The sequence below is a fragment of the Saccopteryx leptura genome, chromosome 4 (genome assembly GCF_036850995.1).
Source record: "Saccopteryx leptura isolate mSacLep1 chromosome 4, mSacLep1_pri_phased_curated, whole genome shotgun sequence".
Lineage (NCBI taxonomy): Eukaryota > Metazoa > Chordata > Mammalia > Chiroptera > Emballonuridae > Saccopteryx > Saccopteryx leptura.
The window spans coordinates 98,362,123-98,423,070 of record NC_089506.1 but is presented as its reverse complement, the minus strand read 5'-3'; the positions used below and the strand labels follow the sequence as shown (position 1 = coordinate 98,423,070).

Genomic DNA, 60,948 nt, shown 5'->3' with positions numbered 1-60,948 from the left:
ATTAAAATAAAAATTTATTTATAAAAAAAAAAAAAGAAAGAGAGAAATAGGAGGGGATCAGGAGGCCTCTGCAAGCTGATGGCAAGTCAGAGCAAAACAGCCTCCAGTTTGCTTTATTATATAGCCATATGCAAATAAGGAAGTCTCCAATACAAAGTCACACATCTCCAAGGCAACCCAAAAATTCTCCCAAGTGCAGAAACCCTCCAACCAACATAAGAACAAAGGGTGAGAGGAAGGGCATCTATATTGCTTCTAGCAACTAAGCAAGCAAGTGAAGTGGGGGGGATGGGATGAGTGCAAATACTCAGCTTCTTAGCCAATATGGAGGGGCGGGGGGAGAACTTAGCCTTTTGCTAAGCCTCAAACTGCAAAGGGCTTTGCCACTTGCAGTCTCCCACACTTTCCCATACTTGTCAAACAGCAGTTGTCTCCCAACAGCTATTCTCCTTTACCCTTTAATCCTTCTTCCCAAGCACAGACATCATAATATACTTTAAAATGCAAATTTAACTGTTACTGCCTTTTTTTTTTTTTTTTTACAGGGACAGAGAGAGAGAGTCAGATAGAGTCTTAGACAGGGACAGACAGACAGGAACAGAGAGAGATGAGAAGCATCAATCATCAATTTTTCGTTGCGACCCCTCAGTTGTTCATTGATTGCTTTCTCATATGTGCCTTGACTGCGGGCCTTCAGCAGACCGAGTAACCCCTTGCCCAAGCCAGTGACCTTGGGTCCAAGCTGGTGAGCTTTTTTGCTCAAGCTGGCGACCTCGGTGTCTCGAACCTGGGTCCTTCTGCATCCCAGTCCGACACTCTATCCACTGCGCCACCACCTGGTCAGGCTTCTGCCTTTTTTTTTTTTTTTTTTTTGTGGCAGACAGAGTCAGAGAGAGGGACAGACAGATAGGAAGGGAGAGAGGTGAGATATATAAATTCTTCGTTGCAGTTCCTTAATTGTCCATTGATTGATTTCTTATATGTGCTTTGACCGGGGGGCTATAGCAGACCGAGTGACCCCTTGCTTGAGTCAGTGACCCTGGGCTCAAGCTGGTGAGCCTTGCTCAAACTGGATGAGCCCACGCTCAAGCTGGTGACCTTGGGGTCTCGAACCCAGGTCCTCTGCATACCAGTCCGACGCTCTATCCATTGCGCCACCACCTGGTCAGGCCTACTGCCTCTTTTGATAAAAAATCCTATAATGGTTAGCATTATTAGGAGAATCACATCCAAGCTGCTCAGCAGACCACACTTGTATGTCTTTACGACCTGGCAGTTGCTCACCTATTCAGCCAGTCTGCTTCTAACTGAAATATAGAAAAGAAAGGACCGGGGGGGGGGGGGGGGGGGGGGGCGGGGTTAGGGGGAGAGGGATAGGGAAAGGGGGAGGGAGAGGGGCACAAAGAAAACTAGATAGAAGGTGACAGAGGACAATCTGACTTTGGGTGATGGGTATGCAACATAATTGAACAAGATAACCTGGACATGTTTTCTTTGAATATATATATCCTGATTTATTGATGTCACCCCATTAAAAAATAAAATTATTATTAAAAAAAAAAAAAAAAAAAAGAAAGGACCTTAGCATGAATAACTCTTAGCAGAACTTACTTTCTCTAAAACAAAGAGACTTTTGGCAGGAGTTACTTTTCTAAAAAGACTCCCTATTCCTGGCCTTGAGGCTGGTCTCCCAGACTGTGGCCTTGGGCTAGCTTTGCAAGGTTGCAGGTATTCTCAGAATGTTTCTCCCTGAACTAACCCTATAAACATTGTAACAAAGCTTGTTTCACTGCTTTGTCCTACTGCTATGCTTCCTCTCCTTCCCATTCCTCAGTCAGTATGTAATTTTGCCTTAAAAAGCTGGTCCCAGACTGTAGTCCGGACCACAAGATTTGAAAGGCTTCGGTCTCCATGCGGTCACGCAGGCGGCGTTAATAAAAACTCAATTTCTTAATTTGGCTTCTTGATTGTGTGTCAGAACATCTGCTTCTCGCTGTTCCGATACAACATAACTTAAATTCTGGCTTTACTAATTTTAAGAGTTCACATTATGTTTTCTAACAGAAGTCCTATTCTGAATTACCTTTTCCATGTTGATCAACTAATTCTAATTCTAACTTCGAGGGTAACAATTATCACATTTTAAGGAATCTATTTCTATATTAGCTTATATTCCAGTAAATAATCCACCTTGCTATCACAAACTATTCCTCTTCTTTCATTTTACCACTTAGAACAGCACCGGCAGTAACATCTTTGAATCCCAGGGCTTAGTTTAGATTTGAGGCGTGCTAACACTCAAGTTCATCTACCTGTTGCCCTCTACTGACTGAGCCGCTTACTCCCACTCCTTTTACTCCTCCCACTCTGGTCCACAGTAACTTGCTCGAATCTTCTTTCACCAGATTTGCATGCGTCAAAGGCCAGTGAGGAAAAGCCTGACCAACTAGGTTGCACAGTAAAGCAGTTCTGAGACAACTTCAAGCCACCTTCCTCCATCCATTCAGTGCCTTCCGAAGGAACAAGTTTCCCTTAATCTCGGAAGACAACCAAGAAGAAAACTTGGGCCGGTGGAAATTTCTGGGGAATGGGACAGCCCACCGCACCGGAACCAAAGTTTTAGTCCTATCTATAGCCTCTGAAAAGGCAGAACGACTTCCGGAGGGTCCTACTCCGTTTGGTTTCCCAGCGCCAAGATCCCTGGAGACTGGCTGTCATCCGGGAACTTGCTCCCAGGAAAGAACAGGCAGCAGCGAACGACGTCACTGGGCACTTAAGGCTTGGCTGCCTCCGGCAACCTTGAAAACTTTGGTAAATTATGACAATGGAGCGCGACCTGGCTTGTTATTAACAAACACCCCCAGCCTGACCTGTGGTGGCGCAGTGGATAAAGCATCAACCTGGAATGCTGAGGTCGCAGGATCAAAACCCTGGGCTTGCCCGGTCAAGGCACATATGGCAGTTGATGCTTCCTGCTCTTCCCCCCTTCTCTCTCTCTGTCTCCTCTAAAAATGAATGAATAAATAAATAAAAATTAAAAACAAAACAAAACAAAACAAAAAAAACACCCCCAAACGCACACCTTCCTGAGGGACGGCAGTACATTACAAAAGCTCAAGCTTCTACCCCAGAAATTCCCGTCGGAGTGCGGGCGCGTGGTGAAAGAGGACCCACGGCAACAGCAAAGGCCTCTGCAACCAAGGCTGCGAGGGGCGGGGACTGGGAGCACGCGTAACCGGAAGTTGGTTGAGCCGGGAGAGTCGGTCCTCCAAGATCCCAGAGATCCTTGCGCCGGCCTTGCACCTCCCCTCCTCCAGGCGACACGCTGCGTGTCTGCTCGTTGGCTACTTAGGACGGAAGCTCGGTTGGTGTTTCTCCAGAAGTTTCCCCCTTGGGCGGCGGCGAACCTGGTAACCTCTGTTGTAGCAGCTGCAGCAATAGTAACAGTGACTTTTCGGGATGGCGGCGGCTGCAGCAGGACCTGCGACGTCCCAGAGGTCCGTGTTTTCCTCTTGCTATTGATTTTTACTCTCCCTCCCCCTTTCTTCGGTTGGTGAGCCCCACTGAAGTCGTTGTTTTCCTGTCAGGTTTTTCCGGAGCTTCTCAGACGCTCTTATCGACGAGGACCCCCAGGCGGCGTTAGAGGTGAGCGAACCCGTCTCAGCCTCCCTCTCTTCTGTGGGGGAAGCCACATCTCCCCAGCACACGCCTTCCTGTGGCCGGGTCGGCTGTTTTCGCGGTGTCTCGGTCCTGGCAGTGACACCGTCTGCCTCTCCTTTCTCTGTCCCCTAGTGTCGCCGTTACCCCCGACCCCTGGACTGGCCCCCTCCCGCTCCTGGGCCGTTTCTGCATCCTCGCAGCTCTGTAGAAAAACCTTGTCTGTTTCTGTAGTTGACATCTATAGTTGGCCTGGGAGGATTTTTAAAAAATGACTATTTGTTTATTTATCTTTCCTTAGGTGAGAAGCGGAGGGGTAGAGGGACACACTCCCGCATGCGCCTGGACAGGGATCCACCCGGCAAGCCCCCTACCGGGCATGCTCTGCCCATCTGAGGCCGGTGCTCCGTTGCTGGGCAACGAAGCTATTTTTGGCGCTCGAGACAGGAGGCCCTGGAGCCATCCTCAGCGCCCGGCCGCCTTGCACCTACCCAGCTGTGGGTGCAGGAGGGGAAGAGAGAAAGAGAGAGAGGGGAGAGAGGGAGGGGTGGAGAAGCAGGTGGTTGCTCCTTCTGTGTGCCCTCACCTGGAATCGAACCGGGTGCCCGTACGCGGGCAATGCTCTGCCACTGAGTCTACCGGCCAGGGCCTTTTAATGGCATTTGACTAGAAGAAAAAGTAATATCTAGGCTTAATTACATTTAATTCATTTTTTCGTTTGACAATTACCCTTGTCACCCTTAGGTACCAGGTGATGTGCAAGTGTATGAATTCAGTTTACCATAACAACTTTTTCTCCCCTGTCCCTGAATATTTCCAGATGTCCTGCCACTGTTTATTATTGATTCATTTGCTTATTCATTCAAACCATATTTTTTGGAGTTGCTGTGTGCAAGATACCAATTGCTTATTTATATGTTTAATTGACTTACCAGGCACTCTGTGTTTGTGTGAAGTGAAAGACTAAGAGTTAAATAATACAAAGTAATAAAGAGCACAAGCTAAGGATACATGATGCAGTGGGTCACAAAATTTAGCCAGGGGTTTCTTGCTTTGAAACACTGGGAAAAGAAACCAAACCCAGTTCTGTTGTTATAATCTAACATACCTAAGTTTAGCAATTTGAGGCAAGGCAATTTTTTCCTACCTATGACTTCTAGAAATAATTTGCCACATGGTAGTAGAGTCTCTCTGAGAAGATGACATTTGAGCAGAGACCTGTGGGAATGAACTTGGAAGCTCTGGAGAAAGCATTCCAGGCAGGAAAAGGATTCATTGCGGAGGTCCTGATATAGAAATGAAGCTGGCCTGTACAAGGAGCAGCAAAAATGCGCATTCCACTAGAGTGGGGTGAAAAGGGTGTCTGAGATGAGGTGGGGAGGAAACCACAGGCTAGATCCCTTAGTTCCCGGGTAGTCAACCTTTTTATACCTACCGCCCACTTTTGTATCTCAATTAGTAGTAAAATTTTCTAACCGCCCACAGGTTCCACAGTAATGGTGATTTATAAAGTAGGGAAGTAACTTTACTTTATAAAATTTATAAAGCAGAGTTACAGCAAGTTAAAGCATATAATAATAATTACCAAGTACTTTATGTCGGATTTTCACTAAGTTTGGCAGAATAAATCTTTATAAAACAACTTACTCTAGTGAAATCTATTTTTTTTTTTGTATTAGTCAAATGGGGGATTTGAACCAGAGTATTTTCAAGATTCTGTGCCCTTTTAGAAGGGTTCATGACTTATTTCCTTGTGAGAAATGAAGTAATTTCTTCTCTTTTTTTTTTTTACAGAGACAGAGAGTCAGAGAGAGGGATAGACAGGGACAAACAGGAATGGGGAGAGATGAGAAGCATCAATTATCAGTTTTTCATTGCGACACCTTAGTTGTTCATTGATTGCTTTCTCATATGTGCCTTGACCACGGGCCTTCAGCAGACCGAGTAACCTCTTGCTCGAGCCAGCGACCTTAGGTCTAAGCTGATGAGCTTTTGCTCAAACCAGATGTGCCCGTGCTCAAGCTGGTGACCTTGGGGTCTCTAACCTGGGTCTTCCGCATCCCAGTCCGATGCTCTATCCACCGTGCCACCACCTCGTCAAGCAAATCTATCTTTTTATTTATACTTTGGTTGCTCTGCTACCGCCCACCTTGAAAGCTGAAATGCCCACTAGTGGGTAGTAGGGACCAGGTTGACTACCACTGCCTTAGTTTCTCTTAGGCCAGAATATGATTTTTGGATCTGTATATGAAGTCCTTCAAATAAAATGGTTGATTAATCAATCAGTTGTATTATGGTGTTTCCTAGTGAGACCTCTGGGGTCAGTAGTAGAATACTGTTACTGAGTAGTATAACAATGATGCTGAGAATTTTTCTCCACAATTCCTTATGTCAGCTAGATAGCTATTTTCAGAATTTACATTTGTTATGGTCCTCTTAGGTTCAGTGCCACCTTTGGAAATCAGTTTATATAAAAATTGCTTTTGAAGGATATTTTTGTCACTTTCCATCTCACTTAATTTACTTCTTTTAATTGAAATTTGACATGAAGATAACACATCTGAAGTCTGCAACTAATGAAGTTCTTGTTTTACATAGGTGTACATCACGCAGATCAGTACATATATAGAACACTTTCATCCAAGCAAAGTTCTCTAGTACTTTTTCCCAGCCAATAATTCTCCTTTCCCACTAGACAGCCCTTATTGTGACCTCCATCACTGTCAGTGAGCTCACTTGTTCTTTTTTATTTATTTATTTTGTGACAGAGACAGAGAGAGGGACAGACAGATAGGAAGGGAGAGAGATGAGAAGCATCAATTCTTCGTTGCTGCACCTTAGTTATTCATTGATTGCTTTGTCATATGTGCCTTGACCAGGGGGCTACAAGGGTTACAGCAGACTGAGTGACCCCTTGCTCAAGCCAGCGACCTTGGGTTCAAGCTGGTGATACTTGCTCAAACCAGATGAGCCTGCGCTTAAGCTGGCAACCTAGAGTTTCGAACCTGGCTCCTTCATGTCCCAGTAGGACGCTCCATCTACTGCACCACTGCCTGGTTGGGCAAGTTTCACTTGTTCTTGAACTTCACAAAAATAGAACCATAGGTGAGGTATTCAGTTGAATATAGGGCACTCTGTCTTGCTTCAAACATTGGGTGAGGACCATATTGTGGTATGAAGTGGTAGTTCTTTTTAGTGGCAATGTAGTATTCCATTGTATAAATGTAGCGTAATTTATTCTAACAGTTGGCATGACTGTTGTGTCTAATCCTGTTTTCATGATAATTTTGTAACCTCAGGAAAGTTCCTGTTATCACTCTGGATTATAATTTCTGTCTCTAAATTGCAAAATAGAGGACTTCGAAAGGGTCATTATGAAGATAAGTAACATAAGGCACATATTGAGGCTTTTGAAGTAGGTATCTTGGAGTTTTTTTGCTGTCTATGTTCAAGCCACACTGGCTGGCTTTTTGTTACTTGAATTTGTCATGCTTAATCCTGTTGGGTGGCGTGGCCTTTGGAGTTGTAGTTCTTTTTGCCTAAAATATACTTACTCTGTCTGACCTATTTCATGTTTTGCCTGGGGATACTCATCACCTTAGAAATGTCAACCTTCTCAGAGAAACTGTCTTTTCTAATCACCCTGTATTTAATTTGGGCCCTAATGTAAATATCAAGAGAGCAGAAATTTTGTGTATCTTGTTTGCCATGTGTTCTTAGTGTAGTGCCTAGGATGTGGTAGGCACTCAGATGTGCTTAATGACTCTTAACCGTAATTTTTGAAACAACTGTAAGGTGTAGGTATTTGTATTTTAAAAAGGAAGTTGAGGCTAAAGAGATTAACTTGCTCAAGGTTGTACCGTTTAGAAGTGATAAGTCCCTGGGTTGAATACATTATGGTCATCTGGAGGAGGGGGCAGGACTGGGGGTGTATGATATAATTAAATGTTTGGTAGCAGATCACAAATAACCTTGTTGAGAGCATAGCTGGTTAGCATACATGTGCATTGGTACCGGTTTTGCATGGTTATGAGTTTTCTCCAGCAGCATTGAGTATTTTAGGAAGAGAGTAGGGTTGATATTGTTTATCATCCATAATTGGGAATTGGCTGTGGCTGGAAGAAAACAGAAAATGAAATCGAATTGAGATACCCAGAACTAAAGGCCTTTAAGCTTTCTGTCAGTCTGAGCAAGGCTGCTTTTGCTTTTAACCTTAATAACCATTTACCTTGTTGAGTAGCATTTTATTATTACTATTATTCTTTTTTTTTTAAGAGGAGGAGAGATAGATAGACTCCTGCATGTGCCCTGACTGGGACCCACCCAGCAACCCCGTCTGGGGCAGATGCTCAAATGCACTGGGACCAACCTTGCCATCCTCAGTGCCTGGGGCTGACGACGCTCAAACCAATCAAGCCACTGGCTGCAGGAGAAGAAGGAGAGGAGGGGGAGAGAGAGACCCCATGCACATGGTCACTTCTCTTGTGTGCCCTCACCAGGAATCAAACCTGGGACATCCTTACGCCAGGCTGATGCTCTATCCATTGAGACAGCCAGTCAGGGTCATTGTTGAGTAGCATTTTGAAAGAGCTTAAAATTTTAAAGACTTGGAAAATTGTTTCTAAGAGATTCAAGTCTGAAACAGTCTTATTGCCCTAAGAAGTTTTCCCCTATTCTGGGTTACCAGGTACTTCTCTCACCATTGTTTTAGTAAAGATTTCAGCATAACTTATATTTCATAGTTTACCAGGATTTTTATTTTTTTTTGAGAACTATAAATTGTTTGTAACATCTCATTTTATATGAGTAAGTATATCTTTGGACATGTTTACAGTATGTTTCACATTGATCTCTGTTAAGTAATAGCCTTTTTTTTTTTTTGTATTTTTCTGAAGCTGGAAACGGGAAGGCAGTCAGACAGACTCCTGCATGCGCCCGACCGGGATCCACCTGGCATGCCCACCAGGGGGCGATGCTCTGCCCCTCTGGGGCATCGCTCTGCCGCATCCAGAGCCTCTCTAGCGCCTGAGGCAGAGGCCACAGAGCCATCCTCAGTGCCCGGGCCATCCTTGCTCCAATGGAGCCTTGGCTGCGGGAGGGGAAGAGAGAGACAGAGAGGAAAGAGAGGGGGAGGGGTGAAGAAGCAGATGGGCGCCTCTCCTGTGTGCCCTGGCCGGGAATCGAACCCGGGACCTCCGCATGCCAGGCCGACGCTCTACCGCTGAGCCAACCGGCCAGGGCCAAGTAATAGCTTTTTACCACTCTGATCCGAATGTCAGCACTGAAGTTTTTGCCTTTTGAGATTCCTTCCTTGTCTCTAGCAGCCAGCAACTGTTGTCCTAGAAATAGTAGAACTCTGAAAACATGCTAGTCATCAGGTGTAGTTAATGCAGCCATAATTTATTATTTTATCTTTACTTTTTCTGGTTTTCTTAAATTGTATATTGCTTATTCAAAATAAACTGATTATTGTGGTTTATTCATGATTTACAAGTTTATGTATCATAATGTTCAGTTTGTGCTCAGTAGTTTTTTGGTAACGTTTTTATGTAACAGCCTAGTAAGTCAATTGCTTAGTTTCTTTAACTGAGTCACCATAAATTGCCCTTCTTAACCAACAGTTGGTTTATGCTTTTAAAGGTCATTTGCAAGTTGGTTGTTTGAAATTCATAAGTTTTTACCTGACCTTTTTTTTTTTTGCAGGGACAGAGAGAGTCAGAGAGAGGGATAGATAGGGACAGACAGGAACGGAGAGAGATGAGAAGCATCTATCATCAGTTTCTCGTTATGACACCTTAGTTGTTCATTGATTGCTTTCTCATATGTGCCTTGACCATGGGCCTTCAGCAGACCAAGTAACCCCTTGCTCGAGCCAGCGACCTTGGGTCCAAGCTGGTGAGCTTTTTGCTCAAGCCAGATGAGCCAGCGCTCAGGCTGGCGACCTTGGGGTCTCGAACCTGGGTCTTCCGCATCCCAGTCCGACGCTCTATCCACTGCGCCACCGCCTGATCAGGCGTTTTTACCTTTTTAAGAAAAGGAATGTTACTTATGTTCATATCTGCAGTGTTGGACCTATCTTGGTTACCTAATATTTGTTTAAAAACAGTTTTGAATTGCTGATTTAGGTATTAGTATGTATAACAGCCTTCTGGACCCATGGTTATATCTGTTTTGCTGAGGAGAGGCTAGAAATTTGGTTTGCAGATACATTTGAATAGATAGGAAAGATGCTATCGGCTGTTTTCAAAATTGAAAGTTTAGTACAAGATGGTATTATTTAGGAATTTCAAAGTATTAGAAAACAATACCAGTGTCAGATGGTATGCGGAAAAAACTTGGAGTAAAGAAACTTGATCAAGAGATAGTGCCATTTAGTGGTTCAAGTCCAATTTGGAATCAGAATTGGATGTGAATCCTGTCCCTGGCACAGTCTTGTCAGAGTAACTAGGACATGAGGGAATGAATCTGTACATCTAGGGGAAGAGCATTCTAGTGGGGAGCATCAGGTGCAGAGTCCTGCTCGTGTGTGAAGAGCAAGGAGGCCATTGGGCTAGAATGGAGGAGTAAGGAGGAAAGTAGTAAAAGATGACATCAGAGTGATAGCAGAGTCATATCAAGAAGGGCCTTTGGGGCATTAGAAGGACTTAGGCTTCTGCTCTGGGTCAGGTGGAAAGACATTGGAGAATTTTGGGCAGAGACATAGTAACAAGATCTGATTTTCATTACTTCTGCATCAGGTCAGTAAGGGTGAAAATGGTAAAAAGTGGTTTGGCTTTTAGGTATATGACTACCAAATATAATATTCGTTGCTTTCTGAGAATCATCACACTGTTTGGTTAAAGCCAGGTCAGGTGTGGCTATTGACATAATTTTACCTTTTAAGTCTACCAAATCCCCAGGGCAGTGGTTCTCAAAGTGTGCGCCCTAGAACAGTGGTCCCCAACCCCTCGGGCCGCGGACCGGTACCGGTCCGTGGGCCATTTGGTACAGGTCCACAGAGAAAGAATAAATAACTTACATTATTTCCGTTTTATTTATATTTAAGTCTGAATGATGTTTTATTTTTTATATTCATTTTAGAGAGGAGAGGGAGAGACAGAGAGAGAGAGGAGAGACAGAGAGAGAGAGAAGGGAGGGAGGAGCTGGAAGCATCAACTCCCATATGTGCCTTGAACAGGCAAGCCCAGGGTTTCGAACCGGCGACCTCAGCATTTCCAGGTTGATGCATTATCCACTGCGCCACCATAGGTCAGGCTGTTTTATTTTAAAAAAATGAACAGACTCCCTCTGTTACATTCGTCTAAGACTCACCCTTGATGCTTGTTTCGGTCACATGATACATTTATCAGTCCCACCCTAAAGGCCGGTCCATGAAAATACTTTCTGACATTAAACCAGTCCGTGCCCCAAAAAGTTGGGGACCACTGCCCTAGAAGATTTCCAGGTGTTCCCTATGGTATTCCAGAGAAATATGTGCCTGTTGGGGACCAAAAAACTAACAGGGTTTCTGGAGTTTAGGTTTTTGGGGCACAGAGGTGTGGGGAATTGGCTGTAAACTGACAGTCTGCCCAACCCCCACCTCACTTGCCTGATTAGGTTGTAGGAGGCTGTTAAGCTGTGGTGCTGGATTGTTTACACTACCCCCCATGTTCCCTGGAAAGACTGGAGGCAAGTTTCTTCTATCCTTTGTTTGGTGTAAGGTTAACATGATATGTATGGTGGGGGTTTTCTGCACTCAACACAAATTAAGAGTGAAAAGAGAGGAATTCTTCAATGTATTGATGAGGAAATGAGAGTTTGCCTTTCAAAAATATGCCCAAACATTGAAGAAATCTCTGACACATCAGGCTCATGTTTCTCATAAACGCAAGAAGGAAAAAACACATTTTCATTGGGACCTGCCAAATTTACTAAATCTTACTAAGAATGTACCTATATTTGTAAAAAGATTACTTTTTTGTCTTTATTTTTTAATCCTTCTTTTTTACAAAGTCTAAAAATCATAAAAATGTAACATAAGGCCCTGGCCGGTTGGCTCAGTGGTAGAGCGTCGGCCTGGTGTGCAGGAGTCCCAGGTTCGATTCCCGGCCAGGGCACACAGGAGAAGCGCCCATCTGCTTCTCCACCCCTCCCCCCCTCCTTCCTCTCTGTCTCTCTCTTCCCCTCCCGCAGCCAAGGCTCCACTAGAGCAAAGTTTGGCCGAGCGCTGAGGATGGCTCTGTGGCCTCTGCCTCAGGCGCTAGAATGGCTCTGATTGCGGCAGAGCAACGCCCCAGATGGGCAGAGCATCGCCCCCTGGTGGGCATGCCGGGTGGATCCCAGTCGGGTGCATGCCGGAGTCTGTTTGACTGCATCCCTTTTCCAGCTTCAGAAAAATACAAAAAAAAAAAAAAAAGTAACAAAAATGTTTTTTAATGTCAATAAATTTAATTTTGTTGTATATATTTCATTTAATTACCATAAAAGCACACTTGGACTTTATATTTTTTTCTTTAATATTTGACTTAATTGTTATAACATATTTCTCAGAAATTTGTATATAGTGCGCCTACAATTATTTGTAGGATTTTAAATGTGCCCTGACATCAAAAAGTTTGAGAACCACTGCCCTAGGGTGTAAGAAGTAATGGGTAGAGAGCCAAATTATTCCTATTTGCCTCCATTTGTCCTTGGTCTCACTAATCATGCTATCTTTTCTTCGATCGTTATTGCTCCAGCTACCACTTACATACTATGAATGCTCAGGGTAGCAAAAATTTAATCTCTCTAATGTTAACTCTTGATCTCTTGGTAGTATGAGGTATTCTCTCTGGCCTTTCAGTGGAATCCTCTAATTCAGCGGTTCTCAACCTGTGGGTCGCAACCCTGGCGGGGGTCGAACAATGAAAACACAGATGGCTTTAGGTGACTCCTGTGTTTTGGTCGTTGGACCCCCACTGGGGTTGCGACCCACAGCTTGAGAACCGCTGCTCTAATTTCTTTTTTTTTTTTTTTTTTTTTGTATTTTTCTGAAGCTGGAAACGGGGAGGTAGTCAGACAGACTCCCGCATGCGCCAGACGGGGATCCACCCGGCATGCCCACCAGGGGGCGATGCTCTGCCCATCCGGGGTGTCGCTCTGTCGCAACCAGAGCCATTCTAGTGCCTGAGGCAGAGGCCATGGAGCCATCCCCAGCGCCCGGGCAAACTTTGCTCCAATGGAGCCTTGGCTGCGGGAGGGGAAGAGAGAGACAGAGAGGAAGGAGAGGGGGAGGAGTGGAGAAACAGATGGGCGCTTCTCCTATGTGCCCTGGCCGGGAATCGAACCAGGGACTTCTGCACACCAGGCCGACGCTCTACCACTGGGCCAACTGGCCAGGGCCCGCTGCTCAAATTTCTTAGAGTTGTCTGCTATTCACTGAGGCTAGGAGAGGGCCAGCTAAACTTAATTATGTATTTATTGATCTGTTAACCTTTATGAACTCTAGATTTAACTTCCAAGTTGTTTTTTTTACTGGACAGCCTCACATTTTCTAGGCATCTCAAATTCTGCATGATCTTTGAGTCTTCTCCAAATTAGGAGAAAAATCTGTGATGGTCAATGTGTATCAGCTAAACACTTCAGAATAAATGAGGTGATAATTACTATTTATTGAGTACCTCTTATAAGTCAGTAACTGCTAAGTGCCTTACCTAGATATTATATTAGATTGTGGGCTTTTGTGGGGAGAGGGAAGGAGAAAGAGGGATATTGATCCTCTTGCAAAGAAAAGCTCCAAGCTTGTTTCCCTGTTATCTTTGTTCCAAATAGCTTATGACAATAGTTTACTTGATTAAAAATCATGTTTAATTAGAATTCATTGACTTTTTAAAAACATTTACTTATACTCATCATGTTTGTATTTATAGGAGCTGACTAACGCTTTGGAACAGAAACCAGATGATGCACAATGTTATTGTCAAAGATCTTATTGTCACATCCTTCTTGGGAATTACTGTGGTAACTCTTCTGACAAAACATACTGTCTTTTTTTATTCTTTTGTATTTTTCAGAAGTGAGAAGGGGGGGAGGCAGACAGACTCCCCGCATGCGCCCGACCAGGATCCACCTGGCATGCCTGCCAGGGGGCGATGCTCTGCTGCAACTGGAGCCATTCTAGTGCCTGAGGCAGAGGCTATGGAGCCATCCTCAGTGCCTGGGCCAACTTTGCTCCACTGAAGCCTTGGCTACAGGAAGGGAAGAGAGAGACAGAGAGGAAGGAGAGGGGGAAGGGTGGAGAAGCAGATGGGCGCTTCTCTTGTGTGCCCTGGCTGGGAATTGAACCTGGGACTTCCCCACGCTGGGCTGATACTCTACCGCTGAGCCAACTGGCCAGGGCCCATTACTTGGTCTTTTATTTGTTACTTATAAATTTTGTTCAAGATACAATGAGTCAAATAGAGATCATCTTTGGGGATTTTTAAACTAGTCTTTCATACAACATGAAGTAGCTGAAATGAGACAAACCTTATGTTGAGCAGTAGCCGTTTAAATTTAATGGGTGTTCTTCCTTCAGTAGGTGGAGAATTTGTACAGATTTCATTTGTGGTTATTGGATATGCTAACAGAATAGCATCATATTTACTGTCTTGCAGAGTCTTTAAATTATTTGAATTTTTTATAATGACTGTATTTCCTTATTGTGTAACTTGAATTATTCTGGATAGAAAATCTAGTTAGGGAAAAATTAAATGCCTTGTGTCAAATTGCATAAATGATGATAATGAGAAAATGCGATGAATTTTGTGACACAGCTTTGTTAATTGAAGAGCTTTAAAAGGGGAATTAAGTAGTAGACTAATAGAAGTTATGAGGGTATATTTATCAAATTACATTGTGAATTAGCTTTTCCTAATTTAAAACTCATTGTCCATTTTTCCAACCTAAAAACCTAAGACTGATTTAAATTGTATATGTCATATTTGATAGGATCCAAAAAAACTGATTAAAAAAATTTTTTTTTTTTTTGGTATATAGATGCTATTGCTGATGCGAAGAAATCTCTTGAACTTAATCCAAATAATCCTACTGCTATGCTGAGAAAAGGGTATGCAATAACTATTCTTCTTGTTGGGTCTGGACAATAGGTGTTTAGTTTGTTGAATGAATTAATGGTAAGCTTTATATAATTAGTAAATTTTGTATTTATACATTCTATAGCTGAGATAGGATTCAACTTTTTTATTTTACTTTATTATTTAAATATAAAGGTAGAAAATAGACTTTATTACAAAAAGGATTAAAAAAATTTTTTTTTATATGAGAGGAGGGGAGATAGACAACCTCCTGCATGCGCCCTGACTGGGATCCACCCAGAAACCTGCATCTGGGGCCAGTGCTCGGACCACTGAGCCATTGGCTGCAACCACCAAGCCATTGGCTGCAGGAGTGAAGAAAGAGAGAAGCGGGGGAGAGAGAGACAGATGATCGCTTCTCATGTGTACCCTGACTGGGGATCAAACCTGGATATCTGCACAGGGTGCTCTATTCACTGAGCCAGCTGTCCAGGGCCTTTAGGATTCAATTTTAAATATAATTTATGCTTCTGTTACATTAACTGCAGTATGTGATAGGAGATATATAGTTAGTATATTTTAAAATAGCAATGATTGAAGTAACTGCAAAGTGTAAATGAAACTTATGGATTTCAAATTCCTTTTTTTTTTTTACAGAGACAGAGTCAGAGAGAGGGATAGAAAGGGACAGGCAGACTGGAACAGAGAGAGATAAGAAGCATCAATCATCAGTTTTTCGTTGCGAAACCTTAGTTGTTCATTGATTGCTTTCTTTTTTTTTTTTAATTTTATTTATTTATTTTTTACAGAGACAGTGAGTCAGAGAGAGGGATAGACAGGGACAGAAAGACAGGAACAGAGAGAGATGAGAAGCATCAATCATTAGTTTTTTGTTGCGCATTGCAACACTTTAGTTGTTCATTGATTGCTTTCTCATATGTGCCTTGACTGCGGGCCTTCAGCAGACTGAGTAACCCCTTGCTCAAGCCAGTGACCTTGGGTCCAAGCTGGTGAGCTTTGCTCAAATCAGATGAACCTGCGCTCAAGCTGGTGACCTCGGGGTCACGAACCTGGGTCTTCCGCATCCCAGTCTGACGCTCCATCCACTGTGCCACCACCTGGTCAGGCTCAAATTCCTTTTTGTTCATCATTTGGAATTTACTATCTTTGATTACAGAGCATTTATTCCACAACCAAGCTGGACAGGCTACATTTAATGCTATGAAAACTATATTCTGTGTGCTTAGTATTCATCTTGTTTTTGTTGATGTGACTTTTCTTTAAGAAATCTCTTGTAATTCCTTACTATATTTTGGCTTAAGCAAGGGTATACAGTTAAAATAAAGAAAGTCCTTCTGAAATGAGTTCCAAAATTGGATATTAATGGTAATTACACTAGATGTTAAGTACTTTAGACAATCTCTTGGCTTATTAATATATATATACATTTTTTAAAAAGGGAAACAAAAGAGAGTACTAGGATATTTTAATTAGGAAGGAGGCTATTTTTCATGATCTCATATGTGTGTGATATTTGTTTTTAATATGCTCACAAAGGATATGTGAATACCATGAAAAAAACTATGCTGCTGCTTTACAAACTTTCACAGAAGGACAGAAATTAGACAGTAAGTATTAGAATTATATGTTAATATATTAATCTATTCTCTTGTGTCTTAAATACCATAGTTAAATTTTGTGTCATTCAAGTTAATTATAGAAACCCAACACCAATTTTTTTCTCCTTTTAATGGTATTTTGTGTTGATTACAGATTTTTTTTTTTTTAGTGAGGGAGAAAGTAAGGGAAAGAGATAGAAGCATTAATTCATAGTTGCAGCACTTTAGTTGTCCATTGATTGCTTTTTTTTAGACATTTAAATTTAACAGGGTGACGATTGATTGCTTTTTGATACGTGCCTTGACCAGGGAGTTCCAGCTGAGCCAGTGACCCCTTGCTCAAGTCAGTGACTTTTGGGCTCAAGCCAGCGACAATGGAGTTATGTCTATGATCCATAGCTCAAGCTGGCAACCCCAGGGTTTTGAGCCTGGGTCCTCAGCATCCCAGGTTGATGCTCTATCCACTGCGCCACCACAGGTCAGACTTTATTTTTTTTCTAATAAACAAGTGAAATTTAATTTGCACTGATGTTCAGAAGTTTATATTTTATTCAGATTGCTGATTTAGGGAACCTTACAATGAAGATTTTTACTTGAAGTGTTAGTTTAGGTAAATTGTGCTAAAGCACAGAAGAAACGAGAAGCTTAGAGTATTGTGAATTTTTAATGTCATCTTTTTGAGATAAATACAAGTTCTCCCTGTCATCTGAAAGTAGAGCACCCCCATGAAGCCTTTCATAAGCCAAAATGATGTAAAGGGAATAAGTAATTACCATTGGTATATATGCAAAAAATTCTGGGTCTCAGATCCAAAAAATAACCTACCAAATCACACCAAAATACATTCCTAAAATAACACTGTCAGATAGTAAAAGCAGGAATAATATGATAAATACACTGCCTATATAAAGTAGAAATAATCTTTGTACTGTGTGGTTTCATTTATTAAAAAAACTTATTTCTCTTAGAGTATAATATAACAGAAAACCATGCTTTGTACACCCGTCAACCCACTCAAGCAATAGATTTTTCATTTTATCTATTACTGGGTGCCAGCCAAAAGAGACCACCTGTTATTAGCAAAACCAATAGTCATTTTGGCAGTTCTCAAGTTTCCCTCTGAGTGTAAATATTACAAATGATCTATGCAGCAGGTTCGTCATACTCAGAATGTCTTTGTTGTTCATCACAATGAAAATCCTTAGTTAAGTCCAGTTTTATGCTAAGTACGTAAACACCCTTATAAGCTCTCTCAGGGTTTTCTAATACCTTTGTATACATCTTGCTAACAGATATACATATAAGTGGAGATGAAACACAGATGTTTACAGACACAGTTGGAAGCCATGGCAGGTTGCTGCTGAGATGGTGATTGTAGGTCCTGGGGAAGAAGCTTGGTGGGGCCCATCTTGCTGCTTGGGGTTCACACTGCTTCTGTAATGGCTCATGCAAGACAGTCACTGAATGCTATTCACTCTTTGTGTGAAAGCTAAAATCCTATTTCGATTTTCTTTTGGTTAGCGAAAACGTAGTGATACAGGTTTTTTTGCAAAGCAAGGTTGTATACTGTGTTTTTGAAAAGCAAGGGATGCCTGTATATGAAAATTATCACAGCTATGTGTATATCTGTGCATGTAATAGAAATAATAAGAGCCAAAAATGAAAATACCTGCAAAAGACTAAAAGACAGTGTTTGTAAATAATCTCATAGATGATTGTAGACTACATAGTCTTAATTGTGTACTATCATTTTATTTTTATCACAATTCTCCAGAGCAGTGCTTCCTAACTCTCTGATTTGGATTTTGTTCCCTAGGAGACATTTGGCAATGTCTGAAGAGATTTTTGATTATCATGACTGGTGGATGGGAAATGGGCTAGTGACATATAGTGAGTAGAGACCCAGGGATACTGCTAAATACCCTGCAGTGAACAGTACAGTCCCCTACAAAAAGACGTTGTCTTATTCAAATTATTAGTACACATAGTCCCTGGGTTACAAAGGAGATAGGTTCTGTAGGTTTGTTCTTAAGTTGAATTTGTATGTAAGAACATTTACTTACTGAATGCAACTTAGACAGATGTTTGTCCTAACATAGTATTTATTTTTACTTTTCTGTGCATATAAATATTTAAACATTTTCAAATACAACCTTAAACAATGTTGGATGATGCAGAAGATGATAGACTTGTTAAAGAAGATGGGACTGGTGTTAGGGTTTGTTTTGGCTGTTGGAGTCAGTTTCTTGAGGTATGCATCAAGGGAGGTTTGTACAGAGCTTTTTTCCCCCCCTCATAAATGGCCCAGTAGCATCTCGCATCTTTGGTAACTATATAGTAAACTTGAGTGAATTTCTCTGTTTCAGGATCTTGCTCCTCTAAATTTGTTATTCCTGCTTCAGTGAGATGAAAGCATCAGCTAACCCTTTTGTAGAAAAGGTTTTTTGGTTCTGGAGCTTCTAGGTCCCTGTTTTCTTCCCTAAATGCTATCATCTGCTACTCTAGTTCCATAAGGTCTTCATTGGGTAGTTCTTTGCCATGAACATCGAGTAACTATATCATTTCCACTGATGTCTGACTGCAGTTGGTTACCATTAACCCTTTCAGCGCTCCATTCATAATTACAAGTTGTACTTTTGAGTAGTTGGACGTTTGTAACTCAGGGACTCACTGTAGTGCTGAGATTGAGAAACACTGCTCTAAAGTACTATATGATTATATTTTTAAAAAATACCTGTTCTGCTTTGAATATTTGCTTTTGTACACCTACTTGAGAAAGGGCAGTAGGCCCAACTTTGCAAACAGAACCTACAAATTAGGAAAGAGATCTAGGAAATAGGAGTTATTCTTAAATTAGGTTATCCCAAGTGTGGTATGTGAATAATATGGCTATTCAATTAGCAAGCCAGCATACTTGCACTGTCAGCAAATTCTGAAGAATTCAGTTATCTAGTGTCTTGGATGTGTGTTTGAAAACCCTGAAGAGACATGTCCTTCCATCTTTTAGATTTTTAAGCCCTAAATCTTATCTCTTTAAAGTAATAGGAAGTTGTCTGCCTAAATTCCCCCTCTGAGTAAATCTTACTGTTATTTTGTTAACTTTATCTTAGAATTATTTCAGAGGTGGCCTCAGAAGAGAGTGTTTGCTCTTTGGTAAAATTGCTGTTGAGGATATTCAATTTAAAAACTAATTAGTCATTTAATTTAATTCCAGGAAAAATTTATGTTGAACTGTTAGGCTTTTGTTATTATCAGAGGGGGCAAAAAAATTTATGACTCACAATATTACCTTTTTTCAAAACCCTTTGAATGGTAGGAAGCTTGGCTTATTTACTGATTAATTTGAATAATTATTTAAATTAGAGTTTTGATATAATTGTTCTCCACTAGAACGGATGAGAGTGTGTGTGTGGGTATGTGTGTTAAGGCCTATATAGTTGGATTTCACTTACAAATTATTGAATTATAGAAATTAGAAATTTTTAGAAAATTTTATTTTAAGAAATTTTAATTGCTTCTGATTTTTCGGAACTATCTTGCCTACAATTAGCTTGAATTAGTAAACTTTAAGAGTACTTTTAATTTTTCTTAACATTAGATTTTATTAGATCCTGTAACTGTTTAGATATTGTCATTGTTCTGAACCTTCAGAAATGAATAATTTGCTTATGTACATGTTCACATTGCTATTTGTAAATGCGTAGTTCACCAACTATATATAGTTCTTGGCTGCCATGGAACTTGGAATTACGACAAGACTCCACAAAGTATAAAGATGCTTCTTGGTGTTGGTAGGAAAGACTTGGTAAGAAGTAGAACCACTTCTGCTGTAGTGACAGGATAGGTAGGAAGTAGACAGGAAGCTGCATCGGAGAGCGCACTGGGATTAGGAGAGGCTTGTGGACCTCTGCCCAACTGTGGGTTACCAGGCCTCCACCCCATGCTAACTGATGGAGTTTTGGGAACCTCCTTCAGGTCTGATTTTGTTGTGTGAGAGTGGAAGCTCCTTTAAGAGGAGATGGGTGAGGGGAAATGTAGATTATCTATAACTGGGAACCAGTAAGGTCGACTAGTCAAAATTAATTGTTTATTAAATTAAAATTCTTAAGGATGAACAACTAAATATTAAGCCTATTGGTATATTTATAGCTATAACATGAAGGTTGCTATAAACTTTGTTAGGGTAGGTATTTTTTTATAAAGATTTTATTTATTCATTATAGAGAGGGGAGAGAGAGAAAGAGAGAGAGAGAAGGGGGGAGGAGCAGAAAGCATCAACTCCCATATGTGCCTTGACCAGGCAAGCCCAGGGTTTTGAACTGGCAACCTCAGCATTTCCAGGTCGACGCTTTATCCACTACGCCACCACAGGTCAGGCTAGGGTAGGTATTTTTGTCTGTTTAATTCACTGCTGAATCCTCAGTGTCTAGAATGCTGGAACATAGTTGATATTCAATAAGTATTTATTGAATAAATATGTTAGATTGTGCAGATGAGTGGTTTTATAGTCAGTTTGCTCTTTCTAGGTGCGAAACCTGATTTTATTGTCTGGATTAAAAGGTGTCAGGAAGCTCAGAATGGTAAGCATATAAATTTTCCATTGTCTTTCCATTTAAAATGAAGTAAATATTGGACATTTTTTATTTAAACAAGTTTTTTTTTAACTTTATAACTTGTAATTAGTGCATGTTCCCTTAAATAGGAAATTCTGAATATATTCTGATTTTCATCTCTAGTTTGTTATGTTGAGAGGGAGATTTGGATGAATTTATTTTGCAATGGTATCACTGGTAACAGCTCTAAAGTGGCGCCAATATGCAAAATTAAACCATTTTCTTTATTTGGCATGAATGGAGAATTAGTTTAAACATTTAATCAGTGTGTGTATGCCATGGAAATCATGTATGCAACTTTGCCTATAAAAGTATTGTTACCTGAAGATCTTTCCTTTTTATGTTTTTTTTAATAGAGTCACAGTCCAAGGTGGTAAGTCCAAAATTTTTATTCTTTGTGTTTTACTTAATTATTTTATTACCGTGCATATTTGAGACAGGACTCAGAGTGATCTTTCAGTTCAATACTAAGCAATACTATTTGAATACTTGTTATTTTAGTAACTGACATAACATTATTTGGTGAAATAAGTAGAAATTTATAATCATGAGAATTATTAGGCTCTCTTAATATATTTAGTGTAGTTCAAGTTGATTTGATATATTTTATTTATTTCTGACAGAAAGAGGGACAAATAGGGACAGGCAGACAGGAAGGGAGAGAGATGAGAAGCATCAATTCTTTGTTGCTGCACCTTAGTTGTTCATTGATTGCTTTCTCATATGTGCCTTGCACCGGGGGGCCATAGCAGAGTGAGTGACCCCTTGTGCAAGCCAGTGACCTTGGGCTTAAGCTGATGAGCCTTGCTCGAACCAGATGAGCCCACACTCAAGCTGACAACTTTGGAGTTTTGAACCTGGGTCCTCTGCATCCCAGTTCAACGCTTTATCCACTGCACCACCGCCTGGTCTGGCGATTTAGTATATTTTAGTCAGGATGATTATTTGTTTTCACATAACATTTAGATTCAATAATTGCTGCCTTGGAAGTACTTCAGGGCTTATTATGTGGTATGCTAAAACACAAAGATTACAATTTGGAAATATTTATCTCTGTCTTAGTTTTATGTTGTTGTTTGGACATGAACACTTTCAAGTTTTTTTGGTTACTAAAAATTATGGTGGAGGAGAATGGCTCCACCACTTCCAAGCGGTGTCAGACCCGACAATGCTGTTGGGATTCCAAAGCTTCAGGGTTATGAACAGATCAGGGCACTTCCCGTGGGTGCCATGTCCAGGAACCTACCAACTGCACTTATTTCTGGTGGCTTCATCTCCCTGATTTGTGCTACCTTCTACCAGGGGTCCCCAAACTACGGCCCGCAGGCCGCATGCGGCCCCCTGAGGCCATTTATCCGGCCCCCGCCGTACTTCCGGAAGGGGCACCTTTTTCATTGGTGGTCAGTGAGAGGAGCATAGTTCCCATTGAAATACTGGTCAGTTTGTTGATTTAATTTTACTTGTTCTTTATTTAAAATATTGTATTTGTTACCGTTCTGTTTTTTTTACTTTAAAATAAGATATGTGCAGTGTGCATAGGGATTTGTTCATAGTTTTCTTTATAGTCCGGCCCTCCAACGGTCTGAGGGACAGTGAACTGGCCTCCTGTGTAAAAAGTTTGGGGACCCCTGTTCTACCCCATCTACTTCTGGTCCTAATGCAGGTGGAGAAATACCAGAAGGAACAAGCTAGAAATCAGGCTGATGTTGTTCAAGAAGATTTGCCGCCACCAGGGTTAAAAGTGTAGGCTGAATTATTTGGCAGAAAACGAGAAGGCTGTCACCAGCTCTGTTTATGAAATTAGATATCTTCATGCTCTCTATTAAGTACCCAGTACAATAAATTGCCTCACTGTTAAATTATGGCTGGAGGAGAAAACTGCAGTGACGTAAAGAAGAGTGTTGGCCTGACCAGGTGGTGGTGCAGTGGATAGAGCATCGGACTGGGATGCAGAGGACCCAGGTTCAAGACCCCAAGGTCGCCAGCTTGAGCTCAGGCTCATCTGGTTTGAGCATAAAGCTCATCAGCTTGAACCCAAGGTCACTGGCTTGAGCAAGAAGTTACTTGGTCTGCTGAAGGCCACAGTCAAGGCACATATGAGAGAGCAATCAATGAACAACTAAGGTGTCACAACGAAAAACTAATGATTGATGCTTCTCATCTCTCTCCATTCCTGTCTGTCTGTCCCTATCTATCCCCCTCTCTTGACTCTCTCTCTGTCCCTGTAAAAAAAAAAAAAAAAAGAGTATGGTGTGCAAGAATTAATGTTTCCCTTCTTAGGAGGTATCAAAAGACTCCTGGAACAAATCACACTATTAGGAATTTTTTTGTGATTAAGTTTGCTGTCTCAAAATGGAGTTGTCTCACCCAGCTATGTTTGGAGATCAACTGATTATTCAGTTCCTACTACTTACTCAACCCTGCTGTGATACGAATACAAGCAACCAGGGGACTTGGGAAGATCCTAGTCTGTTTTGCCACCTTCCATATAGGAAATTTCGGTGAAAAACCACCATGCTGAGAAGCCTCACAGGGCTCTTTGAAAATGTTAAAGTTATTAAAACTCTTTGAGGACAAGGTTTATTTTATTCTTTTTTTTTTTTTTCTTTTGTATTTTTCTGAAGCTGGAAACTGGGAGAGACAGTCAGACAGACTCCCGCATGCGCCCGACTGGGATCCACCCGGCACGCCCACCAGGGAGCCACGCTCTGCCCACCAGGGGGCAACGCTCTGCCCACCAGGGGGCGATGCTCTGCCCCTCAGGGGCGTCGCTCTGTTGTGACCAGAGCCACGCTAGCGCCTGGGGCAGAGGCCAAGGAGCCATCCCCAGCGTCAGGGCCATCTTTACTCCAATGGAGCCTCGCTGCGGGAGGGGAAGAGAGAGACAGAGAGGAAGGAGAGGGGGAGGGGTAGAGAAGCAGATGGGTGCTTCTCCTGTGTGCCCTGGCCAGGAATCGAACCCGGGAGTTCTGCACGCCAGGCCGACGCTCTACCACTGAGCCAACCGGCCAGGACCCAGTTTATTTTATTCTTTAAGAATAAACGGTTCAGCTGAACTAGTAGAAGGTTGCTGCATGTTAAAAATAATAAGTATAAAGCAGGTCAAACTAAGTGGGAATGCACACATCTTTCAGTGTTGAATTAACAAGTGAAAAATGTGTATATTAAAATGATTTATTTTTACTTCAAAAAAATTATGGTGGAGTTGAGGAAAATTGGTTATTTTGTTTCAACTGATTTATGTTTATATATAACACACATACTTAAATTATGGCTAATGGTTTTTAGCAGAGATCATCTACATCAGTGGTAGGCAACCTGGTCCCTACCGCCCACTAGTGGGCATTCCAGCTTTCATGGTGGGTGGTAGTGGAGCAACCAAAGTATAAATAAAAAGATAGATTTAACTATAGTAAGTTTTTTTTTTGTTTGTTTTTTTTTAATTTTTTTTTTAAAATTTTATTTTTACTTATTCATTTTTAGAGAGGAGAGAGAGAGAGAGAGAGAGAGAAAGAGAGAGGGAGAGAGAGAGAAGGGGGAGAAGCTGGAACCACAACTCCCACATGTGCCTTGACCAGGCAAGCCCAGGGTTTCGAACCGGCGACCTCAGCATTTCCAGGTTGACACCCTATCCACTGCACCACCATAGGTCAGGCTATAGTAAGTTGTTTTATAAAGATTTATTCTGCCAAACTTAGCGAAAATCCGACATAAAGTACTTGGTAGGTAATTATTATTATATTCTTTAACTTGCTGTAACTCTGCTTTATAAATTTTATAAAGTAAAGTTACTTCCCTACTTTATAAATCACCATTACTGTGGAACTGGTGGGCAGTTAGAAAATTTTACTACTAACAGATACAAAAGTGGGCGGTAGGTATAAAAAGGTTGACTACCCCTGATCTACATATTTAGTCAAGAAATAAAATGACAAGGAGTTAGGAGATAGTCATATAGTCCTAACTTACTTCATGGATGATTACTTAACCTGTTTGAATCTTTTTTTGTGTGTGTGACAGAGACAGAGAGAGGGACAGAGGGACAGGCAGACAGGAAGGGAGAGAGATGAGAAGCATCAGTTATTCGTTGTAGCACCTTAGTTGTTCATTGATTGCTTTCTCATATGTGCTTTAACTGGGGGGCTACAGCAGAGTGAGTGACCCCTTGTTCAAGCCAGTGACCTTTGGCTCAAGCCAGCGACCCCTTACTCAAGCTGGTGAACCTGTGCTCAAGCCAGATGAGCCTGTGCTCAAGCCAGTGACCTCAGGGTTTTGAACCTGTGTCTTCTGCGTCCTAGTCCAATGCTCTATCCACTGTGCCACTATCTGATCAGGCGAGTCTTTTTTTTTTCCATCTCTATAGAAGATTTACATCTCTATCTTGTGACATTGAGAAAGTCATTTATTCTCTGAGCTTTCTTCATGTGTATACTGGGCCTGATAGAACTAATCTGCTTTAGGCAGGTTGTGAGGATCGGGTTAGTAATGTGCATATACAGTGACTAGGGTTTTTTTTAAAATACATTCTTTTTTTAAAAATTATTTTTATTCATTTTAGAGGGGGGAGAGAGGAGGGGAGCAGGAAGCTTCAACTCCCATATGTGCCTTGACTGGGCAAGGCCAGGGTTTCGAACCGGCGACCTCAGCATTCTAGGTCGACACTTTATCCACTGCGCCACCACAGGTCAGGCTGACTAGGGTTTTGAACATCACCAAAAGTGAGCCCTGCCTGACCAGGTGGTGGCGCAGTGGATAGAGCGTCGGACTGGGATGCGGAAGGACCCAGGTTCGAGACCCCGAGGTTGCCAGCTTGAGCGTGGGCTCATCTGGCTTGAGGAAAGAGCTCACCAGTTTGGACCCAAGGTCGCTGGCTCCAGCAGGGGGTTACTCGTCTGCTGAAGGCCCGTGGTCAAGGCACATGTGAGAAAGCAATCAATGAACAACTAAGAAGTCTCAACGCGCAACGAGAAACTGATGATTGATGCTTCTCATCTCTCTCCATTCCTATCTGTCTGTCCCTATCTATCTCTGCCTCTGTTAAAAAAAAAAAAAAAAAAAAAAAAGTGAACCCTATCTGGCTCTTCCTATATCTCCAGGCTTATTCGTATTTCTAGGGGCGGTGAGTAGGGAATGGATTAAAGGAGGTGTTTAAAAGTGGCTTCCTTCACCTGTTAGTATTTTTGTCTAGGTCTTAATAATATTTGGGATTAGGACTAGGCCTGAAATCAACACAATGATATTTGAATTACAAAGACTGTCTAGTAACACAAACAACTGTTTAGTCACAGGTTATGTTATCACTACTGTCGCGCAATCTGCTTTTATCTTGTTACAGATAGGAACTGGAACAACCTATTTTAGTTAGTATCTACTTGATATCTTCTAGATTTAAACATTTCTCAATAGCTAAAACCAGCGAGTAAAATCTGAGTTAGATTCAGCTCTTTCAAGTGGTTTTAGTTTCTTCCTTCAAACTCTTACCTCTTCCCTTCTTATTTAGGGACACTTAGAGGCCACCTTTAACCCAGGGCAAGTGTTTTAGATTTACAGTTCTTTTTTTTGGGGGGGGGCGTTAGAGGAGGGGAGATAATAAGGCAGACTTCCACATGTTACAGACCGAGATACCCCTGGCAACCCCATCTGGGGCCAATGCTTGAGCACCGTGCTATTTTTAGTCACTGAGGCTGTTGTGTGCCAATGGAGCCAGCACCCGGGGCCACGCTCAAACCAATCAAGGCACTGGCCGTGGGAGAGGAAGAGGGAGAGAAGGGGTGGGGAGGAGAGGAGAGAAGCAGATGGTTGCTTCTCCTATTGCCCTGACCAGTAGTCAAACCTGGATGTTCATACACCAGGCTGATGCTCTATCCACTGAACCACTGGCCAGGGGCAGATTTACATAGTCTTAAACTACGCATGGCACACATGTAGTTTAGGAAAGTGTGGATTGGTCACACACAATTCACAATTCACTTCATTTTTTTTTTTTCAGAGACAGAGGAATAGACAGGGACAGACAGACAGGAACAGAGAGATGAGAAGCATCAGTCATTAGTTTTTAGTTGCGACACCTTAGTTGTTCATTGATTGCTTTCTCATATGTGCCTTGACCACGGGCCTTCAACAGACCGAGTAACCCCTTGCTTGAGCCAAGCGACCGTGGGTCCAAGCTGGTGAGCTTTTGTTCAAACTAGATGAGCCCACATTCAAGCTGGCGACCTCGGGGTCTCGAACCTGGGTTCGGCATCCCAGTCCGACGCTCTATCCACTGCGCCACTGCCTGGTTGGGCCACTTTGTTTCTTGATGGACAGTGTAGAATATTTGTTGCAGAGGTCATTAATGGAGTAAGATGTCATCAGGAAGGTACCATGTAAATGTTGCTTCATATGTTCTAGAGCAGTGTTTGTTGCCATTGTTAAGCCTGAATGTTATACTGTATTCTAAGAAATGGTTTTTGAATATTATTATTTTCAGTTTAGAGAGTTACTCAATTCTGGAGACATTTTATATGTAACCTTTTTCAGTCATGCCTTTAGAAAGTTTTGGTTTTTTACGTTTTTAATTTTAAAAGAAAAATGTTTTTTGAAATTAAAACTTACAAATTATAAAATGCTGAATATTCTAATTTGTTTGTGAAGCCTAGTATTATTTAACAATCATGGATAGCATGCTCTGTCTTTGAAGGAAGTTTTTATGTAGTTATTCCATATCAAAGTAACTATAACATTGGATAAATTAATAATACATACTTTTTTTTGTATTTTTCTGGTTAGAATCAGGGAGGCAGTCAGACAGACTCCAGCATGCGCCTGACCAGTATCCACCCAGCATGCCCACAAGGGGGGATGCTCTGCCCATCTGTGGCGTTGCTCTGTTGTGCTGGAGCCATTCTAGCACCTGAGGCAGAGGCCATAGAGCCATCAGCACCTGGGCCAACTTTGCTCCAATGGAGCCCTGGCTGCAGGAGGGGAAGAGAGAGACAGAGAGGAGAGAGAGGGGGAAGGTGGAGAAGCAGATGGGTGCTTCGCCTGTGTGCCCTGACTGGGAATTGAACCTGGGACTTGCACACGTTGGGCCGATGCTCTACTGCTGAGCCAACCGGCCAGGGCCCAGTACTTACATTTTGATATAAGGTTGCTGAGCTAACTTGTAAAAATCTTTTTCTTTCAACTTGCCAAAATCAGTCTGTATCCCAGAGGACTCATCAGTCAAATATCAAGTAAGTTTCTTTTTCATAAAACAATGCATGATAAATGTGCCTGAAATGGGGTGGGGGGACGGGACAGACACTGTTTTGTTTAATAGTAAGCAGGTCCTTACTCTGTGACTTTGTTTCTTAAAAAAATCATGTCACAGCTCAGGCTGTTTATTGATTAATATTAGTATAATTATATTTATATTAAAGTTAAATTCTTTACACTTATTTCACCTGGTTGTGGATTATGTCACCTTTCCATATATTAAGACAGCCTTTTCCAATTAAATTATAGGTAAATAAAGTTAGTAGTAGGCGTGATAGAATTGTAACTTTCCTGCCTTTTATACTTGTAGTAAACTTTTTATGAGTTGAAAATAAGTTGCTGAGGGCAGCAGTGACAATAACGAATAAGCATTTAGAAAGTGTTTTACTTTAAATCATTGTCCATGTGTACAACTTGTATTCTTAGGACTATAGCAGAAACATAAGGCATTGATTGGTAGCTTTGCATCCTCACTGAATTTCAGAGGGAAACTGTGGGACTCTTAAAGTTTATTTCTTTAATCAAGGTGCATTTTTTTTTTTTTTGTATTTTTCTGAAGTTGGAAACGGGGAGGCAGTCAAACTCCCGCATGCGCCTGACCGGGATACACCTGGCATGCCCACCAGGGGGCGATGCTCTGCCCATCTGGGGCAGCGCTCTGCCGCAACCAGAGCCATTCTAGCGCCTGAGGCAGAGGCCACAGAGCCATCCTCAGCGCCCGGACCGACTTTGCTCCAATGGAGCTTTGGCTGCGGGAGGGGAAGAGAGAGACAGAGAGGAAGGAGAGGGGGAGGGGTGGAGAAGCAGATGGGCGCTTCTCCTGTGTGCCCTGGCCGGGAATCGAACCCGGGACTCCTGCACGCCAGGCCGACGCTCTACCACTGAGCCAACCAGCCAGGGCTCTCAAGGTGCATTTTAATCACCTAAAATGGTTTGGAAATGTTAAAATAATTTACTCATGTCTTTCTGGGGAGACAAAGGATAACTCTCTAAGTACCAGGCATACAAGGAACTTTGACTTGCTTGGTGGCAGCAGCAAGAGTTGGGAAACATAAATGTCAAATAATTATGGATTTTGGAACAAAAAATAGTCCAACATTGATTTAATAAATATACAGTGTACCAAGTACTGTGCTTAGTCCTAGCAAAGTAATAGTGGCATGACAGATAAGTAGCTTGGCCCTCATGGAGTTTATAATCTAGTTTAATTTGAAAGTGAGAATTCTTTTATTTTTAGAGCTTTTCAGTAGCAAAGATACACACTCTCTAGGCACACTAGTGTTTCCACATACCTTGAGATTGAAGGAAGATACTGTATTTAATGTTGTGCCTGGCAGAATGGTTTAAACTTTAAATTATTTTAATTTTAGCTCATTTGCTTCACCTCCCTGTCCTCTGGTCTGTTTGCTCCTAGCTTCAGTTAAATTATTTTTTTTTTATTTATTCATTTTAGAGGGGAGAGAGAGAGAGAGAAGGGGGGAGGAGCAGGAAGCTTCAACTCCCATATGTGCCTTGACCGGGCAAGCCCAGGGTTTTGAACCGGCAACCTCAGCATTCCAGGTCGAGGCTTTATCCACTGCGCCACTACAGGTCAGGCTCCTAGCTTCAGTTAAATAGTGTTTTTCAACAACCATCCCACAGACTGGTCTGCCAGAAATTTTGTGCGGGTCCACAAGAGTTAACCACCCTGATGTTGTGTTAGGATTATGGACACAGTGATTTTAGTCAATTTGCTTATGCCTTAGCAGTCCTCAAAATAATTGTCCTATTTTCACTGGTACCCAAGTATAGTAGGGTTGGAAAACACTGATAAGAGATCTTAGAGTGTAGAGTCAGGCTGACCTGGGTTCAGTGTAACACCTGCCACTGACTGGCTGGCTGCTTCACCCTCCTTGAGCTTACATTTGTTCACCTGTAAAATAGGAATAGAAGTGGGGTTTTTTTAGTATTAGATTTAAATAAGGGTGTGAAACTATTAATGGTATGTAATAACTAAGCCATTTAGAATAAATTTCTTTATCATTAGCTTAAGCACACACCAGAATGAAAGGTATAAGTGAGAACGCTGAAAATCATTTAAATATTTAAATCCAATGGAAAGTTTGGGGCCTCATCTACCTTCCTGTTCTCTTCCATCAGTACATATCATAGGAAATTATAGTAGTTACAAAACTATCTGTGAATCAACAGCTGCTGTGCTATTTTGTTCCTCAAGGTGGAGCTCTTGTTGTTTATCAAATTACAGTTTTTATCTTGACAAAACATAAGCAACAACTTATAAGAAAATCATAAATTTCTATTTTAAGTCTCTCTTTTCTTTTTTTATAGGTATGACTGGTATCAAACAGAATCTCAAGTAATCATTACACTTATGATCAAGAATATTCAGAAGAATGATGTAAATGTGGAATTTTCAGAAAAAGAGGTCATTAATCTTTGAACAATTTTTTTGTGTTGAGATTAAATGCTTTTATTTGCCAATATAGAATATTGCAGAGTCATCTTTAGCAGTTTATCAAATATGTCATTTCTTCTTGAGATAATTTGGAAAATGCTGATGGAAATCTAAAGCATTGCTTTTCCGTTTGAATCATTGTAAATTTTTTTTTTTTAGACTTTTAAAAAAATTCATTGTAGAGAGGAGAGAGACAGAGAGAGTGAGAGAGAAAGAGGGAAGGGGGGAGGAGCAGGAAGAGAAGAGGGGGAGGAGCAGGAAGCATCAACTCCCATATGTGCCCTGACCAGGCAAGCCAGGGGTTTCAAACTGGTGACCTCAGCATTTGAGGTTGACGCTTTATCCCACTGTGCCGCCACAGGTCAGGCGAATCATTTTAGGTTTTGAGATTAAGAGTATGCATGCTGTAGGTTGTTATAGCTAGATGTGCATTATTATTTTATTTAGATTTTTTTATTCAGAGCAGAACTTGATTGACAAATATAAAAGAAATTTAGATGTGATTTGTTTACATCTGTGTGGTATACTTATTTGTTGTGGGATTTGTACATCTTAGAATTTATTAACGATATTACGTAAATGTGACTTAATATCTTGGTTTCTTAGCATTTAGTAGAACTAAATGATAACTAAATTATATCATTAGTTCTAAATGATAATTCTTTATGATAGATATTTAAGAATTAGTGGTAGAAGTAGATGTTTTACATATGAATACTTTTTTCATATGAATACTTCTAATATTGTATCATTTTGCTCTCTTGTTTTTTTTTTTTTTTTTTACTTTTTTAAGCTAGAGAGGAGGACAGACAGATGGACAGTCAGGGAGGGAGAGAGAAGAGAAGCATCAATTCGTTGTCGCAGCACTTTAGTAGTTCAGTGATTGCTTTCTCAATATGTGCCTTGACCGGGAGGCTTCAGCAGAGCCAGGGCCTTCTTGCTAAAGCCAGTGAACTTAGGCTTCAAGCCAGCAACCTTGGGCTTCGAGCCAGTGACCTTTGGACTCAAGCCAGCAGCCATGGGGTCATGTCTGTGATCATGCTCTAGCCGGCTGCCCCACGATCAAGCTGGTGAGCCTGCACTCAAGCCAGCGACCTTGGGGTTTTGAACCTGGGTCCTTGGTATTTCAGGTTGACACTCTAGCCACTGCACCACTGCTTGGTCAGGTGTGGGTTTCCTTGAGATTTAAATATTAAGTATGTGTTTTTAAACATCCCCTGCTATTTAATTGTGAATATGAGAATCTGTGGAGGATAACCAGATTTAAATAAAGGATTATTTTGAGTTTCTTTAATATGATAATCATATAAAGTGTTCAGAATGGTCTGCAACAGTACTGAAGTTTTGTAATTGTATTTAGTTTAAATATTTTAATCTTTATTTTATAAATTTGTAAAATTTCCTGCTAATTTTGTGTTCATTAGTTGTCTGCTTTGGTGAAACTTCCTTCTGGAGAGGATTACAATTTGAAATTGAGACTTCTTCATCCTATTATACCAGAACAGAGCACATATAAAATACTTTCAACAAAGGTAAGACAATTGAAAAAGGTTGTCAGTAGTAGTAGTAATATTTTCAAAATATAGATATATTGGTCAACTAATCACCTATGTGATTATAAGCTTGTGGATCCTTTCATCTATGTATCTTTAAAAGGAGCAAGTAGGCCCTGGCCGGTTGGCTCAGTGGTAGAGCATCGGCCTGGCGTGCGGGGGACCCGGGTTCGATTCCTGGCCAGGGCACACAGGAGAAGCGCCCATCTGCTTCTCCACCCCTCCCCCTCTCCTTCCTCTCTGTCTCTCTCTTCCCCTCCCGCAGCCGAGGCTCCATTGGAGCAAAGATGGGCCGGGCCCTGGGGATGGCTCCTTGGCCTCTGCCCCAGGCGCCAGAGTGGCTCTGGTCGCAACAGAGCGAGGCCCCGGAGGGGCAGAGCATCGCCCCCTGTTGGGCAGAGCGTCGCCCCCTGGTGGGCGTGCCGGGTGGATCCCGGTCGGGCGCATGTGGGAGTCTGTCTGACTGTCTCTCCCCGTTTCCAGCTTCAGAAAAATACAAAAAAACCCACAAAAAACAAACAAACAAACAAAAAACTTCTCATCCAACCACCTTATGCAGTTGAAAATACAAACTATTTTAAAGATGTATCTGCTCTTTATGTCAAGCTGAATTTTAGGTTACTTTGTGAGGGATTAGTGAACAGTTTAAATTATAGTTTGAGTATATTCTTAGATTTCTTTATATTTTTAAAAAGTAAAATATGCAGTATTAAAATTCAGAAGGTATTTTAAGTGTTTAAGTATCAATCAAAAAATGTAGATTATAGTATATTTTAGTAGAAAAAAATAATGAATGGAACATCAAAAAAGTCTCACTGGTTCTTTGCCCTGTAAAGTTAAACTAGTCAAAATGATGAGAGAACTAAATTTTCATCTATAAAAATGAGGGCTATGGACTAAATGCACTCTTGTTTCTTTATATGTAAAATTGTATGAAGGTATATAAGTTAATGAAAATGAATGATATAGATTTTTTTCATTACTACACCTTCTTTATACACGTCCTGCAATATATTGTGTTAGATACTGAGTCTGAGTTCAAAGAACATGTGACTTTCCTGTCATAGAATAGAGTCAGGGTCTGCCTGAGTCATGAAGAGTGGTAACTGGACCTGCAGAAAGAAGAGGACATCTGCAGAGGGTTGAAAGAGGAAGTGCAGAGTATGGAAGTAGTTTTTTTGCATCCAGTTAAAATGATCTCCCTACTTGTTTATTTAAAGATGACAAAGTATAAAGCTGTGTAATTAACAGGCAGGAAGAGGAAACAATTGCTTGGACTGTAGAAAGTGAGAAAAGGGATGAAATCTTACCAAGATTTTAGTTTTTCTGGCCCTGTCCAAATGGTGTAGAAAGTGTTTAATAGAAGAATATTGGGTAAAGTAATCAAGCAAAAAATTATAGCTAGAATTGGGAGGGAGACAGGTCAGAAAATTATGAGTTTGGTATTTTTGTACATATTTCTGTCATGAGATTGTCAATGCATATCTTTTTGAAGTAACAAATGTAAAACAACTCTGTATGAATATATGATAAATTACATAAAATTTGTGTTGCCAAGCCAGCCACCCCATGTACTTAGGAAGAAGAGTACGTGTGGCAGACACAGAGAACAGATTGGTGGTTGCCAGGGGGGTGGGGGGAAGGGATGAGTGGAAATGGTGAAAGGAATTAGGTACAAATTGCCAGTTACAAAAATAGTTATAGGAATGTAAGGAACAGCATAGGGAATATAGTCAGTAATACACTGCTCGCAGAATTTAGGGGATCAGATACTCTAGTACTTTCAGCCTTTTGTACAGTGCATTTTCTCCAATGAAATAAAAGTGGGGTTTACATCTCATTTGCATAATCAAACAACTTTCTTTGACTTGTTTTCTTTTCTGATGTTCTTGTTTAATAAAAAAAAGTCAAATACTTTTTGTTTTGTATTTTTCTGAAGTGAGAAGTGGGGAGGCAAAGAGACTCCCGCATGCCCACTAGGGGGCAATACTCTGCCCATCTGGGTCATTGCTCCGTTGTATCCTAGCGCCTGAGGTGGAGACCATGGAGCCATCCTCAGTGCCCAGGCCAGCTTTGCTCCAATGGAGCCTTGGCTGCGGGAGGGGAAGAGAGAGACAGAGAGGAAGGAGAGGGGGAGGGGTGGAGAAGCAGATGGGTGCTTCTCTTGTGTGCCCTGACTGGGAATTGAACCTGGGACTTCTACACGCTTGGCCATGCACGACACTCTTCTGCTGAGCCAACCGGCCAGGGCCGCTTCTTTTTTTTACTGCTTCATTAATTTTGAAATATGTATTCCCTAATTTTTGTGAGCAGTATATAATAATTATGTATGGTGTCAGATGGGTACTGAACTTATCAGGGAGATCACTTGATACGTTACATAAATGTCTAATCACTATTTTGTACTAATAGAATATTGTATGTCAACTAAAATTGAAAAAAAACACTAGTGTGTGGTAAATACACTGGTTTGTGTGCTAGAGTCGAGGATGTAACCAAGCACTGTCATCTTTTAATTTTTTTTTTCTCTTTTGAATCTTGTCACTACTGGTTTATTTTAACCACTCTTCAATCCCCTTACTCTTTTCCCAATTTTGCATTTCTTTAAATGCTATGTAACTACTTTTTTTTCTTGTGTACTCATTTGTTTACATATACATTTTATCTCTGTAGCACTAAGTCATTTGAGGTTAAGAAGATTGTCATACTTGTGTCTTTGTTTGTGCTCCAGGTAGGGTTGCCAGATAAAGTGCCAGGCACCCAGTTAACTTGATAAACATAGAAAAGTTTTTTTTAGTGTAAATGTGGTCCATTTGCTAAATTTGGCAACCCAAGCCCTGTGTATTGTTCATAGTGGGTGCTCACTAATTGTTGAGGGAGGAATTTAAGTTGGATTCTGATGTTACCCTATGAAGTTGGCAGAGTATTTTCATTCTTTCACATATGAAAAGAAACTGAGGTTCATGGACTTCAAATGCTTTCCCCAAGCTCACATGGTTACTAAATTGTTCAGTCTGGCCCAGAAGAAATGCTTTTACTACTGTAAAGCTATTGCTTCTTTGCTAGGTTTTTTTCTAAGTTTTGGATTAAAGAAATAAAGATCCTAAGGATGTATTCTGAGGGATGATTATTTTTTTTTAAATAATCCAAAGTAATATATAGTTGTTGGGGTTTTTTGGTGTGTGTGACAGAGACAGAGAGAGACAAAGAGAGGGACAGACAGAAAGGAAGGGAGAGAGACTAGAAGCATCAATTCTTCGCTGTGGCACCTTAGTTCATTGATTGCTCTCTCATATGTGTCTTGACCGGGGGGCTATAGCAGATGGAGTAACCCCTTGCTCAAGCCAGCAACTTTGGGCTCAAGCTGGTGAGCCTTGCTCAAACCAGATGAGCCTGCGCTCAAGCTGGCGACCTCACGGTTTCAAACCTGGGTCCTCCATGTCCAAGTCCGACGCTCTATCCACTGTACCACCACCTGGTCAGGCCAAAGTAATATATAGTATTACTCTGTCTACCAATTGGTAAGCTGTATTTTAGGGAAACAAATTGAAAGAACTGTACAGTAAGTTCTCACTTAAAAGTCTTCGATTGGTTCTGTGACATTAAGCCAGGGGTCCCCAAACTTTTTACACAGGGGGCCAGTTCACTGTCCCTCAGACCGTGAGGGACACGGACTATAAAAAAAACTGTGAACAAATCCGGCCCTGGCCGGTTGGCTCAGTGGTAGAGCGTCGGCCTGGCGTGCGGAAGTCCCGGGTTCGATTTCCGGCCAGGGCACACAGGAGAAGCGCCCATCTGCTTCTCCGCCCCTCCCCCTCTCCTTCCTCTCTGTCTCTCTCTTCCCCTCCCGCAGCCGAGGCTCCATTGGAGCAAAGATGGCCAGGAAGCTGGGGATGGCTCTCCGATGCCCCTGAGGGGCAGAGCATCACCCCCTGGTGGGCGTGCCGGGTGGATCCCGGTCGGGTGCATGCTGGAGTCTGTCTGACTGTCTCTCCCCGTTTCCAGCTTCAGAAAAATACAAAAAAAAAAACACAACTAACTGTAAACAAATCCCTATGCACACTGCACATATCTTATTTTAAATTAAAAAAAACAAAACAAGAACAAATACAATATTTAAAATTAAGAACAAGTAAATTTAAATCAACAAACTGACCAGTATTTCAATGGGAACTATGCTCCTCTCACTGACCACCAATGAGAGAGGTGCCCCTTCCAGAAGTGCAGCAGAGGGGGCCGGATAAATGGCCTCAGGGGGCCGCATGTGGCCGCAGGCCGTAGTTTGGGGAGCCCGCATTAAGCGAAACAATGCCTGATGAAACCAGTTTTACCATAGGCTGATTGATACCGTGATATAAATAAGTTCCTATGGCATCTCATCAACTTTGTAATGAAACGATGTTATTCAAGGGCCTGTCATACTTAATTATATCTTAGGGGAAATAAAAGTTTGAATCCTTTTTCATACAGCAGAGGGAGATAGTGTTAAAATATTGGAAAAATCTTTCAGTTACTGGGAATAATTTAGTGATGACACTAAGAAGGAAAAGTAGTGAAGTAATTTGCTTTTTATGTGTGTTCAAATGTCTTAAATCCTTTATGTGAATTGAGAAAAGAATGCATTTTGCTTAAAAGAATTTGCTTAAAATTAAAGATTTTGTAACATCAGTGGATTAAAAGGGTTATTTCTTTTTGCTTTTCAGAAAGCTGTTTTTCTTTCTTATCTTCGAGGTTGAACGGATGTTGCATATTCATGTATAACTATTGGTTAAGTGTTATTAATTCAAGTGTAAAATTAATGTAATTTGCAATGAAAATGAGAAGAGCTAGGACCCTTAAATTAATGAAATAGTACTTCTTAACTAAATATTTTACGGTGTAATATTTAATGTTTTTTCAAGTCAGAATTCATATTTCCAGTGTCTCTCATAGTTATTTCTACCTTTTGCTGAAGGCTAGCTTTCATATCTACCTATTAATTCATTTTCTTTATTAAGAAAATGCAATGTTCTTCTGTCCTATTAGTTTCATGACAATATTCTCTGGTCACATTCACAGGATTATAACTTCAGCTACAGCTATGCTGTGAAATATTTGTTATAAAGATGAATACTCATTCTCTCTAAATAAAAAATTAGAATCTCAAAATCTTTTGGAGTAAGTTTGCCCTTGTGGAAATGTTCTATTCCAATTTTAGTAATTTTTCCATATTGTATCAATATAAAATATGAAGGATTTTAACTGTAACCATGGGAAATGAAAATGTGTGTCTTTAATTAGAGACAAATAACTCCCTTTTCCCTTCTTAACCCACAAAAATTTGAGAAGTTTTGAGTGAATTTCTTAATATTCATAGAAGAATCCCAGTGATGGTGGAATGGAGCTGGCAGTGCTGCGGATGCCACTGCTTGTTTAAGCGCACAGTTGTCGGGGCTTGGGGGATAGTGGTTCTGTGTTTTTGATACAGTGGTGGTGATAATAGTAAGGTTTTTTTAAAAAAATAACTGATTAGTTGCTGATACTTACAAATTGTAGATCTTGGAGTATATTCTTGCCACCTTTGCTATTAATGTATATGTACATTTCTTAAATGAAAAGGATTTTACTGTACATACTCTCTGTAGCTGTCTTTTTAAACACTGTCATACATTAATATTACTTGGACTAAAATAGGGATACAAGATATTTTTCATGCCCTTAAATATTCTATAGCAAAGTATTTTATTATATACATTAACTGTAGCTTATTTAGTAGTCCCATATTGTTTGACCTGTGGAGAATTTTAGTAGGTAACTATTTTGACTGCTGTGTATTATCCAATGCAATCCTTACAATTATTGCATAGTGGAGGTATCTTTATCACCTATTTACAGGTACGAAAACTGAACCCAGAGATGTTAAATAATTTACTCAGATTTTTTAGCTAGTTATGATGATTATAAAGAGATCGAGGGAGCATTCAGTTGTTTGGCAGACACAGTGCTATCTTCTTTCTGTAAGTGGTCTCATTTAATCCTCATAAGAACACTACATCAAGTAAGTAGGTCCTTTTAATCCTGTTTTACAGTAGAAACTGAGGCTCAGTGAAATTAGTTACTTGCTCAGGGCCATATATTCAACAAGTTGCACGTATTTGTGACTCTTCAACAAATACACAACTGATTATTTTCTTGTTCTCAACCTCTCCTTACTTCTGAGGAAATAAATAAAACTCTAATAGTAAAAGATACTTTCAGCAAGTTACTCTACGTCTTGGCTCCCTCATCACTAAAATTTGGATGGTAATTTTTATAGGGATGTTCTTTTAAGTGAGATGATATGTGTAAAGAACTTTGTACCTGGGGTACGATTATTTATATTTGAATTCAGGCTGTAAAGCAATAAATGCATATCCATAGAAAATTTCGAAAAATACAATGGAGCTGAGAAAGTAATCACTCCATCTTACTACTGATGAAATATTGGCATATTTCCTTCCACACAACTATATATTTAGGTTTGTTGCTATAGATGATGTATACTGGAATTTTTTGTTTGTGGTAACTGTCTCTTTTGGTTGATTTCTCCAAAGAAGAATAGAGGCTGTGACCTTATTCACTAGCATAGTACCTGGCTCAGAATTGGCACTCAGTAAATGTTTGAATTGAGCTACTGGAACTTTGAAGATTTTTCAGTTCCTTTTCATTTATTACTTTTTTTTTTTCTTTTTTGAGAGACAGGAAGGGAGAGAGATGAAAAGCATCAACTCATAGTTGTGGCACTTTAGTTGTTCATTGATTGCTTCCTCATACGTTCCTTGACCAGGGGGGCTCCAGCTGAGCCAGTGACCCCTGGCTCAAGCTGTCGACCATGGGGTCATTTCTATGGTCTCAGAGTCATTTCTATGGTCCCTTGCTCAAGTCGGTGACCCTGTGCTTAAGCTGGTGAGCCCGCACTCAAACCAGATGAGCCTGTGCTCAAGCTGGTGACCTTGGGGTTTCAAACCTGGGTCCTCTGCATCCCAGTCCGATGCTTGTGCTATCCACTGCACCACCACCTGGTCAGGCTAGACATTTCTTATAAAATATTTGTTTTTATTTATGTAGACTTTAAACAACATGTGTGTTAAATTAAAAATACTATACTTTTTGCTCCTTTCTCAGTGACATTTATTTCATGTTTTTTTTTCAATGCTTCTAAAAAGATGATTACTCAGACACCACACCCCTTCCACACTATCACTTCATGTCTGATTAAAGTATTGAGGCATATTTCTCTGTTAAGTGTTTTGGTAAGGCATTTTAATATGCTAACTTTAAAGATTCTCTCACTAAATGTAGCTTGTAGAAAGATTACCAGTAATTGATTTTTAAATGATTCAGCTGATCTAAAGGAGTCAAATAACTAAGGTGTGAATAGGCTTTTTCTTCTGTTAAATCTGTGTTTTGAGTTTTTTCTATTTATAAAAGTAATAATCCTTTTCTTAGTAAAAAGTGTTAGAACATAAAATTCTAATTTGATTCTTAAACTTTTTGGATTATAACTATTACTGTTTACCATCACTATAAATGCTGGGTTTTGCTAGGCTATAAATGGAGATGAAGGCATTACTTGAATAAGGGGAAAAATGGTAGATATGTTAGGGTTAAGGATACATACACTTTAAGGATAAGCCTTGATTAGTAAAAGATGCTTTTAGAATGCTATTAACCTTTTAGTTTAATAAGTTTAGCATTCAGAAACTGTTCATATGGCCTGACCAGGTGGTGACGCAGTGGATACAGGATCAGACTGGGACGCAGAGGACCCAAGTTCGAAACCCTGAGGTTGCCAGCTTGAGCGTGGGCTTATCCAGTTTGATCACAGGGTCATTGGCTTGAGCGTGGAATCATAGACATGACCCCATGGTCACTGGCTTGAGCAAGGGGTCACTCGCTCTATTGTACCCTCCTGGTCAAGGCATGTATGAGAAAGCAGTCAATAAACTAAGGAGACTGTGGAGCCACAATGAAGTATTGATGCTTCTCTTCTTTCTCCCTTCCTGTCTGTTTGTATCTGTCCTTCTCTCTGTCTCTCTCTCTCTCACACACACACACGCACAAAAGAAACTGTTTGTATGCCTTACACCATTTTTCCCCATCTGTATTTTTCACTGCTTTATCATAAATCTTGGACTTGAGGCAAATTAGTCTTCTCCCTACTCCCTGACGCACTGTGTGCCCTTTTGCACCTCATAGCTCCAGTTTTAGGCTGTTCCCTTGGCTTCTGGAGACCTACCCTGTCCACCATAGCAGATTTCCTTCTCTCACAGCTCTTCACAGGTAGCCGGAAACCTTACCTGTTCACATCTAGGTGTGATGTCTCCTGAGCTTTTAGAACATTTATTTGCTTCTTGAATAACTTTCAAGTGTATCACATACTTATAAATGGTCAGGGACATGTCTTGAATATTTAAAAAAAACACCCACATCCCTTAAGACTATTATGTTATTTATAGTGGGTGTTTAAGAATTATTGAATGAATGATTGTGAAAATGTTGATGGGCACTATTGCCATCTTGGGCTGGCTTATTATTGTGGCGGGTATCTTCTATAGGGTGTTTAGTAGCACCCCAGTCTCTCTTCACCAGATATCAATAGCACTGCTCATCCTCACCCCAGTTGTGACAACCAACAGTTCTCCAGACATTGCCAAGTCACTGCTCATTGAAAACACTGCCTTAGAAGGAAAATGCATGAGGATTTCAAAACTCTTCTTAATTTTAGTTTATAATGTGTGTTTTTGAAGGGCTTTTAAGTAAAAACAAATGTTTAAAAATTCTTCAGATTTAACCTATAATTTAAGGAAACTATCTCAAGGACACTTTGATGATTTAAGAAAATTGCATTTTTGTGTGTCTGTTTTACCTTCAATAATGGATTTTATTTGGTGTTTTCCTCCAGATTGAAATTAAAATGAAAAAGCCAGAGGCTGTGAGATGGGAAAAGCTAGAGGGGCAAGGAGACATGCCTAAACCAAAACAGTTCATAACAGGTTTGTTTTCTGGTTTTGATGAGTTTTAAAAATCAAATTGTGTTACATAGTTCAAATTAAATAGTAATTAGCATTCTTTTTGCTTTTTTTATGTTCTCAAGATCAGATACATTGAGTATAATAAGATTGCGCTGTAATGAATGCCTTTCTTATAAAGGTTCTGACTTCATAAACTCTTAAGAGTGCAATGAATGGCAACAAATGCCCAGAGAGAATTGGAATTCATTGTTTACCTTGTCAGTTTATGATATCATATGGGGGTTGTTTGGTTTTTTGTGTTGGCTTTTCCTGCTGCTGCTTTTTGAGTTTTAAGTGTATTAGTAGTTTAGTGATCTTTCCTCTTCTTCCCTCTCCCTTGTTATTTATTCCTTTCTATTCTGATATTGTCAACACTAATTTCCTGGAATTTCAGGGCTTCAGCTGAGTCAAGTATCTATTCATTTCACTATATTGCTGGTGTAATAGAGGTAGAACTGAACAAGTAATGAATGCCTAAGGCAGGGGTCCCCAAACTTTTTACACAAGGGGCCAGTTCATTGTCCCTCAGACCATTGAAGGGCCAGACTATAAAAAAAACTATGAACAAATCCCTATGCACACTACACATATCTTATTTTAAAGTAAAAAAAACAAAACGGGAACAAATACAATATTTAAAATAAAGAACAAGTAAATTTAAATCAACAAACTGACCAGTATTTCAATGGGAACTATGGGCCTGCTTTTGGCTAATGAGATGGTCAATGTCCGGTTCCATATTTGTCACTGCTAGCCGTAACAAGTGATATGACGCGCTTCCAGAGCTGTAATGTGTGCATCCCGCGTCACCAGAAGTAGTACTGTACGTGAGCGACACCGCCACATACTGTGCTCCTCTCACCACCAATGAAAGAGGTGCTCCTTCTGGAAGTGTGGTGGGGGCCGGATAAATGGCCTCAGGGGGCTGCAGTTTGGGGACCCCTGGCCTAAGGAAAGCCTAGGAGAAGAGTAGAAAACTAGGGTTGATATGTTTAGCCCTTTAAGGGACAGGCTACTGCTCTATGTTGAGGTCAATTCTAAACATATGCAATAGGCCAATAGGTATTTTTCTAATAGAATAACTAATCTGTAAGACACTTTTAGAAAAACAACCTAAGACTGTATTTTACAGCAATGGCCTGATTAATAAATGGAGAAAAATATCCTTTTCATTAGTTAATGCTTTAATGTGATGATTGAAATGAAGTAACATTGTGTCTCAGCTACTTTTAGATTTTTTCACTGCTTTCTTCTATAACAGAAAACACTTTTTTTATGTCATCTTTCAGAAAACAGTGAGTTAGCCAACAGATAATTCGTTTTTATTTTAAAATAAGTTTAGAGTCTCATGGAAGTTGCAGAAATAGAGTTCATGTGTACCCTTCAACAAGTTTCCCTGCATGATAATGTTGTGACTAAGCTGTAGAATAATTAGCAATACTCCTCAGCCTTAACAAAAGATGAAATACTGTCATTTCGACACCCTTGAGATAGACCTTGAGAATATTATGCTAAGTGAAGTCAGTCAATCAGAAAAAGCTAAGAGCTATGTGATTTTGCTCATGGCTGGGATATAAAACTGACATAGACATAGACGAGAGTGTGGTGGTTACGGTGGTGAGGGTAGAGGGGGCCAAATATATGGTGGCAGAAGATTGTTTGGCTTTAGGTGATGAGCACACAATGCAATATACAAATCATGTACCATAGAGATACACACCTGAAACATATATGATCCTATTAACCAAGGACACCTGATTAAATTTAATTTAAAAAAATAATTAACAAAACCAGGAAACTGACACCAAAAAATCATTTTTTAAATGTTCTCCATTGACTTGAGGGAGGGAGGGAGGAAGGGAGGGAGGGAGAAAAGGGAGAGAGAGAAGCATCAACTCTTGTTCCACTTAGTTCCATTTAGTTGTGCATCATTGATTATTTCTTGTACATGCCCTGACCAGGGATTGAACCTGTGATTTTAGTGTGTTTGGAAAACACCATCCACTGAACCACCCAGCCAGGGCCACCAACAGATCATTTAAGAATGAAATTTTAGGCTGGGTAATTAAGAATGAAATTTCAAGTTGGTATTTAAGCTCTGCTTCCCACTTTATTTGAAAGATGTAGTAAAGCTGTCATGTGCTTCTCTTGGGACTGACTCCCAGAGATTTTGGGGCTGAGGTTTATATATAGCTAATAGCATTTTTTCAAGGAAACACTTAAAATGTAGTATCTCATTTAATTCTAACAACAGCCCTATACAGTAGGCAGCCCAGTATTATTTTTCCTATTTTACAGGTTCAGAAAAGTTAAGCAACTTGCTTAAGATCACCTAGCATTTTTATATTGTCTAGGACTAAATGCAGGTTTTCAGAGCCTTGGTCTGGTTTTTCTGTTGACCTCCTGTGCTTTACTGCTTTTTGCTGCATTTCCAAACACAGAAATGTCTCTGCTGACATGAGTATATTTGCAGTTATTTGATATTCTAGTGAATAATGAGCAAGGGAGTTAGGTTACTCATCTCTTAGTAATTCATCTACTATCTACAGGTGTTAAAATTTTTCTGAGGTCAACTTTTTAGTTTTACAAATTTTTGCAAAAGATACTACAAACTTTTTCTAAACTCAGTGCTTTGCATATTTATAAAGATGCTATTCCTTCTGTCTTGTTATATTTTTGTAAGGAATTAACATGCTTGTCAGATTCCTGTGTCTTGCAAGCTGCAGACTATAGATAAGGGCACGTCGCTTAACTAGGGGTAGTCAACCTTTCTATACCTACCGCCCACTTCTGTATCTCTGTTAGTAGTAACATTTTCTAACTGCCCACCAGTTCCACAGTAATGGTGATTTATAAAGTAGGGAAGTAACTTTACTTTATAAAATTTATAAAGCAGAGTTACAGCAGGTTAAAGCATATAATAATAATTACTTACCAAATACTTTGTCAGATTTTCGCTAAGTTTGGCAGAATAAATCTTTATAAAACAACTTACTGTAGTTAAATCTATCTTTTTATTTATACTTTGGTTGCTCCACTACCGCCCACCATGAAAGCTGGAACGCCCACTACTGGGCGGTAGGGACCAGGTTGACTACCACTGTCTTAGCCTATCAGGGCAGAGGAGATTAGAACCTGTGATCTCATCCTTCTGGGATGAGTCCACACTAGGATTAATTAACCTCATGTGTTAACCTAGGCTCTTAATTTTCATGGCTTTTAAAATTTTTTTTTTGGCTACTAGTGATAATGCACAGAGATAGAAGAGATAATAGAGGGGGAGGGTCGGTAGGATTTGGAAAACAATATGATTTCCTTGAATAAAACTGAGTGGTGTGTTGTGGTGGTGTTTTGTTTTGAGGCGAGGATGGTCAGGGAGAAAGTTGGTTTAGAGGTGGAGAAAATGGATGGAAAAGTAATTAACAATTAGTAGTTTCTCAACTATTTTGAAGAAGGGGATATGGAGAGGCAGTAGTGGAAGAAGGACATTTATATTACCATTAATGTGTTTCATTGCATTAACAGGTAATCTTTGAGTCAATTTTTTTTTAAAGTTCTGTAGTTAGTTGTCCAGTATAGTAACTGCTAGCCACATGTACCTATTGAGCACTTAAAATATGACTAGCCTGGAGTGAGATGTGCTCTGAAGTGTAAAATACATACCAAATTTTGAAGACTTACTATGAAAGAGTATATTGTAATATTTTTGTTTTTAATGAAAGGATACTATTTTGCATATGTTAGGTTAAATAAAAGCTATTATTAAAATACATTTCACCTGATTCTTTCTACTAAGGTGGCTACTAGAAAATTTTTAATTATATATGTGGCTTACATTTGTGGTTTGCATTATATTTCCACTGGACAGTGAGCAGAACTGCTCTTACAGCTACTTGACAGTGCCCCGAGTCCCTGGGCTGGTAGTCTGGCTGCAAGCAGCCTCCATTTATCCCAGTGTGCCCTATAGATAATATTTTTCACTGTGTGTGCATGGTGTCTCTGTAGTAGTTTTCAACATCTGTTGAAGCAATCTAATATTTTTCATGTGCAAAGAAGATGAAGTCTTAACTCACTGCCTACTGGCATTAATAATTATATATATTTTCGGGTTTTTTGTACTCTAAAACAGTGGTCCCCAACCCCCGGGCTGCGGACCGGTATTGGTCCGTGGGCCATTTGGTACTGATCCGCAGAGAAAGAACAAATAACTTACATTATTTCCATTTTATTTATATTTAAGTCTGAATGATGTTTTATTTTTAAAAATGACCAGATTCCCTCTGTTACATCCGTCGAAGACTCACTCTTGACGCTTGTCTCGGTCACATGATACATTTATTCGTCCCACTCTAAAGGCCGGTCTGTGAAAATGTTTTCTGATGTTAAACCGGTCCGTGGCCCAAAAAAGGTTGGGAACCACTGCTCTAAAAGATAGATAAGTATCTCAGAAAATGCCACATTTTTAACATTAAAATTTTGTTTATAAATTTCTCTTTCTTTAAAATGTTTGTTTATTGATTTTAGAAAGAGGAAAGGGGAGAGAGAGTGATTTGTTGTTTCACTTATTTATGCATTTATTGGCTGATTCTTGTGTGTGCCCTGACCTCAGGATTGAACTCGCCACCTCAGTGTTGGAAGGATGCACTAACTAGCTGAGCTTCCCTACCAGGGCTTATACGAGACATTTCTTAATGAAGCAACTTTTAAAAAAATTTATTTTAGAATTGTTTGTACTGTCTTTGCATCTTTTCTGTAAATAGTTCCTATATACTTCTCATAGTTTCCCCTCTTAATAACGTGATGTTTTTAATCTAATTTTGTATAATGTACCAAAAGTTTACACTTTAATGACTTTGTTCAAAAGAAATTTCTAGATTTTACACTATGTAGATTCAATTTTTAGAAGTATACATTTAATTATTGATGTATATTTCAGAAAGATACTTATTTCAAACATGAAATGCAGTGAAACCCAATCAGCTGTTATTTGCTAAGGTATTCTATACACCATGGTTACAAAGTTTATAGATTCTTGGCTTAAACAACATCACTTCTGTCTTTTTACTCCATAGATGTAAAGAAACTATACCCATCATCATCTCATTATACAAGAAACTGGGATAAGTTGGTTGGAGAGATCAAAGAAGAAGAAAAGAATGAGAAGTTGGAGGGAGATGCAGCTTTAAACAAATTATTTCAGCAGATCTATTCAGATGGCTCTGATGAAGTGAAACGTGCCATGAACAAATCATTTGTAAGAATACAAACGTTTAAAAAATATGGTAGTAAATTCAGAAATTTTTAAAGCATGTTAAAGTACAAAATTTGAGACCAAATTTCATGTACTGTAGTTGGGAGAGATTTGTCTGAACATTTTTTCTTGCTCTAAACTTAGAGTACAGTAGTTATTGAGGAAGTTGAAAACTTCTGGAGGAGATGAGAAACAAGTGGTTCACACCAAGTTTTTGTTTTGTTTTTATCATTGCGTTAGAACTGGAAAGGCCTAAGAAATACCAAGATTACAGTGGGTGATACAGAGCTCTTCTAGTTGGATTTGTCACAATAGCCGAATGAGCTTCCATTATTTACCTTTTAGTCTCAATGTCAGAGGTGAAGAATATAGACTTCACCTCTGAAACTTGCAGTGTTTGGCAAGTGAAGGTGTACATTAATTATTTATTGGTTTGTTAATTTTTCTATTGATTAAGAAAATTCAAGCATTTTGCCAGGGCAGGATAAATGCTATCTAAGTTAGGTCTCAATTTCTGAGACCTTTATGACAAGCCATCACTGTAGAACTATGTAGATTATTTTGCTTGAAGGTACAATCATTTGGTTTTTACCAGTATCTCTGATAACGTTACTCTCGTAAGGCATTTATATTTACAGTAGAAAGTTAATATTAATGTTTAATAATTAAAAATTAATATTTAGTTAGGTTGAGGTTTAGATATTCCACATAAGTTACTATATGGTAACTGGTCTTGGTTGCTCTTTTCACTGCTGACTTAAACATTTTTGTCTTAATTAAACTTTTTATTTTGAGATAGTTGTAGATTCACATGCAGTTATAAGAAATAAGAGAGAGTTCTTGTATTCTTTACAGTTTCCCTCAGTGAAAACATTTTTCAAAACTGTAGTACAACATTACAACCATGATATTAATAGTTAAGATACAAAACATTTCCATTGCCACAGGATCCGTCTTTGTCCCTGTATAGCCATACCGATTTCCCTCACACTCCTACTCCTCCTCAACCCTGGCAACCAATAATGTGGCAATTCTGGTCAAATTCGTGGTTTGCAGATATATTCTCACAGCCTGTAGCTTGTCTTTTCATTTTCTTGACGTTCTTCTGCAGAGCCATAGTATTTAATTTTGAAGTTTAATTTATCAATTTTTACTTTTATGGATTATGCTTTTAGTGTCAAGTCTAAAATCGTTCAAGTCCTGTATCTCAAAGATATTTTTTCCTCATTTTTTCTTTTAATGAAAGTGTTGTAGTTTTATTTATTACATTTAGGTATATAAAGTGTGAGACATAGGTTGAGGGTGTTTGTTTGTTTATTTTAGCTGATGTATGTTCATTTGCTCCATTTGTTGAAAAGATCGTCTTTTCTTCATTGAATTGCTTTTTACCTTTCTCAAAAATCAGTTGAGTATTTTGTATGAGTCCATCTGTGTTCCCTGTTCTCTTGATCTACATGTCCCTTTGTTAACTCCACTGTCTTGATTACTGTAGCTATACAAGTTTTTAAATTGGGCAGACTCATTCTTCCTACTTTATTTATTTATTTATGACAGAGAAAAAGAGAGAGAGACACACACACACACACACTGAGGGAGAGACAGATAGGGACAACGGGCAGGAAGGGAGAGAGATAAGAAGCATCAAGTCTTCCTTATGGCACCTTAGTTGTTCATTGATTGCTTTCTCATATGTGTCTTGATGGGGGAAGGGGCTACAGAAGAGCAAGTGACCCCTTGCTCAAGCCAGTGACCTTGGGCTCAAGCCAGTGACCACGGGGTCATGTCTATGATCCCACACTCAAGCCAGCAACACCACATTCAAGCTGATGAACTCGCACTCAAACCAGCGACCTGGTGATTTCACACCATATTCTTCTGGGTCCCAGTTTGGTGCTCTATCCCAGGGGTCCCCAAACCACGGTTCGTGGGCTGCATGCGGCCCCCTGAGGCCATTATCTGGCCCCGCCGCGCTTCCGGAAGGGGAACCTCTTTCATTGGTGGGCAGTGAGAGGAGCATAGTTCCCATTGAAATACTGGTCAGTTTGTTGATTTAAATTTACTTGTTCTTTATTTTAAATATTGTATTTGTTCCTGTTTTGTTTTTTTACTTTAAAATAAGATATGTGCAGTGTGCATAGGAATTTGTTCATAGTTTTTTTTATAGTCCGGCCCTCCAATGGTCTGAGTGACAGTGAACTGGCCCCCTGTGTAAAAAGTTTGGGGACCCCTGCTCTATCCACTGTGCCACTGTCTGGGCAGGCTCTTACTTTATTCTTTATTTTCAAAATTGTTTTATCCTACTTACTTTGCCTTTCCATATAAATTTTAGAATATTTTGTCTAAATATACAAAAAATCCTGTTAGGAATTGGACTGCACTGTATATAATTTTGGAGAAATTGACATCGTTACTGTGTTGAATTTTTCAATCTATTTATTTAGCTCTTCTTTGATTCCTTTGATCAGCATTGCACAGTTTTCAACATATTAATACTGTATGTGTTTTGCCAGATAATACCTAAGTATTTAAATTCTATTTTTGAGTGATTGTAATTGATATATTTGATATTGGTTTGTTGCTGGTATCTAGAAATACAGTTGGTTTTTAAAATTTTTATTCTGTGAGTTTGTTGAACTTACTAGTTTTAGGATTATCTTGGTGGCGTTCCCTGGTGGTCTAGTGGTTAGGAATAGGATAATCTTGGTAGATTATTTGTGGTTTAAGAAGAGTAGATACCGGGCCCTGGCCAGGTGGATCAGTGGTAGAGCGTCAGCCTGGCATGCAGGAGTTCCGGGTTCGGTTCCCGGCCAGGGCACATGGGAGAAGCGCCCATCTGTTTCTCCACCCCTCCCCCTCTCCTTCCTCTCTGCCTCTCTCTTCCCCTCCCGCAGCCAAGGCTCCATTGGAGCAAAGTTGGCCCGGGTGCTGAGGATGGCTCTATGGCCTCTGCCTCAGGTGCTAGAATAGCTCTGGTTGCAACAGAGCAACGCCCCAGATGGGCAGAGCATCGCCCCCTGGTGGGCGTGCCGGGTGGATCCCGGTCAGGCGCATGCGGGAGTATGTCTGACTGCCTCCCTGTTTCCAACTTCAGAAAAATACAAAAAAAAAAAAAAAAGGTAGATACCTTCTATTTTCTACATTGTGTCATCTTCAAATATGGACAGCTTTATTTTTTCCTTTATGATATGTGTGCCTTTTATCTTCTTTTTTTGCTGTATTACACTGGCTGGAACTTCCTAGAACTATGTTAAGAGTGGTGAGAGTGGGCATCCTTATAAAGAACCATTCAGTCTTTTACCAATAAGTATGTTAGTTGTAGGTATTTTGTAGATGCTCAATCAAGCTGAATTTCTGCTCTAGTCCTAGTTTTTACTGAGGTTGTTATCATGAATGGCTGTTGACTTGTTGAGTGCTTTTTCTGCATTGATCAATATAATTATGTGATTTTTCTGCTTTAGCTTTTACCGAGGTGACTTTATATTATAAATAGGATTGTTTTCTACTGTTGAACCAGAATGCACCTCTGTAATAAACCTCACTTTGTCATAGTCTATAATTCTTTTTATATATTGCTCAATTCTATTTTTAGATACTTTGTTGAGGATGTTCGTGTCTATATTCATGAGGGATATTGGTCTATAGAGTTATTTTTTTTGTATTTTGTCTTGTTTTGGGATCAGGGTACTACTAATTTTGTAAAAGAAATTGAGAAGTGCACTATCCTCCTGTTTTTTGGAAGAGGTTGTGTAGAATTCGGGTTAAGTTTTATTTAAACATACTTTAAACCAGTGAAATTATCTGAGTCTGTTAATTTTTTTTTGTGGGGATTTTAAATTATAATTTTAATTATCCTAGTAGCATATAGGGCTGTTCCAGTTATCTGTTGAGTGTGTTGTGGTGGTTTGTGTTTTTGAGAAATTGGTCCATTTTGGTGTAAGTTGTTAGTGTTGGTAGTACTCCTCTGTTACTCTTTTGATGTCTGCGGGGTCTCTGTGGTGATACTCCATTTTATCCCTATAGTGGTAATTAGTGTCTTCTTTTTCTTTCTTGCTTTCACTTTGTCAGTCTTGCTAGAAGTTTGCCAACTTTTTTTTTTCCAAAGAATTAGCTCTTTATTGATGTTTAAAACTGTTTTTTTTTCTAAATTTCATTCATTTCTGTTCTTTATTATGTTCTTATTCCTGCTTGCTTTGAATTTATTTTGCTTTTTGCCCCTGGGTTCTTCAGATGTGAGCTTAGATTGTTGATTTGACTCTTTTTCTCTTTTGTGTGGGTTTATGCTTTAAATTTCCCTCTCAGCAGGGTTTTAGCTGTTTCCCATAAATTTTGATGTTATATTTTTATTTAGTTTGGTATATATTTTGATTTTTACTGAGATCTCTTTGTCATGGATTGTTTAGAAGTATGTTGTATAGTTCCCTAGTGTTTGGAGGTCTTCCTGTTGTCTTTGTATTGTTGATTTCTAATTATATTCCATTGTGGCTTGAGAATATGTTCTGTATATTACATTCTTTTAAATATTCTGATATTTGTTTTATTGCTCAGTATTTGGTCTTTATTAACTAAATTTCCACTTGGAAAGAAGGAATTCTGTTGTTGAGTGGATTGTTCTATAAATACCAATTAGATTCTTTTGGTTGATATTTTTGTTGAATTCCTTTATATCATTGCTGATTTTCTATCTTATTCTATCAATTGTTGAGTGAGGATCTCCAACTATAATTGTGGATTTGTCTGTTTCCCCTTAAAGTTCTGTTGGTTTTTGCTGTATGTGTTTTCCAGCTCTGTTGTTTGGTACATATGTATTTAGGATTACTATGTCTTCATGGTGGATTAGCCTTTTATATAATTACATAATGTCATTCTCTAATAATTTTCTATGCTCTATTGATACTAATATAGCCTATTCTGTCTTTTGATTAATTTTTAAATAATATATCTTTTTTTATACTTTTAGCCTGCTTATATCATACTTAAAGTGAGTTTTTTTAGACAGCATATAGTGGGTCATGGTTTTTAATCAATTCTACCAGTTTCTTTTAATTGATGCACTTAGGCCATTTACATTTAGTATAATTATTGATATGTTAGGACTTCAGTTTTCTGTTTGTTTTGTGCTTTGTTTTTCTTGTTTTCCTGTGAGTACTTGAACACTTTTTAGAATTTCATCTTGATTTATTTGTAGTGTTAAATATCTTCTTTGTATTTTTAATGGATGCCTTAGATATTGTATTAGCTATTATACATAACTTATTATGGTCTACAGGTGTCAGTTTTATTTTGCCTGTTTGAGTGAAGTATAGAAACCTTACCTCTGTCTGCATCCGTTTACCCTCCCTTGTTTATAATTTTTAAAATATTTCCTTTACATACATTTAGAATCACATCAGTTACAGTGTTCTCTAAACTGTCAACCATAATGTAGAAAACTCAGCAGGAAAAGCAAACTGTTGTATTTACTGATTTTGTTACCTTTCTCTTTTTTAAGTTTCCATTTTTCATTTCTTTTCTTTTTAGAGAACTTCCTTTAGGTATTCTTTTAGGGTAGATTGTTTTGGCAAGGATTTCTTTGGGTTTATATTGATTGGGGTTTGCTGATTTTCTTGAATCTGTAGATTTATGTCTCTTTCCAAATTTGGGAAGGTTTCAGCCATTATTTTATTGAGTACAGTATTTTTTCAGACCTGCCTTTTTTGTTCTCTCTTTCCTCAGTGTTAGGTATTTTGTTAAATCCCACACAGCCCTAAGACTCTCTTCATTTTATCTGCATTTTCTCATATTTGGATTTGGTGATTTGTATTCTGTTTTCTAGTTCACCGATCCTTTTTTTTTTTTTTTAGTCCTTCTACTCTTAAGCCATTTGCTAACTTTTTTATTTCAGTTATATTTTTCAATTCTAAAACTTCCCATTTGGTTCTTCTTTATATCTTTTGTTTCGTTGTTGAGGCTTTCTACTTTTCATTATTTCAAGCAAGTTCAGAATTTCTTGTTGAAGCATTTTTACCATAACTACTTTAAAACCTTTTCCAGATGATTTTAACATCTCTGTCATCTCAGTGTTAGTTAGCATCTATTGTTTTCCCTTTTTTAAAATATAATTTGAAATCTGTATTTTTTCTGGTTAATTCACCAATGTCAAGTGGTTTTCAGTTGAAACCTGGTTGGACATTTTCATGTTCTGCTGTGGGACCCTGAATTTTGTTTAACTCTCTGTCTTAGTTGGATTTCTGTCACAACCAGTCTGGCAGGGAAAGTGAAAGCACTGCCTCCTTGCTGCCAGGTGAAGGTAGAAATTCAGATACCTGGCTTTGCCTCCGTTAACACTTGGCATCTCCTTGGCACTGCTGTGAGTTGGCATTCCAGCTTCCCACGTTTCTATTGACACTACAGATGGCAGAGCAGGTGGATTCATGATAGTCCAGCGTGAAAATCTAGGCTCCCCATTCAGCCTTTGCTGGGGATGGGGCCACAGTTCTTTCTGTGATGTTTAGCTGGAATGCAGCAATTATGTCTAAAAGTCTTCTGTCTTCTTAGATTGTCTCTCTGCTGTCCTTCACCCTTCAGCTACAGAGATTAGGCTTTTGTTGGGCCTTTTTTTTGGTTTGCACCCTTTGGCATTTACAGCTTCTTTAGCTCCAACTCTAGTATATATGAGACAGGCAGAAAATCCAGGGAGCTCACCACATGTTGTTCCCTGGGCCTGAAGGTCTCTAGCTGAGCTATTATCTTTTCATCTCTTAGAGTCTTGTGTTTGTTATCCATACACGTGTATGTGTACCCATGCATACACACGCACAAAATGTCCAGGGTTTTTAGTTGTACTTAATGGGAAGAGTAGGGAAAAGTACATTTATTCCATGTCCCCAGGGGTAGTCAGTCTAAGTATTGACTTTTAAGAGGGTGCCGGACAAAGTAGCAGTGTGTGAAATTGCATTCAGGAACTTGGCTAATTGTAATTGAACCATATACACCCATAAAACAAGCCATCTATTTGGCAGCATTGACCTGGAACATATTTAGGGTTGCTTCTGTCTTTGTGGGAATACAAAAGAAACAAAATTAAGTCATCTCTGATCTTCCATTCTAATTGGACCAAGATCATGTACAAAATAAAGAGGAGAGTGCTAAATTGTACTACAATCCCTTAAAGGAGAGGGGAAATAAATGTGATCAACTGATATGTTCAGATTATAAGCTAAATATGCTTCCTTCCGTCCTCTTAAGAGAAGTTATTATATAGACTTCTCCAGTTTTATGCAATATTTAATTTGAATCCTACCAGGTGCCAGACCATTGTATTTAGATCTAGGTAGGATATACTATATTTCCCCATGTATAAAACGCACCTTAATTTTGGGGCCCGAAATTTGAAAAAAAATTATTACATAAAGTTATTGAACTCAAGTTTTATTCATCATAAAATTCATACAACTCCTCATCATTATCAGAACTCCCATCCATTAGCTTGTCCTTTGTGTATGATGACGAATCACTGTCTTCATATATTGCCTTGTCCTCAGTTTCATCTATGGCAGCGGTTCTCAACCTGCGGGTCGCGACCCCGGCGGGGGTCGAACGACCAAAACACAGGGGTCGCCTAAAGCCATCGGAAAATACATATTTATACAATACATTTTTAAATAAAATATGTATTTCCGATGGCTTTAGGAAAATACATATTTATTATGCAATACATTTTTAAATAAAATATGTATTTCTGATGGCTTTAGTAAAATACATATTTATTATACAATACATTTTTAAATAAAATATGTATTTCCAATGGCTTTAGGCGACCCCTGTGTTTTGGTCGTTCGACCCCCGCCGGGGTTGCGACCCACAGGTTGAGAACCGTTGATCTATGGCATTTGAAATGCCACACTTCTACAACCACTGTATAAGATGCACCCAGTTTTTAGACCCCAGATTTTTCCGGAAAATGTGTGTCTTTTACATGGGGAAATATGGTGTTAGTAAAATTAGACCCCTTGTTTTTTAGGACCTTTAGTTGGAGCCAGGGACGGTAAGCCAATATAAGAAGGCAGACCTTTAAAGTTGTAACAGTGCAGTGTGGTACATATTATAACAATGGTAATTATACTCACAAGGGTAGAGTCCTCATAAGGGTCAAAGAAGTTAACAGATATGGTAAAGTGGTGTTTCAAGCATAATTAAAGACTTGAAAAGAACTGGGATAGAAGAGAGCATCCCCTGCAAAGGATCCTATGTAAGAGAGCTTGGCAGAAAGTGTGAGGCAGGGGGTTACAGAGAGGTTTCAGTGCAGTAATAAGGTATGTAACTTTATACATATGCTAATAACACAGCTGATTATTTGTAAATATTGAGATTATATTAAGTCACACTGTTTTGCATTAGGTATCAAATGTCCAGAAAAAGTATTTAAAGTTTTAAAGTATTTATGAATATGCATGTTTGGTGGGTGGCATAGTCAGTACATGCTAAATAGATAACCAGTTCTTTACTGAAACTTTTTGTATACCTATGTGTGTGCACCTTGATTTTTAAAAAATTCCAGATATACTTGCCTGTATTTGGTTTAGAGAGAGTGTTAAGAAGAGACTCTTATGGTTCTGTCCAACTAATATGGAAAGAGTTTACTTTGCCTGGTCTTTACTGTCATTGGAAAAGAGTTATGTCATCATTTGCTTTGGGAGCCAGTTTTATTTTCATATGAAGGTAGTTTTCCACATATACGTCTGTGCTGATTAGCGGAGGGAGAAGAGTCATGGTGTTCTGTCTGAGCATGATGCTCCTACTTACCTTCTAGAGTTTCTTTTTCAGTTTTACGGAATATGGTAACTTCTCTGGAAAGCTTAAGATTAAATCAAATTATTGTCTTGTGTTTTTTATTGAGCCATACATAGTTTATATTTGGGATTCTGTGCTTAGAATATTTTTAGAAAAAATATTATCTTGATTATATGGTCCAAGAATTAATCTATTTTATTTCTTTTTGCAGATGGAGTCCGGTGGTACAGTTTTGAGTACCAACTGGTCTGATGTTGGTAAAAGGAAAGTTGAAATCAATCCCCCTGATGATATGGAATGGAAAAAGTACTAAATAAATTTGCTATCACTGTATTACATATATTTATCTAATACCCTTTGTGTATTAATACTGCATTCTTGAATTTTGAACACCGAGTCTCTTCAAAGATTATACCTCTTTACCTCTTTGTGCTTTAGAAATTATTTTTCTTCAAGTATTCTAAAGAGTCTATTGAAGAATGATGATCATATTTTATCACTCTGTCTTTAAGGATTTCATACATGCTGAAATAGAGTGAAATATCATTTGCCTACTAGATAGATTAGTTCTATCTAGTTTTGGGAATGGAGGAATTGTTCTTGGGATATCTTGGTTTATTGACTTATTTTTGATGCAGTATTCTCTTAATAATTTTTCAGACTTGGCACCTTTGGGTGGGCATAGATTTTTCAACTTCAGTGTTATTTGCTTTTTAAAACTGCTTTTGAATGAAGTTGTAAATACAGTTTTTTTCTATGAAGAAGTTTGGTTTATTTTTTCTTAAGTTTTTAGTAGGAACTCTGAGAAAGTACTTATTACAGGGTGTTCCCATTTGGTTCTTTTTATTGGAAGTATTGTATTTATAATTGCACTGAGATTTTGATCCTTACCTTCTAAATTCCTGTATAAAACAGACACCTGAGTTTAGCATGCTGCAAATTTAACTGTAGTGAAGGCTAATCTGTGAAGATGAGAGCAAAGAGTGATTTAGCAAAGCCCACCTTCTCTTCTTGCTGCTTTTGCCAAAGCAGTATTCCTAAAATTATAGAACTGGTGGTTTGGTTTGATTTTTGTAGGGCTTATTTATTTTTACATTAGAAAATCTCTTCTCACATCCTCATGATTACATTTAGTATCTGTTTAGTAATATTATGTGATAAGGCACCACTCTGGCTTCTTAGCAGAAGATAAGATAAATGGGAGGCAAATCAGCCATCATTTCAGCCTCTGAAAGAGTGGGAATTTACCCTCTTCTAGTCATTTGACATGAAGTGTAGCATTAAGGAAAACGTTGGGGTAATACCACTAGATCATGACCAAACCTGTTGTTATAGCTTGTTCAAGCATGGGGAATGGGGGTCGGTTCACTGTCCTTCTGCCCATTTAGAACTGCAGGCTACATTGTTTTGTTTTTGAACACTGAAGGAAAGGGTGAGATTTAAGTTCTTGATTCTGTACATTTCTAAAATTTTCATAGTGAATTTTGCATTCTCGATGTTAAATTTTCCCAGTACCATTGGTCCTACGGGGTAAGTAGGCTATTGTTTAGAGGGGATGTCAGGGAAGAATAAAGCACTACCCAGAGACAAGAATCTTAGCTTTAGTAAGTCTGCCACTAAATAGCTTTATAATCTTCAACAGGTTTAGCCTTTCTTAGGGTGTGTGTGTGTGTGTGTGACAGAGACAGACACAGACAGAGGGACAGATAGGGATGGACAGAGAAGAAGGGACAGAGATGAGAAGTATCAATTCTTCGTTATGGTACATTAGTTAGTTGTTCATTGATTGCTTCCCCGTATGTGCCTTGACCGGGGGGCTACAGCAGAGTGAGTGACCCCTTGTGCAAGCCAGCAACCTTGGGCTTCAAGCTAGCGACCAGGGGTCATGTTTATGATCCCATGCTCAAGCCGTCAACCTTGGGGTTTTGAACCTGGATCCTCTGTGTCCCAGTCTGACATGCCTGGTCAGGACTGTCTTAGTTTCTTTATCTGTAAATAATTATAGGGTCTTAGAGTTATAAGTCCATGATTCTAAATACAGAAACATTTTTGCCACTTAAGAATGACATTATTATAATAGAAGTTTGTTTTTTAAACAACTTAGTACTAGATTTTCTTGTATTTTAAAGGATACGTTTTATCTAAAGTATACTTATCTATTGATGAGGTTTATTTAGTGTTGTGGGATTCAGAATTTTGCTGAGCCAAATGGAGTTCCTAATATACATACTGTATTACAAAATTATAAAATGCACCTGATCTAAATATAATAGATTTGTTGGTAAAGAATTTGAAGATATAGCCTGACCAGGCAGTGGTGCAGTGGATAGAGCGTCAGACTGGGTAGATGAACAACTAAGGTATCACAACGAAAAACTGATGATTGATGCTTCTCATCTCTCTCTGTTCCTGTCTGTCTGTCCCTATCTGTCCCTCTCTCTGATTCTCTCGCTGTCTGAAAAAAAAAAAAAAAAAGAATTTGAAGATATAAATTAGACTGTTGTCCTAAAGTACTGCTTGTCTCTCACCATTATACACAATGAATATTTGTAAGTCTCCAGAAAGTTAAAAACTTCATTTTGATAACCTTACACTTTATCCTTCTTCACTGCTATCTTAGCTTAGTTATTACTTAGTCTTTCTTGCTAGATTCCCATTTTCAGCCCTAAAATTTTGGTTCTCTTAGTACTTTTGGTTAACCTTCTGTTTCTTCAAAATGTACTTTTTTTTTTTTGTACTTTTTCTGAAGCTGGAAACGGGGAGAGACAGACAGACAGACTCCCGCATGCGCCCGACCAGGATCCACCTGGCACGCCCACCAGGGGCGATGCTCTGCCCACCAGGGGGCGACGCTCTGCCCCTCCGGGGCGTCGCTCTGCGGCGACCAGAGCCACTCTAGCGCCTGGGGCAGAGGCCAAGGAGCCATCCCCAGCGCCCGGGCCATCTTTGCTCGAATGGAGCCTTGGCTGTGGGAGGGGAAGAGAGAGACAGAGAGGAAGGAGGGGGGGCGTGGAGAAGCAAATGGGCGCTTCTCCTATGTGCCCTGGCCGGGAATTGAACCCGGGTCCCCCGCACGCCAGGCCGACGCTCCACCTCTGAGCCAACCGGCCAGGGCCAAAATGTACTTGTTTTTAACTTCTTGTTAAGGTTCAGTCCTGGAACCAATTTTTCTTTTTTTTTTTTTTTTTAAGCGAGAGGGGGGAGAGAGAGAGAGAGACAGACAGATAGAGACAGGAAGGGAGAGAGATAAGAAGCATCAACTCGCCTGACCAGGTGGTGGTGCAATGGATAGAGCGTCAGACTGGGATGCAGAAGGACCCAGGTTCAAGACCCCGAGGTCGCCAGCTTGAGCGCGGGCTCATCTGGCTTGAGGGGGAAAAAAAAAAAAAAGAGCTCACCAGCTTGGACCCAAGGTCGCTGGCTCGAGCAAGGGGTTACTCACTCTGCTGAAGGCCCCCGGTCAAGGCACATATGAGAAAGCAATCAATGAACAACTGTGTTGCAATGAAAAACTAATGATTGATGCTTCTCATCTCTCTCCATTCATGTCTGTCTGTCCCTATCTATCCTTCTCTCTGACTCTCTCTCTGTCCTTGTAAAAAAAAAAAAAAAAAAAAAAAAGACACATATGGGAGTTGATGTTTCCTGCTCCTCTCCTCCTCTCTCTCCCCTCACTAAAATAAATTAAATAAATAAATAAATAAATAAATAAATAAATAAATAAGCATCAACTCATTGTTCTGTCACTTTAGTTTTTTGTTTTTTTTTAACTTTTTTTTTTTACTTTAGTTCTTTGATTGCTTCTCATACATGCCTTGACCAGGGGGGCTCCACCCGAGCCAGTGACCCCTTGCTCAAGCCAGAGGCCTTCGGATTTAAGCCAGTGACCTTTGGGCTCAAGCCAGCGACTGTGGGGTCATGTCTATAATCCCATTCTCAAGCTGGTGAGGCTGTGCTCAAGCTGGCAACCTTGGGAGTTTCAAACCTGGATTCTCAGCATACCAGGACAGTGCTCTATCCACTGCGCCACCAGCAGGCAGGCCATTTTTTTTCCCTTAAATTCTTCATCTGTTCTGATTTTTGTAATCACTTCCACCTTGATGCCTTCCCAGAATTTTCCTACTGTCTTCAAAGAATCTTGAATGGGATAATTTGCTTTTTTGAATTCTACTAGCATGTAATAAAATAGGTTTGAAACTTCAGGATCAATTTTTTTTTTTTTTTTTTTTTTGTATTTTTCTGAAGCTGGAAACGGGGAGAGACAGTTAGACAGACTCCCGCATGCGCCCGACCAGGATCCACCCGGCACGCCCACCAGGGGCGATGCTCTGCCCCTCCGGGGCGTCACTCTGCCGCGACCAGAGCCACTCTAGCGCCTGGGACAGAGGCCAAGGAGCCATCCCCAGCGCCCGGGCCATCTTTGCTCCAATGGAGCCTTGGCTGCGGGAGGGGAAGAGAGAGACAGAGAGGAAGGAGGGGGGGTGTGGAGAAGCAAATGGGCGCTTCTCCTATGTGCCCTGGCCGGGAATCGAACCCGGGTCCCCCGCACGCCAGGCTGACACTCTACCGTTGAGCCAACCGGCCAGGGCCCTTCAGGATCAATTTTGATAATTCGGTCTTGTATCCTAATCCATTTGGAGTTGGTTGCTAACTAATAAGTTAAGTCTTTAATATTGACAGTTACTGGCCACTTTAAAAACATAATCAGCTGGCCTGACCTGTGGTGGCACAGTGGGTAAAGCGTCGACCTGGAACGCTGAGGTCACTGGTTCAAAACCCTGCACTTGTCTGGTCAAGGCACATATGGAAGTTGATGCTTCCTGTTCCTCCCCCCCTTTCTCTCTCTCTCTCTCTCTCTTTCTTTCTCTCTCTCTCCTCTCTAAAATGAAGAATTAAAAAAAATAGGCCCTGGCCGGTTGGCTCAGTGGTAGAGCGTCGGCCTGGCGTGCAGAAGTCCTGGGTTCGATTCCCGGCCAGGGCACACAGGAGAAGCGCCCATTTGCTTCTCCACCCCTCCCCCTCTCCTCCCTCTCTGTCTCTCTATTCCCCTCCCGCAGCCGAGGCTCCACTGGAGCAAAGATGGCCTGGGTGCTGGGGATGGCTCCTCAGCCTCTGCCCCAGGCGCTAGAGTGGCTCTGGTTGCAACAGAGCGACACCCTGGATGGGCAGAGCATCGCCCCCTGGTGGGCATGCCGAGTGGATCCTGGTCGGGCATATGCGGGAGTCTGTCTGTCTCTCCCCATTTCCGGCTTCAGAAAAATACAGAAAAAAAAAAAAGAAAAAGTCAGCTTTCTCCATCTTTAAATGGAATGGAGGGAAAGAATGGTTTGCATTGATAGCTACAATTCATTTTTTAAGATTTTTATTCCTTAGATTTGTAATACTACTCATTAACTGCAGCACATTGGTTCATTTTTATTGGCTTCCTCAGTTTGGGGAAGAGGAATTTGACAGGCTACTGTTCTGTAGGACAAGGAAGAAAAGAATTGGCCTGTCCTATATAAATTTTTTAGATGAATTTCTATAAACATTTAAAATGGGGGTTTGTTACTGTTTTTATGAAGTTTAATTTAGTTCAATATTTATATATTTGGTTATCATTTCCCATTTTACCCCTCCCCCCCTTTTGAAATTAGATTTGAGGTGACATTGATTGGTAAGAGTACATACATAGGTTTCAGGTGAACCCTGAATACTTTTTGAAATGTTGATTGTGTTGCATGTCCA

General features: G+C 39.9%; 1 protein-coding gene and 1 pseudogene across 1 annotated transcript; both read left to right on the top strand.

The window, feature by feature from the left end:
• The first annotated feature begins 3,247 nt into the window (after positions 1 to 3,247).
• Positions 3,248 to 55,563, top strand: SUGT1 (SGT1 homolog, MIS12 kinetochore complex assembly cochaperone). The gene is made up of 13 exons (XM_066380813.1): positions 3,248 to 3,497; positions 3,588 to 3,645; positions 13,545 to 13,635; positions 14,653 to 14,722; positions 16,248 to 16,318; positions 20,836 to 20,889; positions 21,279 to 21,295; positions 28,105 to 28,139; positions 30,490 to 30,586; positions 32,041 to 32,148; positions 41,093 to 41,183; positions 46,274 to 46,455; positions 55,433 to 55,563. Exons 1-13 carry the CDS (start codon positions 3,460 to 3,462, stop codon positions 55,532 to 55,534), a joined length of 1,014 nt encoding a protein of 337 aa, XP_066236910.1. The 5' UTR covers positions 3,248 to 3,459; the 3' UTR covers positions 55,535 to 55,563.
• LOC136403285 (small integral membrane protein 20-like) lies at positions 22,153 to 22,720 on the top strand (annotated as a pseudogene).
• Positions 55,564 to 60,948: the final 5,385 nt, after the last annotated feature.

What these genes read in the sequence shown, in the direction of transcription:
- SUGT1 (XM_066380813.1), top strand. Translation starts at nt 3,460, where the DNA reads ATGGCGGCGGCTGCAGCAGGACCTGCGACGTCCCAGAG. An exon ending in ACCCCCAGGCGGCGTTAGAG is followed by an intron (nt 3,646 to 13,544) that starts GTGAGCGAACCC and finishes TTGTATTTATAG; the next exon opens with GAGCTGACTAACGCTTTGGA. An exon ending in CCTTCTTGGGAATTACTGTG is followed by an intron (nt 13,636 to 14,652) that starts GTAACTCTTCTG and finishes TTTGGTATATAG; the next exon opens with ATGCTATTGCTGATGCGAAG.